This window comes from Xenopus laevis, chromosome 4S (genome assembly GCF_017654675.1).
Source record: "Xenopus laevis strain J_2021 chromosome 4S, Xenopus_laevis_v10.1, whole genome shotgun sequence".
NCBI classification, from domain to species: Eukaryota; Metazoa; Chordata; class Amphibia; order Anura; family Pipidae; genus Xenopus; species Xenopus laevis.
In genome coordinates this window covers 43,082,514-43,146,911 of record NC_054378.1, presented here as the reverse complement: position 1 = coordinate 43,146,911, position 64,398 = coordinate 43,082,514, and the positions used below count along the sequence as shown (strand labels likewise).

The 64,398-nt window shown below is 39.9% G+C and overlaps 3 protein-coding genes across 4 annotated transcripts; 2 read left to right on the top strand and 1 right to left on the bottom strand.

The window, feature by feature from the left end:
• The first annotated feature begins 9,592 nt into the window (after window positions 1-9,592).
• LOC108715428 (beta-2-syntrophin) lies at window positions 9,593-21,959 on the top strand. Of its 2 annotated transcripts, XR_001935515.2 has the most exons (8): window positions 9,593-10,218; window positions 15,844-16,045; window positions 16,148-16,343; window positions 17,294-17,436; window positions 17,813-18,009; window positions 19,363-19,544; window positions 20,510-20,595; window positions 21,398-21,959. XR_001935515.2 is itself a non-coding variant. In XM_018260565.2 (7 exons), the coding sequence occupies exons 1-7, from the start codon at window positions 9,684-9,686 to the stop codon at window positions 21,488-21,490; spliced, it is 1,548 nt and encodes a 515-aa protein (XP_018116054.1). In that variant the 5' UTR covers window positions 9,594-9,683; the 3' UTR covers window positions 21,491-21,959. The 2 variants fall into 2 exon arrangements, 1 of the variants encoding a protein (XP_018116054.1); XM_018260565.2 differs by lacking the exon at window positions 20,510-20,595 and having other exon boundaries at window positions 9,594-10,218.
• Window positions 21,960-30,054: 8,095 nt separating this feature from the next.
• Window positions 30,055-48,370, bottom strand: LOC121403682. The gene is made up of 3 exons (XM_041591492.1): window positions 48,320-48,370; window positions 35,855-36,594; window positions 30,055-30,104 (listed from the first exon to the last, which is right to left on the bottom strand). Exons 2-3 carry the CDS (start codon window positions 36,585-36,587, stop codon window positions 30,055-30,057), a joined length of 783 nt encoding a protein of 260 aa, XP_041447426.1. The 5' UTR covers window positions 36,588-36,594; window positions 48,320-48,370.
• sntb2.S (syntrophin, beta 2 (dystrophin-associated protein A1, 59kDa, basic component 2) S homeolog) lies at window positions 42,598-63,394 on the top strand. Its single transcript, XM_018260566.2, has 11 exons — window positions 42,598-42,863; window positions 45,473-45,584; window positions 46,192-46,336; window positions 55,495-55,556; window positions 55,736-55,855; window positions 57,258-57,414; window positions 57,520-57,668; window positions 60,261-60,342; window positions 61,582-61,801; window positions 61,888-62,028; window positions 62,557-63,394. The coding sequence occupies exons 1-11, from the start codon at window positions 42,843-42,845 to the stop codon at window positions 62,656-62,658; spliced, it is 1,311 nt and encodes a 436-aa protein (XP_018116055.1). The 5' UTR covers window positions 42,598-42,842; the 3' UTR covers window positions 62,659-63,394.
• Window positions 63,395-64,398: the final 1,004 nt, after the last annotated feature.

The following is a 64,398-nucleotide window of genomic DNA, read 5'->3' as shown; positions in this document are numbered from 1 at the left end:
GGTTTTTTGTTGTTATTAATTCTGAGTGTGACATTCCAGTTTTAGGACTAATGGAAAACATCAGGGGAAAAGGACAGACAGTGCTGTTGGAAGAGATACAGCTGGGAGAAGACAATGCAGATGGGAGAGGTTTCCCTTGTGGTGCAGTCCTGTCCAACAGCTGCACAGTTCTGCTATCTCTGAGCTAGTAAACAGGATGGGATTCTCTGCGTAATCATCCTCAGGCAGGAAGGTTCCGTATCCTTGTATATTTTTTCTAGAGCAGAAGAGATTTGGAAAACATCTATAACATTATAAAGTTGGTTATAGAAGATTTCATTTTTGTATTAGGGTTTTTTAACCAGTCACTCAGAATTGATTTAAACAGTTACAATGTTGCTCAAGTGCAATAGCCAAAAACAACCAACAGGTAAAAATCAGCAGGTAGTTTTTATTATTCTGGCTCAAGTTAAAAATAACAATAAGTTGATTAGTTGCTGTGGGCAACTGTGCTGTATGGCATGTGAGCTTACATACAGTATAAGTGTAGTACTACTAACATTTTTTTTGTAATTCTTTTTAAAGGGAAACTGTAAGCTGGCAATCTTCTTTCTATGTACAAATAATAGCATTTTATGGTTACTAGCAGCTGATCAACTCTAGAGTGTACATTAGACTAAGTGCTAGCACAAAGATGCTTCTAGCAACTGGTCAACGACACGGCATATGTTAGACAAGGCGATTTCTTTTGTGATTCATATACAAATAGTAGCCAAATTATAGCTTCTAGCTGACTTCCAACCTTTAGAATGAGGAACTTCTTACAGGTGTAGGTTAATTAGATGGGGCTTAAGGGGTCTTACACATGGGCGTTTGTTTCTGCGTTTTTCAAACACACGCTGAGCACAAAAAAACACATATATTGCTTTTTACCGTAGCTAAATGCATTTTTTCAGCTCCAAATTTTATTTGCACTGGCATAAAAATGCAAATGGAATAAAACGCAACTCGGAACACTCATGAGTACAGCCAGGCAGTATATAATGGAATCAAAAAGCGCATGCGTTTATGAAAGCATTTTAAGCTCAAAAAAGAGCCCTAAGGGTATAACTACATGAAAAAATTTTGATCAGATTTTTTGGGGCAGATTTATCTGCAACACCACACAACAGCACAAGATTTTGTAGGATGCTACAAAATCTGATCCCCCACAGATGTAATAAAATCAGATGGAGTCTTTTGTTCCTTCGTTTACATTAGATGGTCAATGTTTTTCAATGAGATAAAAAAGTCTTTCTGGCACCATCCGTTTTTATCTTGTCAGATGAATATGCTACGTTCCTATCTGTCAGGCATGTGTCAGATGGCAAATGTTTCATGTAGTTCACACATCTGATTTTCCATTTCAGTTCCATTATATTTTGACCCACGTGACAACATCCGACTTATAGGATGCGTTCTGTCGATCCAACGCCATCTGACGAATGTGCTTGGGGAGTTTAGCCCTAAAAGCTACCCGCTATCTCACTAGAGCTCCTGCGTTAAGGTTAAGTGCAACATGGTCTTACTACCGAGTGAAACCGTTTGCTGGGAAATCTGATATTAAATGCACTTAAAGGCAAACTGCAATGCCAATCATTCTCCTTTTTGTGCACTGGTAAGATTGCAAGGCCATCAAACGAGTCAGGAAGTTGCATTGGTGGAAACGGTAATCACCTATAGCTGTCTACTTTATTACTGTTTCCCTGTAAGTTGAGGTTAATTTTGAGAGTAATTTTGTTTGCAATTTAATATGCCGTACAAAGTGAAGGTTGTGCAAAGACGTTCATATTGAGCTCAGCTGTTTAGATAGCATGGGTATTTCAAAACAATGCAAGAAACAGTTATACAGCAGTATTGTTGGTGGGGGGCGGCACATTTCAAAAACATTTTATTTACACCAAAGTTTTGGGGGCCTTACATGATTTTGCTCTGGATCTCTTTAACTTCTAGTAGAAAGAGTTATTTATAAATCACCAACCAAGTTAAGGAATCAATGAGGGCACTAAAGAATAATAAAATAAAGCCTACTGGCCAGGTGTGCTCCCCCAAGACATTCTTTGGCTCACAGCCTGTATAACATCACCATCATTTCTATTACAATCTAGCCACATATGATAGTGGAGAACTAGCAACTGGACATCACTGATCAAAAGCAGAATATTAGTACAGTGTTTAGTAGTGCTGATGTCCTGTGTTTGATTCCAACCAGGACACTATCTGTTGTCTGTGGGTCTGTGTGGGGGTTTCCTGCATCTGTAGGTGAACAACCCCTTTAATTGGCTACTGACAATATTGACTGTAATGTCTATGAATGACTTAGATTGTAAGCTCTTGTTTACAACATACACGCATATGTTGCTATATAGAGTAATAATAGTAGTAAAGCTTAGCCCTGAAGGTAGTACTTTCAGAAACACTTAATTGGAATAATGCAAGCTATATTTGGATTTTGTGCTGCAAATCATCGTTTTACGTGGAAACAAATATCTACATTGCTCATAACCCCACTAATGGAACAAACTGCAGTTAGCCAAGCTGTGCTCTTACTGAACTGTGAGGCTATAATTATTTCCTGCTGCTCAGTCTTTCTGCTTCATGTTTCACCCTTCCCTCCTTCTCCCTGTACTATTCCAGTTTTCTGTCTGTGGTACCTCCCCCACCACTTAATGCTGTTAATATAAATTCCAAGTTGTGACATATATTGATCCTTTATAAATGATCCGTATTGTTTGCACTGAGCTTCTTCTTGTGCCAGGCTACTTGGTAATTTTCTGCTGTGTTTCAATAAGTAATGTGGACTTTCCAGTAATAAAATCTCAGCTTGCCAGGAGCTGCTAGCTGGGAAGTGGTTCAGGGAAAAAAAATCACATTATAGGCTCCTCTCTGTTATGTGATGATGACCCCACGGTCTTTGGAAGAATCAAGTCTGTTTGTGCACATTTTATTCTTGTGTTAATGTATGTTTGTTCTAAATGCATTTTTTCTGCCAGTATTAGCAACACTAATAGGATTTATTCATTCATAATGTGATTAGTTTAGTGAAAAGATATCTGATATGGATGCTGTGCACAGGGCAAATCTCCAGCAAATTCAGTAGTCACTGCCCCCAGACTCCAGCGTTTACATCTGACACCATCCGTTTTTATCTTGATGAAGACACAGCATGCAGCATTCACATCCAACAGTTGTGTCTTGTCGGATGGAACATTTTACATGTAGTTTATGCATCAGAATTTTCTATCAGTCCCATTATATTTTGACCCATGCAACACCATCCGACTTGTCGGATGCGTTTTGTCGATCCGACACCATCGTACAAAAGTGTCAGATGTAAACGCTGGGGGCAGTGACTACTGAATTTGCTGGAGATTTGCCCTGTGCACAACATCTATATCAGAAGACAAAGGTATACGAGAATGGTGAGCCAATGCCAAGTGATACAAATTCTATATAGCGCTAGGACTGACAGCAAATAGAGGTTACAGCAGATACCCGAGCAAGTGCTGAGGACGGTAACATTTTTCTGACTGCTTTAGTTTTAGCAGCCCAATAGCACAAATACAGTACATGCAACAGACACTGCATGACATAAACCATGCAGTCAGCATTTATGTTCAGAGCAGTGGCATATCTTCACTTTCCAGGGCCCCTTGCAATTATATGAATGGATCTGACAGCATGGTTGCAGGCAGAATATATGATGCTGGGGAGTTATGGGTCCTTTCTGGGGACCCTAGGCTCCCAGCCGTAGTTTGGTTTTGCTGATACATGGTGGGCACAGCTAAAGAGTCAGCAAATATTTTAAGTCAGAGTGTCTATGCAATATACCATGTCAGGGGTATACAGTATACTGCATAATTCCTTCATCAGGCTGCACCTCCTGAAACAATGAACTGTGCTGAGGTCTTGTCCTAATAAATAGTTACCCTTAACTAATGTGTGTTTCTTGTTGTTTTGTTAAAGCTTGGAATTGTGACATATGTGGACTTCTAAGAACTCAGCACTAATAATTCAAATTATATAAAAAAATTATAGTAATCATACAAATAAGAATGAGAAATGCCACCAGCCTTGTTTATTCAGTCTCTGTTGCACTAATCACATGCTTACTGTATTTCACACTCTGCCTCTGGCCGGATGTTTTTTTGTTGTCACGTCAAGCATGCATTCTTTTTTCACAGCAGCCTCAGCTTTCGTCAGCTGTGACTGTGCTAAATTGAAAGCAAATAAAATAAGCATTAAAAAGGAACAGTAACATCTAAAAATGAAAGTGTTTTAAAGTAATTAAAATATAATGCAGTGATGCCCTGCACTGGTAAAACTAGTGTGTTTGCTTCAGAAACACTACTATAGTTTATATTAATAAGCTGCTTTGTAGCAATGGGGGCAGCTATTCAAAGGAAAAAAGGCTCAGGTTACACAGCAGATTGCAGATAAACTCTGTAGAACATAATGGTTATCTGATATCCACTATTTAACCTGTGCCATATAGCCTTTTTTCAAATTCTTTTATTGCTACACAGTAGATTACTTAAATTAACTATAGTAGAGTTTCTGAAGCAAACAGATCAGTTTTACCAGTGCAGGACAACACTACTAGCGGCACATTTACTAAGCTCGAGTGAAGGATTCGAAGTAAAAAAACCTTCGAATTTCAAAGTTTTTTTGGGGTACTTCGACCATCGAATAGGCTACTTCGACCTTCGACTACGACTTCGAACGGTTCGGACTAAAAAACGTTAGACTATTCGACCATTTGATAGTCGAAGTACTGTCTCTTTAAAAAAAAACTTCAACTACATACTTTGGCACTTTAAACTTACCGAGCATCAATGTTAGCCTATGGGGACCTTCCCCATAAGCTTTCTATGCTTTTTTTGATCAAAGGAAAATCCTTCGATCGATGGATTAAAATCCTTTGAATCGTTCGATTTTTCCTTCGATCATTCGATCGAAGTATTTGCGGTAAATCCTTCTACTTCGATATTTGAAGTCGAAGGATTTTACTTTGATGGTCGAATATCGAGGGTTAATTAACCCTCGATATTCGACCCTTAGTAAATGTGCCCCTACATGATATTTTCATTACTTTAAAACTCTTTCATTTTTTGGTGTTACTGTTCCTTTAAGACACATTCAGCTTCTCGGTCTGAGGTGGACATTTAAAAATTATGAGTGTACAAATCAGGCACCGGAGACAGGATATCTCAATTATCATGATTACTATATTCAGAATTAAGGGAGCTTTTCAGTGTAAACTAATTCTAAAAATGATTGTTTTAAAGGTATTTGTAAACATAATTATAGTCAAAAAGCAGAAATAAGATCTCTAGAAAGAGACAGCCAGATTACATCTAGGGCTGCCGCCTGGCTGGTATCTTACCGGCCTAGCCTGTAAAATTGATGGTTGATCCCAATGCTATAAATATATAGGAAGGCCGGTATTTTTTCCCAGAAAAGGTGGCAACCCTAATAACATCATATTACAGGATTGAAGCATAAAAAAGCTTTCAAACTGCATTGAAACAGAATCTTAAATAGCTGACATTCTAATGGCAATTCTCTGTCTCTGTTGATGTGTTGTCTGACCTTAGGAACAATGCCCAAAGGCCAGGTGGATCTGAGGAGTAAATATCTTGTCTATATCCCTTGAAGGCAAAGCAGTGAAGGAATTGTTTATATTGTAACAGACATGCATTAGATAAGGCTTATTCAAGTTGCCTGAAGGTAGAAAATAGGACACTCCCCTTTTAAAAATTCTAGGTGGAATTTAATAAATGGAGATAAGGGGAGATTAATTGCCGCAAGAAGTGAGTTTTTTTTTATTTTAAATTGGAGCTCTTATTTCTGAAAGGAGCGGATGAAAGCTCTTTGGAGCAGTGTCCTCTAGCTTATGGCATGCTAGAAGATTAGTAGCCCGTGATAAATCTGCGCTTCCACGTGCAGCTACTCGTGCAAATGCTTTGCCATCGGCAATAATGTAAATCACTGGTGGGAAATCCAACAGAAGGACTTCAATATATTTTCTAAAATTGTTTTAAACCCCATTGTCAGCTAAGTCACCTCCTAAATACAAACTGTTTTCTTCCTTAAAAAAAAAAAAAGCCATTGCTGTTTTGGAATATATTAGCCCCAAGGGAATCTTGGAGAAAGAATGTTCTTTTCATTACCATTTGCAGTGGGAGGAGACCCTACCATCGGCTTTGGAGATTTGAGGGGTGGGACAACCACATGCTTAATAGCAAAACATTCTGGCATCAACAAATACACAGCATAAAAAATAGATGTTTTCATTTCATCTTTATCCTACATTACGGTCATCAAAAAATGACCAATTATAAAAATGAACATGGTAATTTGGGGGGTGTAGCCACAAAATGGGTGTGGTCCAAAAAATGTTGTCGCTCTGTCTGCTGCAAAACGTTTTTTTTTTTTCCTATATTATCTTTATTTAAGTTTTTCAATACAAAAGTATTCAAGGGGGGGAGGGAGGGGGTACAGAAGGAAAAAAAGGGAAGGGAAAGGGGAGGGGTGGGGATAGGTGCCACGTTAATTATCATTTCAGTTATACAAAAAGTAATAATCAGATAATCAAAGGGTCTGTCATATTAATTCTTAATGGCCTTGTGGGTTTAACGATCCTCCAAATAATCTATCCAAGGGTGCCAGATATTCCAATAAGTACTACTACTATTCTGTATAATATGGGATAATTCTTCCAACCTCCTGATTTCTTCTACTTTTATTAACCATTCAGAGAACGTTGGGGGGCTGGTAGATTTCCATTTTAAGGGTATCAATGCCTTAGCTGAGTAAAGTAAGTGAGTGGTAAGAGGATCGGTTACTACCTTTTCCGAATCAGGCAAGATGTTCAGCAGGATTAGTGTATGATTGTTAGATCTAAAATCACTTTTAGTAACCACATTTATTGCATTGATAATATCTTCCCAGTATGTGCTTAAAATTGGGCAAGTCAGCCAAATGTGGTCATGTGTTCCCTTATATTCCTTACAGCGCCAACAATTATTAGTAAATTTCGTTGATATTTAATTTAGTTTGGCTGGAGTAAGGTGCCATCTGGTAACCAGTTTGTATGAAGCCTCCCTAGTCCTCGAAACGTTTTTGGCATAACACAGACCCTATTGCAGGCAGTGGACACTAGTTTACTCCCTGGTAAACACCTAAACACAAGTGTATTTGTTTCAGGCCCTTGGTTGCCTATATATAAATACTGGGCTGGATATATGGGGCCAGGGCCACCATCAGGGGGGACAAGTGTCCCGGGCACGAAGGGGGAAAAGAGCCGGGCCCCCCCGAAGCCGTGCGTGCGAAGGACCAGAAGCCACGAAAACAGCTGAAGCCGAAGTCCCGAAGTGGCGAAAAGACCCAAAGTCACGAAAGGCGGCGGAGTTGAAGTGCTGAAGCCATGACTTCAATTCTACTGAACACCAATGTGGGTTTTTTGTTTTTTATAATCCCATGGACACCAATTTATTATTTTAATATTCTATAGGCACCTGCCAACAATTTTTAAAAAAAAAAAAACATTTTGGGGCCGCAATTTTTTTTAACTTGTTAGGGGGGCCCTGGTGCCAATGTTTTTTTTAATAAAAAATATTTATATTTATTTCTAATAGCGGCCCTGTATGGGGAAGCCCCAGGTAATAAGTAGTATGTGACTATTTGTGATCTCAGACGGTGGCCCTGGTTTCAAGTGCTTTAAAGGACCAGTAACATCAAAAAATTTTTTAAAAGAATTCGTTAGAATACAACGAAAAAAAACACCAAGAGAAATAAAATCTTAAAATAGCAAAGCTTTTATTATGAAATAACTTACAGAAATTCTGCTTCCGCTCCTCTACAAAAAAGGCGACACGGCGACCATCTATACTGCGGCGCTTGATTTCTCCTCCCTGGCTATTATAGTGACAGTGTTTCCTCTGCCCCCATCTCCTTTTGCAGCTCTCGGTGCCGATACCCCTTCCTGCGCTGCGATATCAGTCAGCAGTTGTGAGTGTTGCAAAGAAACAGGACTTCTTCGCCAGCCTGGATGAGACCCTATTGCCCCGAACACCACCGTGCCACTCGGACATCACCAGCACCATCAGGTGCTAGAGCCCGGGGACCTCCTGGAACACGTCACCTCCCCGTCCCTAGCATTGATGGCCAGTACCGGACATGAAGGAGTCAGCGGCGGCGAAGGAGGTGGAGGGGCAGGAGTTGGTGGCGGAGGCTTGATCTCTACCTCGGCAGATCCGCACAGCCACATGCACGGACTGAGCCACCTGTCCCACCAGGCAGCCATGAACATGACCTTTGCCCTTCAGCACCCTGGACTGTCACCCCTAGTTTGCTCCTCCGCTGCTTGAATCGCTCAGCGAAGGCTTCCAACTCGCGCGGGTCAGTCTCTGAGTCGCCTGCCGAAGCCACCTGCCCCCCATTGCAGTGATGAGTGGCGACCATGCTAGGGACAGGGAGGTGACATGTTCCAGGAGGTCCCCGGGCTAAAGCACATGATGTTGGTGATGGTGAGGGCCGAGTGGCACGGTGGTGCTATTCTACTTCAGTTTTCTCCGCAAGATCCGTTCCAGGACTGTACGTAAAGAGAGTCTTGTGTGTCTGTGACTCAGAGACTGACCTGCGCGAGTTGGAAGCCTTCGCTGAGCGATTCAAGCAGCGGAGGAGCAAACTAGGGGTGACAGTCCAGGGTGCTGAAGGGCAAAGGTCATGTTCATGGCTGCCTGGTGGGACAGGTGGCTCAGTCCGTGCATGTGGCTGTGCGGATCTGCCGAGGTAGAGATCAAGCCTCCGCCACCAACTCCTGCCCCTCCACCTCCTTCGCCGCCGCTGACTCCTTCATGTCCGGTACTGGCCATCAATGCTAGGGACGGGGAGGTGACGTGTTCCAGGAGGTCCCCGGGCTCTAGCACCTGATGGTGCTGGTGATGTCCGAGTGGCACGGTGGTGTTGGAGGAGCACGGCACGCTGTTCATAGTATGGTACGTGGCATCTGGCTTGAAATAATGGCTCTTGCCTTGGGACACGGCGATGTCAACTGCAGCGAATGCTTCTGCTCGGGGCAATAGGGTCTCATCCAGGCTGGCGAAGAAGTCCTGTTTCTTTGCAACACTCACAGCTGCCGACTGATATCGCAGCGCAGGAAGGGGTATCGGCACCGAGAGCTGCAAAAGGAGATGGGGGCAGAGGAAACACTGTCACTAGAATAGCCAGGGAGGAGAAATCAAGCGCCGAAGTATAGATGGTCGCCGTGTCGCCTTTTTTGTAGAGGAGCGGAAGCAGAATTTCTGTAAGTTATTTCATAATAAAAGCTTTGCTATTTTAAGATTTTATTTCTCTTGGTGTTTTTTTTCGTTGTATTCTAACGAATTCTTTTAAAAATTTTTTTGATGTTACTGGTCCTTTAATGAAGCTGAAAGTAGAAGCCAACCTGCCCCTCATACCGTCGTCCAACTTGCCTTCACCTGTGTTTCCCAAATCCGCCTCTAGATGGCGCTGCCGGTGTTGGTCCATAGCGAATTGGGGCAGTGACAGTGGCGGGGGAGGGGTGACAGTGGCGGGGGAGGGGTGCGGGTTGGGAGCTGGTGCCGCTGGCAGGAAGTGCATGTGTTTCCCCGTGCGAGTATCTGCTCTCCCCATGCATCATGGCTGTGTGGACTCGAGCCTCCAAGTCTGGGCTCCTGGACCTCCTCTTACAGGATCACTGGGTCCGTGTCCAGGCTGAACTCACGGGAGACAGTCTTACTTTGACTTCAGACCCGGAGCCGTGCGGAGCTTTCAATGGTCTCAGCAATGGCACTGAACTGGCCCCAGGCAGTCCCCGGAGGGGCCCCACTAGTCACAACTCTCCCCGGGCAGACTCCGAATCCGCCTTGAGCAGCCCCGGAAGTCGCTACCACCTGGACGTCCCCGCCATGGACTTGGGCTGCGAACCTGCGCGGAAGGTGCGAGTAGTAAAGCAGGAATCGGGCGGCCTGGGAATCAGCATCAAGGGAGGCCAGGAGAACCGCATGCCCATCCTCATCTCCAAGATCTTCCCCGGGCTGGCAGCGGATCAGAGCCGGGCACTGAGGGTCGGAGATGCCATCTTGTCGGTGAATGGCGCTGACCTACGCGGTGCGACTCATGACCAGGCTGTGCAAGTGCTGAAGAAGGCGGGCAAGGAGGTGACCCTGGAGGGTAAGAGCTTTTGTCTGTCACTAACAGGAGGGCTGACAACTTTGTAACGTTCTCTGTACATGGGGAGGCAGCAAGTTGGCCACTGAATGAAAACTGCCCAATGCCACTCGAGTTTGGCCATGGGACTTTCTCAGGGTTCTGCAACTTTTCCTAGAGTGTAAATATCACAATGAAATGATTATTGTGGGCTTGTGCCTCCTTGTCAATAGTTTTTCTGTGCATGAAATGTTCTTATGTGCCAATCCCTGCCCATACATCAGTCCTTGTGGCTGCGCACTCCGGTGCCCTTTCGGAAGAATCGCTCATTTTCAGATTATAGTTAAAACGTTTCTTTTATTCACACATCTTGATACACTGAAGACTGCCTAAGGTCTGACGCGTTTCGTGTCACTGCAGGTCTCTGAGGAAGTGCAGTGACACGAAACGCGTCAGACCTTAGGCGCTGTTTCTTTAGTGTATCAAGATGTGTAAATAAAAGAAACGTTTTAACTATAATCTGAAAAACGGAGTGCGCCGGCACAACGACTGATGCATGTGGTGAATACGTTTCCTCTTAGTGACGGACTCGGGGCAGCAGCACCTGGGTCACAACATGGGCCGGGTAAGATTTGTAAGACATATACTCTACAAGTGTGGGGAGTTTGAACCGCTCCAGATTGGAAGCCTTAGGTCCGGGGCGGGATGCACCAGGGCCACTAAGTATAAATGGTGAGCGGGTTTATAGAGGCATTAACAAAATACCGGGAGCCACTGTTACGGATTAGAGATTAACAAAGGGAACCCTCAGTTAAGCACTGGATACATGTGTATATTTGTCTAATCCCTGCCCATGTTTTACATAGGGATTCCCAAAACCAATGCAAATAAAATGCTTTATTTGTCTCCTCTAATGGGTAAACCTGATGCAACAGCTGCATTTAAAGAGGGTCTCATGGAACTGGGCAGTGGGACATTTGTGAGGATCCCAAGAGATGGTTGTCATAAAGGAGATTACACTCTGGCCCACCACACATTGTCCAGGGTGAGAAACACTTAACTGATATATGTGTCCCCTCCTTGTTATCTCTGCCCTACTGTCTAACAGCTCCCACTGCCCCAAGGGATTTGCTGAGTCTGCCAGTGTTACTAATCGGTTTTCCTTCAGTGTTAATATTCTATAGCAGCCGGCGGAGATATAGGCACAGCAAGGGCACGGTGTCCGTAACTGACAGCTGAGACACCAGAAATAAAATGGAGCTTATCTCTGTCATTATAGCTGGGACACACCTTGTAATATCAGAGGGTTATATGGAGTTCTAGAGACACCTTTTACTACATAGTAACATAGTAAGTTAGGTTGAAAAAAGACACACGTCCATCAAGTTCAACCTTTTAACTCTATTTCAACCTGATAAACAAATTGTTCTTTACTGCGTCTGAGAACGTCTATATGAGCTTACCGATGTAACCGTTGCACATGCCCCAGACCTTCAGCAAGGGGAGTCAAACACCAGAGAGACTTCAAAAGAGGCTGGCACAAGCCTGGACCCACAAAGTAGTAAAGGCAGAATCAAGTTGTAAAAAAGTTTAAAAAGCTTCCGTTTTATTTTCCATAATTAAGAAAACAGGCCTGAAGTGTTTCGTGTCTACCAGGGACACTTACTCATAGGCCTGTTTTCTTAATTATGGAAAATAAAATGTAAGTTTTTTTAACTTTTTTACAACTTCGGCTTTACTAATTCGTGGGTCCAGGCTTGTGTCTCTCTATTTAACTTGCCTAACTGCTAGTTACTAGACCTACGATAATATTCTCTACTCTCTTTGGGTGTAGGATTTACCCAGCTTAACTCTGCCCTTCACTTATGGGAAAGTGAGCAGCACAGCATAAATAGCAAAGTAAACACAGTGCTTATAGGTTGATCCAGACTCTATGAAACTAGGTGTCAGGGACCCATCCCTAGTCCATAACAGTGGGATTATATTTATACAGTGTCGAACTGGCCCGGCGGGATACCGGGAAAAAACCCGGTGGGCCCCCCGCCAGGCCAGACCCCTCTCCCCATCAGCTTGTACAAAAAGAAAGTTTTCCTTAGGTGCAGCGCCATGTGTGCATACGCGCAGGGCCATTCATGCAGGCGCACCGAGCAGCACCTTTCAAGCAGGAGCTTGAATCACAATGGGGGGGGGGTCAGAGGGAATCTGAGTTATTTAATCCAAACGTGATTTGGTCACGTGGAAGCTAAAAAGTTCCTCTCAGAAGGGGTTAAAGCAGAGTGTTCATCCCAGCTGGAAGCATTTGGCCAGTCAGCATCTATAGGGGAGGGAGGAGTGGGGTCCCCAGGCACTGGGTGTGTGTTTTTGTACAGTGTTTGCTCCTAGCCAGTGTGTATAGAGTTGTGTGTGTATATACAGGCTGTGAGTATGTATTTGGGAATGTATCCTCCTTCAAACTAACATGTAATTAATTCTTATTGGAAGCAACACCAGCCTATTGGGGTTGTTTACATGATTTTCTAGTAGAAGTAAGGTGTGAAGATCCAAATTACGGAAAGATCCCTTATGCGGAAAATCTCAGACTTTTTTTTAGACATTCTTGCTATGTTTAAAGCCTCTAATCCAGTGTTTTCCAATTAGTGGCTAGTGAGCAACATGTTGCTCATCAGCCCCTTTGATGTTGCCCTTGGTGCTTATTTAGAAAATTCCTGGTTTGGAGGCAAGTTTTGGTTGCAAAAAAACAGGTGTAGTACCAAATAGAGCCTCCTGTAGGCTGCCAGTCCACACAGAGACAACCAAATAGCCAATCACAGCACCTATTTTGCTGCACCCAGGAAATTTGTTATGCTTGTGTTGCTCCCCTACCCTTTTTACATCTAAATGTGGCTCACTCGCAAAAAAGTTTTTTTTTAATATGCTCTAATCTGTTTATTCTGATAGCAAGTTTGCAGTGCTTACATCATGAGCATTGAAAATCATGAACAGTACTTATGCCAATGAAATGCAAATGAATTGGTTATTACAAATCCACGGTTAGATGGTAGATTATTTTAAATTCCACCCCCAAAGATCCACTTATGGCTACAGCTAGACCATCAAGTGCCAGCAGAGAGACTGGTGAGAACACTGCAGACTTCACTGGAGTAGTATATTGGCCTGACTGAAACAGTAGTGCTTACAAGCTTATCTTGAGGCTAACCAGGATTTCAGATTTGCGATTAAAATCCTAGGGGCTCCTAGACCAATACACCCAGAGTCAAATTTAAAAAAGACCAAGCACACAGTTCAGATATGGGACCTGTTATCCAGAATGCGCAGGACCTGGGGTTTTCCAGATAACAGATCTTTCCATACTTTGGATCTTCATACCTTAAGTCTACTAGAAACTAATGTAAACATTAAATAAACCCAATAGGCTGGTTTTGCTTTCAGTAAGGATTAATTATATCTTAATTTGGATCAAGTGCAAGGTACTGTTATATTATAACAGAGAAAAGGGGAAATATGGGTTATTTATATAGAATGGAGTAACATTTCCATAATTTGGAGCTTTCTGAGGGTTTACAGATAACTGATCCCATACCTGTAATGCAATTAAAATATATTGTAGAAAAATTCGCTCAGGTCCAAACAAATCGCAAGCTTTCAGGCATTTTTATTAAGCCCATGTGCTGTACCACATGGGCATGAGCATTTTTTTTACAATATATTTTAATTGCATTACTTCACGTGTGCTTTTTAAATTCCTATATATCTCTTGTAGTTCCTGGACACTGATTTGCTTGAACACTGTGGTGTTGTAGACACTGATTTGTGCAGCACGGTGCGAGTGATAATTACTCCCACGTGGTGCTCTATCCGTAAGGGGCAAATCTACCCTCTTTTGCGTTTTTTAGACTAAAGTTGACAGGTTTGATGACTTACTAATGTAATATTTTTTCTGCTAATCCTATTTTGTTAGACTGAGTTGTGGCTGTTCATAGTAGAAATGTGGCGATTGTGTTAATAGGTATTTAAACGTATTAAATTTGTAAAGGCAGCTTAGAACACCATGCTTTCTCAGCAAATCCTAGATACCTCTGTTTGTTGCCTCTGACATTTCTGTGGACTGTATTTAGTACAGATAGTCAACACAGCCATCTGTACTTATTGCTCCCATTCTGCTGCCAGTCCTTGCAGATGTGACACATTCAGGTTTTGTTTCCTTTACAGTAAAAGCTTATTTATGTTTGTCCCGTTTAGTGATACATGAGATGTAATTACGTAATCCAAAGACCTCATTCCGTTGCTCAGTGTCAATAGAAAGAAGAGGGTTATATGTGTCAGTATGACATTTTATATCTTTTCTTGCATTTGCCCTCACAAGGTTACACCCAAAGGTGCCCTCTCACTGGGTGTCCCTGATCCCTCTCTAAACCTCTCTGCTCACTCAGCACAGTCTCCTCAAGCTGTGCCTGGCAAATCTGTAATGAAGGAGAATTTGCAGGAGACCCCTAAGTGCCCCTTTCCCTGCACACTCCACCCCCTCTCCTCCCAAACACTTTATCTCTCTCTCCCCATATATGGGTCCCTCCGTAATCCTCCCTTTTTTAGTTGCAGTGAAAATAATCTGCAGATAAATAGCAATTTTAGCTGGATTTAAAGGCACACAGCTTTACATGTTTTCTGGTATACATACACATATTTATAATCATTTATGTAATCGTCACTTGCTAGAAACTATGATTATGCATGTGTTGCATTCTGATGCAAGAAGGGAAAAGGTAAATTGCAGTGGATAATACAAATGTATTTATATAAATATATATACTTTGGGTTCTGCATACTTAAGAGCATAAATAATTTCATATAATTAGCATTTTGTTAGTATTGTTATACTGTTTCCATTCCAGTGGTACGGATTTGCATATTTATCTCTTGTTATGTCAGTGGCCTTATCTTTTCTGTTCTCATAGCCAAATCAGAAGTTTTCATGCAATGGTGTAGTCAATGTAAATAGTAATATATTTTAATCTGCTTTGTGATTTGTAGAACAAGTTTTCTGATGTTGTTTGTGTATGTATATACAGGTATAAGAACTGTTATCCACAATGCTTGGGACCTGGGGTTTTCCAGATAACAGATCTTTCCGTAATTTGAATCTTCATACCTTAAGCTGGCCATAGATCCGATCGTATGAATCAAGGATTCGGGGCAGAACATCGGCTGATCTGTTCTTTTACTACTTTATTTGATCTGAATGGTTAGTGGCAGGTCTGGAGATGGGGAAGTCCGATCGGATCTTTGCATCTATGGCCAGCTTAACTTTTATTTGCAGATAAGCCACAGCGGACACAAGATGTGTGTTATTGCTCTAAATTGCTAGTTAATCAGGCACACAAATCAGACTGCATTTACATAGCTTAAAATTTAAAGGAAAGTAAAATTATAGGATAGCAGTTATATAGTCTGAGAAAAGGTTTTCATTTGCTGGCTTCATTGAAGAAGGCTGTACATCTTGCATGCCTCTATATAAAGCAACTGCTTTGTCCTGTAGGTATTTCTACTCAGTTCTACATATTGCTAACAGATGGTGGCAAGCCAAAGTGGTGTAAATTTTTTGTCAGGTTCTACTACATTTTTTTTGACACGTTCGCCCATTGAAACCCACAGTGCGCTTCCTGCAAGATGTGTCTCCCTACATCCGAAAGGCTTCGCTTGTGGGAGATCTGCTATGGGACAGCTGTGACGTCCGCTCACCTGTCCACAGTGATATCTCTGGGTCTCCCAACCACCATTCCAATGATTGCAAGGTCATCCCTCTTAAAATGTGTTACTCAGCCAGGAACCTAAGCGTGTCAGATCCTGAAGGAAGGTCAGTGAAAATATCTTTGTTGACTGATTTCGTATATGCCTTTGTTGTACGTGTGTGTGTGTGTATAAATCTGTGTTTTACTGTTCCCTTTGTATCACACAGGCTGGTGGAGCTGCTCTCTCCTGATGGTTGTCACTCCATTGTGCTCCGATGCAGAGATTCAGCATCTGCACTTTCTTGGTCACTAGCTTTACACAATAACATCACTGCTCTCCTGCCTCAAGTTCTCGCTGAGACACACACCATGTTGGGTCCCACAGGTGAAGACATTAGACATTTGGGATGGGTGGCAGAACAGGTGAGCGCTCAGCCATTATTTTTTTCTATTTCAGATATAATACCCATTTTCTTGTTCTAATTTATTAAAAGCACAGTATGATAAAAAAAAACCAGGCTGAATATTTTTTGTGTTAACACAATGTATATTATTCCTTTTTTTTTTTTCAAGATTTTATTTTTATTTTTCTCATATTATTAGAACATAAATTAAATTAGCAACAGATACATAAAAGATGAAGAACAGTAGGTAAGATGAAGGAAGAGAGATGTTTATTATTACTTAATAGTGAAGATACATTTGGGGGGGGAAAACTACTTCAGTTTGAAAAATAGATCTCTCACAAGGCTGTTGTTTTTTTTACCATCCTTTAATAAAAACTGTTTTGTCCTGTAGCATATGTAACCTGTTCAACTGCCACCTAAAAAATGCAGGCAGCCATGTTTTTCTGGTAGCAATCATGCAAGTACACCATAATTACTGTGGTTTTCTGACAAGTTTTCCGGTGTGCTGCATAAATTTTCATAAGCTAAATAAAGGGACATCCAATTTAGTTTAAGCCCAGTGCTAGTTTATTATTCACATGGTGTTTATCAAGTTGTAAGTGCAGATGAATACATCTTGGACACTGACCCTCTGTCAATGTTGACCAAACAGCATGTAGTAGCTTAGTGTCACTCTGTATTTATATAATGGATGAATACTTCTTTAAATAAGTACACCAATTGGAGTTGGGGAGGGTTGTTTGTCTGGTAGTTCTGGGAGAGAACACAGTGGTACACAGACACATCATATTGTACAATGCATTAAAGCTACGCAATATGTTGGCGCTATATAAATACATGTTAATAATAATAATAATAATAATAATAAAGCTCCCTCCTGGCTATTGGATGAAGGCAGCTGCTGTGGTACAGTGATTCGAAACCTTGCTGATCCATGCACATTCTCAATATATTGTTCTTCCCTAGGTGTCTCAGGATGATGGGCGCCCACTCTGGCAGCCAGTACTCGCTGCGGTTTCACAGAAGGATTTTCTTCTCTTTGACGCAATGCCGAGAACACGAGAGGAGTGGACAAAACCAAAACACAGACTGCCGCTGATATCTACCAGGTGATTTTCTATCACAGTTTGCGTTCACATAAAATACATTGGTTCTGATTTACAATTGTAAATTGCACCAGTGCACCATAGAAACCACCTGTATCAGACTATGTGGCTTAAGCTGTCACTGTAAAAGACTGCAAGATCCTGTGCAAAGGAAACTTATATTGCAGCATAATGATAGAGGGCTGTTGTTTTATTTGGTGGCTGTGCCTATTTGTGTCTCTTAAAGGTTAAACAAATGGCATGGAAGCAGAAAAGTTAGCAATTGCTGCAAATGAAGTATTGTGTTTACAGTCTGTGCTGTGTTACTGCTTTCTTCTGGCGGGTACAACCAGATGTGCATACATCTTTGATTGTTAAGCAATTGTCTGTCTCCCATGAGGTTGGTTCACTCTGGTCCTGGACAAAGTTCTCCCTCCCTGGGGTCACATCTCACATTTGGTAGTCGCACAGGTTGCCCCCAAGGCATTGATAGGAGAGTCTTTCGTGTGGAGTCTCAGCTAGAGCTTTCTACATGGACACGAGCACTTGTGCAAGGATGTCATGCTTCTGCAGAACTCACGCGTGAAGTCACAGTCAGTAAGTCATTATCACAGGGCAACCAGAAGTATACAGATTGTATAACTTCAAATTTGAATTTTGAAAGTCTGATCATTAACACAGTATATGAACAGACAAAGTGGCCAGTGAATAAGGTGTAATATAGAAAAACATGTATACTAAACCTAGTATAAATATAGCAAAACCATATTTAGCAAAACCATCCCCATGATCATTATGTCTGCTTTACTATTTGAAAACTACATGAAAATAGTTTAAGTAGAGCAACCACTTTAGGGTGAAGACTTAGAGACCTACTGGTAGCAGGTCTAGAGATCATTGGCTTTGCTAAGACACTACGAGGCAAATTTACTTATGGTCGAATATCGAGGGTTAATTAACCCTCGATATTCGACTGGCGAATTGAAATCCTTCGAATGTCGAAGGATTTAGCGCAATTTGTTCGATCGAACGATTAAATCCTTCGAATCGTTCGATTCGAAGGATTTTATTCCATCGATCGAACGGATTTTCTTTGACCAAAAAATACTTAAAAAGCCTATGGGGACCTTCCTAATAACATTGACTTCGGTAGGTTTTAGGTGGCGAACTAGGGGGTCGAAGTTTTTTTTTAAAGAGACAGTACTTCGACTATTGAATGGTCGAATAGTCGAACGATTTTTAGTTTGAATCGTTCGATTCGTAGTCGAAGGTCGAAGTAGCCAATTCGATGGTCGAAGTAGCCAAAAAAAACATTCGAAATTCGAAGTTTTTTTTCTTCTATTCCTTCACTCGAACTAAGTAAATGGGCCCCCTACATGTTTTTAAGCAGAAGCAATTCTCAGTATGGTGTATGGCAGGGTATTTTGTAGCTCTGCAGCTACTAGTAGAAGCTACTTTATGTAGCTAATAAATGCCAAAATACCCTGATAATTGGCTCTGCTTAAACACACAAAGGGGCATATTTATAAAAAAGTGAAGCTAGAGATCGCCACAGTCTGCCACTGTGTATTTATCAATGGGTGAAAGTGAACGTCACCTTTTGATAAATACGCCTTTCAAAATGCCATAGAAATGAATGGAAAGTGGCAGATTTTCACTATAGCAGACTGTGGCCATCTCTAAGTTCACTTTTTCATAAATATGCCCCATAGTGTGTTAGAAAAGCCAATTATAACTATTGTCTATAGTAGCAGTGACAAGTAGCTACTAGTAGCTCTGTGTCTTCAACCTTAATGGATGCAATATCAGAGTGCTATTGTACAGCTACCATAAAGAAAAGCAGTTAGGTATCTCTGATAGAAGATTTGTTTTCTTCAGATGTTTCCCTGCTTTGCTAGTGTTCAGTGCAGTGAATAGCTTATTTTTTGTGTAACATATATCTTTTTGCAGGTTGTGCCCTACGTGAGCAAGAGGTCTCAGTCATTCTACACTACGATACTGGCTTCACTGTTTGCCAAGGTGGGCCTTCAGGCCCAGTGTTGCACAGATATCCTTATGAGAAACTCCGAATGTCTGCTGATGATGGAATCAGACACCTGTATCTGGACTTTGGGGGACCAGAGGGAGAAATGGTGAGTCTCCTTCGTGCAGTAAGTGGATGCCTTGTGTTATGTAATCCAACAGCATGCTTCTTTGTGTCAGACTCAGCATGTTCATTGAGTGGCTGAAAAACATCTGTACATCACTTACTTTCCCCTCACTGATACTCGAGAACACTTGGGTGTCCTATGATAACTAATATGCTTTTTCATTAGAAAGTCTCATTTTTTAACTTTGTTTCCCAGCATATGGCTCAACAGGAAAAGCGTAAAATTAAGATTACAAAGCACCATGTTAAAAAAAAGAAACTGTAAAAGAAACTTATCTTCAATATGCTTAAATTTAAAAAATCTGTTCTGTTCTTATAAGAAACAAATCCTTAGATGGCCGGTGGCTGCAGTTCTTCAGATTAATCAGTGAGAATCCTAGAAGGGCAGAAAGGCAGCGTGCCAGTTAATTTAAATCCACACACAGCGTTCTTTCCCTTCAAAGCTCAGAGGAGGAGTGATCATTTTGCTATTCTGCTATTTGCAGCAAGTTACATATATGGAAACAAGTAATTGTTCGTAAAGTCTCCATTTTGCAAGAGTATAGCATATATTGTGTTCCTAAGAGCAGTGCAACCTGTTTTGTTGCCCGTGGTAAATCATTGCTACAGCGGGGCAAGAAAACAGCCCTTGTTTCCTTCCTTCCAGCCAGCTAAATGCAAATCATTAGTGGGGAAACATATGCAGCATGGTTACCTTCCGAAGTGGCCATAAGTTTCCTGGCCTTGAAACTTGGTCTATTTTCATGTCGTGTATGTTTTCCCACCAGCAATTTGGATTTTAGCCGATAGAAAGGAGACATTTTGGCACATGCAGTAGCGAATATTTTTACCTTAATCATCTGCATCCATGAAAGTATTACCATAAGAATACCCTGTAAGCTCCTATATAAAATATAATTTGCCTGCATTAACAATCATTAAGAATAAGTTGTTGTTTTTTTAATATAGATAACGTTGTGAGTCGTAGAATAATGCTATGCTCTCTGACCAGACCCTTTCCCCAGATGATAGATGTCATGGCATGTGAGGAATGGGTAGGGTCCACAACTTTTCTTAATTATTTATCTGTTGTTATTCCACTTCTTTGTATTCAGCTCATTTTACTCCAAAATACTAAGGTGTACTTAAAAAGATCAAATGCGCAACAATTTTATTTTCATTGATTAAAAAAAAAAAATCTGTGGGGCACATTTACTTAGGGTCGAATATCGAGGGTTAATTAACCGTCGATATTCGACCGTCGAAGTTAAATCCTTCGACTTTGAATATCGAAGTCGAAGGATTTAGTGCTATTCGAACGATCGAAGGAATAATCGATTAAAACCTTTGAATCAAACGATTCGAAGGATTTTAATCCATCGATTGAACGATTTCCCTTCGATCAGAAATTGGCTAGAAAGCCTATGGGGACCTTCCCCATAGGCTAACATTGATGCTCAGTTGGTTTTAGGTGGCGAAGTAGGTGGTCGAAGTTTTTTTTAAAAGAGACGGTACTTAGTTCGATTCTTAGTCGAAGGTCGAAGTAGCCAAAAAAATACTTTGAAATTCAAAGTATATATTATTCTATTCCTTCACTCGAGCTAAGTAAATGTGCCCCTTTGTGTTTTGTAATGCTAGTGACTTCAACCAATCTCCAACTAGGGAAGAGTACTGTGACCATATCACCCTGCCTTTATTTCTTTTCCTGTTTTCAGCATATCTGCAGACAGACAAATGCACTATTGTTACTTCAACAGTCAGCAGTATTTGAGGAACAACTGTGCTCATCGGAATGTGCTAGTAGATATTCCTGGCATTTACAATATTTGTAATTTCTGATTTTCCCTTTGTTTGCAGACTCTGGATTTGCACACTTGCCCAAAGCCTGTAGTATTCCTGTTACACACATTCCTTTCTGCTAAAGTCTCCCGCATGGGTCTGCTGGCCTGACCCTGGATTGCCATTGACTGTACAGGCAGACTATATATGCAAAGGGATATTGCTCTTCCCAGTGCCTTTCAATGACAATCAGAATTAGTTACCAAAGGACAAAGCACAGAAAACCTTTTAAATGAGTTGAGGATCTGGTCCCTAGGAAGACCGTGACACAGAACTCCACATGTGTTTTTCCCAACAGAGGACTTAGGGAGAGGAGAACTGCTGTCTGTTTATTACAAGGACGCAAAGAAACAAGTTGAAATTTAAAACCCAAGCGTGCCCTCCAGTATCAAACCTCAAGTTTCTAGGTTTTGGACCAAAAAGATGCATATAATAGGAAATGGATGTTTTTATCACTATGATCACATGAGCAGAAAAAAATGTTCGATAGATGATCATGTGATCCACAGATTTGTTCCATTCTGTTACAAGAGGAGAGTGACAGCTTTAAGTATTTTATAATTGCAGTGACAATCTTTGTCTCCATTTTTCCAGCCTTTGTGGGAATATTAAGCCATATTATAAGACCAGAGTGCCTTCCTGTTTTTGCTGCCTTTACAAATGTTTAATGTTCACAACCTACATTTAGTGTGTATGTATATGTTTGTATGTGTTATATATATATATATATATATATATATATATATATATATATATATATATATATATATATATATTATATATATATATATATATTTATATATATATATATATATATATATATATATATTTTTATATATATATATATATATATATTTTTATATATATATATATATATATATATATATATATATATATATATTTATATATATATATATATATATAAAAATATATATATATATATATATATATATATTTTATATATATTTTATATATATATATATATATATATATATATATATATATATATATAACAAACAAGGGAAAGTTGTGCTCACCACTATTTTTTAAAACCATTAGGCGGGGGTGCAATGAGGCTGTGACCACAAAATACATATAGACAAATACAAGAGTCCTCTGCACTCAACCCATTATCAATATATTTAAGACATATATATATATATATATATATATATATATATATATATATATATATATATATATATATATATATATATATATATATATATATATAAATATACACACACACATATACATACAGGTATGGGACCTGTTATCCCAAATGCTCGGGTCCTTGTGTTTTCCCGTATAACAGATCTTTCCGTAATTTGGATCGTCATACTTTAGGTCAACTAGAAAATAATGTAAACATTAAATAAACCCAATAGGCTGGTTTTGCTTCAAATAAGGATTAGTTATATCTTAGTTTGGATCAAGTACAATGTACTGTTTTATTATTACAGAGAAAAAGGAAATCATTTTTTAACATTTGGAGTATTTGGATAAGATGGAGTCTATGGGAGACGGGCATTCTATAATTCGTAGCTTTCTGGATAACGGGTTTCCGGATAACATATCCTATACCAGTATATAAATTTATATATATGAGATCTCTATAGTCATTGTATGCAAAGTCTCAAGGGAGAAAAGCTCCTGTACGAGCATTTGTGATGGACTGTAAAAAGCCATTTACTGCTGTTTTAAGTAGTAGTTGACAGTTGCAGTCCAGCTCATACCTACTCAGTGTAAACAAATTTGCCTCATAACCAAAGATTTTCTGGGTAAGTGCTTGAGAGATTATACCACAGATGGTCCAGCCAACATGTCCCTCACAGCTATTGTTTGATTGCATTTCTCTCCATCCAACTGTTTAGGAGGTGCTGAGATTTGTAGTTTATCAAGAGCTAGAAGGCTGCCGGTTAGACACCCATAGGTCATACTAATAAAGACTGTACTAAGTTTTATCTTGACACAATGTTTTATTTACTCAGCACATGTTACCAAGATTAATAATGAATGTGATGCAAATGATTACTGGAAAACTATTACATATGTTTATCAAAGATTACAAATGTGTGAAGGACAAAGTAGGAGACATTTGTTATTCAAAAGAAGAACATTTAGAATGGTTGTGTTTGGTGATCCTATTTTAATATAGTAGTAAAGGTACAAGAATTTATAGATGAAATTCTTTATAAAATGCAAGCTATGTTTAAATATACCTTTCTATACTATTCTGTGCATTAATTTTCTTGAACAATCTCTTTGCTATGAAACATGTTAATACTGAAAGCTTGTGACATTCCACCCCAACTCATGAACCACATTTTTATATTCTCCCCATCCCCACCGTTTTTAGTATTTCATGAATACTTTTGGCACACTTTTTCCTCTCTGGTATGATATGTATTTTCTCTCTTTGGAGGTTAATTCACAAAACCTTTGCAGAAGTCAAAGCTGAAAGGCAAATGCAAGGTTATTATTAAACCAAGTCTCTACTCGATATGACCAACTGGGAGCTACCATACTATTGCAGGGAGGCAATACACTCCAGTACTACCAAAAGTATTTACTTAAAGGGGAAAAAGATTTAAATTAGACTTATTGAGAATGGCCCTCTGAGTTTTAGGGCTCTTACTGATAAGCATTTTTACCTGCGCTCCCCTGCGTTCCGTTTTTCTGCGTTCAGCCGCAGGGGAGCGCAGGAATAGACGCATTACATTTTTTCCAATGGGGCTGTACTCACACAGGCGCGTGTAGGCGCCGAATGCAGGAAAAATGCAGCATGTTGCGTCTTCACCTGCGTCCGGCGCCTACACGCGCCTGTGTGAGTACAGCCCCATTGGAAAAAATGTAATGCGTCTATTCCCGCGGCTGAACGCAGAAAAACGGAACGCAGGGGAGCGCAGGTAAAAACGTTCGTCAGTAAGAGCCCTTAGACTACTTACTACAAGGCTTATAATTCAACAGCTCAGTTTAAAGGAAAACTTTACCCCCAAAATGAATACTTAAGCAACAGTTTACATCATATTAAGCGGCATATTAAAGAATATTACTAAACTGGAATATATATTTAATTCATTATTTCCATTTTACATCTTTTCCCTTGGGCCCCCATTTTATAATATTCTCTGTGCAGCAAAAGACAGAAAAGATGTTAATTGGCTCATGGAACCTAACATGTATGGTTTGTTTGTGTGCAACGTGAATCTTAGGATCCCAGCGGACAGCCCTTACTTCTTAAAATGGCAATTTTCTATTTAGGATTACCCAATGACACAGACTACTAAAATGATATATTATTACCAAAATAGTTTATTTACTTGAAGCAGGGTTTTATATTTTTATAGAGACTTACATAGTTCGGGGGTATAGTTTTCCTTTAAGTTCAAATTGTAATCAACCCTAAGTGGCAATGCACTTCTGTGTTCAAGAGTTGCTGACTCTCAGTTGACCCAAAATCCTGATATTAGCAGTCAACAAATACGATAGAAAATTGAAAAAGCCCTCAGAGAATCCACCGGGAGTACGTTTACACCAATTCATTTTTTGAGTTTAGATCCCCTTTTAACAGGCTACAGAACTTTCTGTAATAGGAGATATGATATAAAAACAGAACACGTACTGGCATGTATTGACGCGCCGCTATCGCATACTTCTTTAGGGCTGCAGGTGTCAATAGACGTACTGACGTGCCAGTACAGTAAACTAAAGAAGTATGGCGTCACTATGTGCCAGTACGTGTCTATTGCTAACACCTTCAGCACACAGGCAGCAGTATAGACCAAGTGGCAGATCATTTCACTAATGTGTCCAAATATTACTGCTACGATTACTCCATTCCTGTAATTTAATGTTAATGCTTCAAAGAATGTCGGCCCCCCACAAATTTTCAACTCACCGAATCTGGCCCTCGTTGCAAAAAGTTTGGGCACCCCTGACCTATGCCTAGTAAGGAATTTGGGATCTTGCCTTTAAAACATTAACAAACTGTGAATGAATAACCCTATAACTATACCATGTTTCTTCTTAGTCAGAAACCAGATAGTATGCAATCTTTTTTTAAAGTTATAGTATTATGATGCCAGAATAAACCCCTCTGGCACAATCTACATATCAAGAGTCCGATTACAGTGCCCCACACAGTGTGCAAAATAAGCTCCAATCAGCCATTTTTGTTGCACTTTGCCCACTGCGCAGGAAATGTCTTAATATCCACAGACCTCTGCATTTTCTTTTGGAGCACAGGTTCTGACAGAATGCACCTAAAAATTAGTGCTGCCTACGGGAGGGTGATGTTAGGAATTTGAATGCCCCCCCTGCCCAGTAACTTGTATGTCTGTGACACAAGCAGCAGCTTCCGGGAGTAAAGGACACAAGGTCTTGACAGCCCTTCCAGGGGGGTGGCCCAACCACCCCTCGCAGGCCAAACCCCCTCTGGAAGGCTGGCACAAACCAGTTCTTTTAGTCTCTTAAGGGTAAGTCCACAGTAGGCGTTTTGGGGAGATTTGGTCGCCTGACAACCAATTGCCTCGTTTTTGCGGCGACCAATCTCCCCAAACGCCTTCCCTGACTCTGCGCCGGCTAAAATGAAAAACCGCCGGTGATAATCACATGTGACGGTTTGTTTTCCGAAGTTGCCTCACGAGGAAAGTTCGGGCGACTTCGGAAAACTAATTGCCGCGTGTGATTAGCGTCGGCGGTTTTTAATTTTAGCCGCGTAGTGTCAGGGAAGGTGTTTGGGGAGATTGGTCGCCGCAAAAACAAGGCGATTTTTTCTCCAGGCGACCAAACCTCCCCCTCCAAATGTGGAGCACTAGTGAGGGTCTGAAGCTCCAGCTAAGTCCTCTAACAGTGGTGCGTGAACGTTTATGAACCCTTTAAAATTTTCTATATTTTTATATGAATATGACTTAAAACATCATCTGATTTTCAAACAAGTCATAAAAGTAGATGACCAAAACCTTGTTAAACAAATGAAACAAAAAATATTATATTTAGTCATGTATTTATTGAAAAAAAATGATCCAATAACATATCTGTGTGTAGCAAAAGTAAGTGAATCCTGCTCTGTGTGACCCCCTTGTGGAGCAATAACTGCAACTAAATGTTTGTGATAACTGTTTATCATAAACCACTAGCTTTTGGTCTTTTCACAACGCTTCAATGGATTAAGATCAGGACTTTGACTTGGCCATTCCAGCACATTCACTTTATTCTTCTTTAAAGGAGAAGGAAAGGCTCTCTTTACTTGGGGGTGCCAAAAGTATTGCAGTAAATCCTAAGGGGCAAATTCACTAAATCGTGAAGCGCCTAGCACTAGCGCATGACATTTTGTTACTTCGCCGATTTACTAACGCCGCTGGCGTAAATTCGCACTCTAGTGCTACTTCGCACCCTTACACCAGACGAAGTTGCGTTATGTCGAAGGGACGTAACTACGCTAATTCATGCTAATTGCGCATTTTACTGAACATTACCTCTTGCCCCAGACTTGCCTTCGCCACCTCAGACCAGGCGAAGTGCAATAGAGTAGATAGGGATTGCTTCAAAAAAAGTTAAAAAAATTTTTAAGTCACAAAAAACGCTGGCATCTTTTCCTTTTTTAGGGGTGATAGGCTGAAAAAGAACTTACATTTTTTTTGGGGTACCCTCCTTCCCCCCTACATTTCCTAATATATGGCACCTAAACTATACAGTGGCCACATGTATAGGGCAAAATAACAACTTTATTTTATGAAGGTTTCCCAGGCTTGTGTAGCGTAATGTTGCTGCTACATATATATGGGGTGCCGTTTGTCTCAAATACATTCTGTATACAAAACTATCCCTAATACACAGAATGAATGTCTCTCATGTTATATAAGTATTTGTGACCATACAAAGAGAAAACAAACATACAAAAGACTTATTTCTATTAAAGAATGGAAACAAAATCTGGTTAGTGCACAAAAGGATGTCATTATATCACAAACTCCATTCTGTACAGTTTAACAAGCAATCTGTCTCACAAATGTATAACCTCCATGTAACGGACGCACTTATGTGCAAAGTTACTTACAGAATGAATTATGTAAAAACAAAGTTGGACATAATATATAATAGTGTAACTAACTAGTGCTTGTCAAGCTAGATTTGACTGACAAAATAGATATCTGTGACAGAAAGCAAGATTTTATAGTACAGGATTCATTCTTTCCACAAAATGACAGTTTTGTTTCACAAAACAGATAAAATAACCATTCTGTGAAGCAACACTGTCAGTCACATTCATGAACCAATAAGAACAAAGCTTATTGGCATATACAAACAAGATGAGAAGTGGCCAGCTCTGCTCCACATGGCTAAGGCAAAGTATCTGACCTGCTATAGAGGGCGCCCTCTAATGTCCCCTGTGCTGCATAGTAATAAACATGAACAAACCTTTCCTAAAAGAGCTGCTGTTAAACACTACAGGTTCATAAATGGAAGTTTTTACAAATGGCTGATAAATATAATGCTGCACTTATAATGATTGTAGAGAAAGAAAAGTATTCAAAACTTATATAAATATGATTATTTTAGGTGATATGGCTATTCTTATTGTAGTAACCTGCTTGTGTGGCCATTTTGGTTAAGGGCATTCCTGCTGTTTTGCCATTATCTTATGACTCACTCCTGTTGCTCTTCCTGTCTAAGCTGAGAGTAATAATGGGACAGGCCACACCCACCTGCCATCTTCTATTAAATGTACCAGAAGTTACTGTGCTTGTCTGGCTACTTTGCCTGACTCTAAGAGACAGTTATAAGTTTTGTATATGATAGTTAGACTCCAATGTCTCCTTCTAGCTGTAATCTTGCACCAATTAGCTTATAGTAGTCTCTTAATAATGTGCTTACCTATAGTTCAACTACTACATAATAGCTTTAGCTAGAGACTTGGGACTGATCATGTGCACACACATTGTGTTTAGTATGATGTGTAGGTTATATGAGCAGCCACTCCTGAGTACTGTGTGTAAACAAAAGGCTTCAGGACTTCAACTTCACCTCCTTTCGTGAATTCGGGTCTTTTCGCCGCTTCGGGACTTCAGCTTCGTCTTTTCAGCACTTCCGCATTCTGTAATATGCGAAATGGCCGCATGGCTTGGGCGCTGAAAAATGCAGCACTTCTGGGCCCCCCTTCAGGCCCGGAACACTTGTCCCCCCTGCTGGCGGCCCTGGACATGCATGTGACATGGGCACAGTTGTGCTCTCTGCTCTAGTGTTGTGCCCCCCTCGACCCACTCTGATGTGAAAGGGTTAAGCACTGGGCAGGTAAGGGGACGGCATCATTAGAGTCTTTTGTTACAATTAAATATAAAGCATTGTGTAGCTTGTTGCTTCTCTATAAATAGATTATGATCCCCTAAAATTGCCCCTGCCTAAATGACCCCCTTTTGTTTACGCACAGTACTCAGGAGTGGCTGCTCATATAACCTACACATCATACTATAGAGAATGCATGGATGCATATGATCAGTCCCAAGTCTCTGGCTAAAGCTATTATGTAGTAGTTGAACTATAGCTAAGCACATGATTATTAAGAGACTACTATAAGCTGATTGGTGCAAGATTACAGCTAATACAATACAATATTGCAGGTGGGTGTGGCCTGTCCCATTATTGCTCTCAGCTTAGACAGGAAGAGCAACAGGAGTGAGTCATAAGATAATGGCAAAACAGCAGGAATGCCCTTAACCAAAATGGCCACATAAGCAGGTTACTACAATAAGAATAGCCATATCACCTAAAATGATCATATTTATATAAGTTTTGCATACTTTTCTTTCTCTACAATCATTATAAGTGCAGCATTATATTTCTCAGCCATTTGTAAAAACTTCCATTTATGAACTTGTAGTGTTTAACAGCAGCTCTTTTAGGAAAGGTTTGTTCATGTTTATTACTATGCAGCACAGGGGACATTAGAGGGCACCCTCTATAGCAGGCCAGATACTTTGCCTTACCCATGTGGAGCAGAGCTGGCCACTTCTCATCTTGTTTGTATATGGCAATAAGCTTTGTTCTTATTGGTTCAGGAATGTGACTGACTTCACAAAATCTGTTTTGTGAAACAAAACTGTCATTTTGTGGAAAGAATGAATCCTGTACTATAAAATCTTGCTTTCTGTCACAGATATCTATTTTGTCAATCAAATCTAGCTTGACAAGCACTAGTTAGTTACACTATTATATATTATGTCCAACTTTGTTTTTACATAATTCATTCTGTAAGTAACTTTGCACATAAGTGCGTCCGTTACATGGAGGTTATACATTTGTGAGACAGATTGCTTGTTAAACTGTACAGAATGGAGTTTGTGATATAATGACATCCTTTTGTGCACTAACCAGATTTTGTTTCCATTCTTTAATAGAAATAAGTCTTTTGTATATTTGTTTTCTCTGTGTATGGTCACAAATACTTATATAACATAAGAGACATTCATTCTGTGTATTAGGGATAGTTTTGTATACAGAATGTATTTGAGACAAACGGCACCCCATACATATATGTCCATTTAAGTTGGCGCTGTAAGCAAATTAGGCATCGCTAGCGTAACCTTGCTTTGCTTGACGAATTAACGCTAGCGTAACTGTAGCAAGATGAATGCGGTGCCCATGCAATGCCACTGACATAAGCACGGTGGTTGTTAAGTCTGGCTACTGGGGTACAGGGCACCCATACCTCCAAGATTACCACCTGAAAAAGAACAAAAATATATGTGTTATATAGTTGTGTTCAGAATAATAGCAGTTCAACATCACTAATCTTATCAACCAATGTTTATGGTAGAAATTATATTTCTACATGGCAAATAACTTACTAGTAGGTGTATTAGAGTAATAGAAAACCAAAAGTCATGCCATGCATGCTGCTGATTCTGTGTAATTGAATCATTAATTGAGGCTTGTTCCAAATAATTACAGTGTGGGGTTCAATTAGGTCATTCATTCTGTGAATACACAGGTGACAATTATGGCCCTTATTTAAGGAAGGAAGGCAGCAAATGTTGTACATGCTGGTTATAGTGCATTTCTCTGAAAATCTGAGTAAAATGGGTCATACCAGACATTGTTCAGAAGAACAGTGTACTTTGATTAAAAAGTGGATAGGGGATGAGATCAAACAATATTATTCAGTACCAGAAAATGCATTAGTAAACTAACATTGCTTAGAGGAAATCCAAATGCCTTGTATGATTAAGTTTCCCAAGGTTTCCCTTTATGCCTATGATACAATTATCCTTCCCCTCCTCTGTGTGTGACAGGTCTATGACATTGCATTCAGCCATTCAGGAGGGGCAGATGGTTCTGTGCAAATATTTAACTTGCGCCAGCTGCAGCATAGTACAATAATCTATGAAGAGCCCAGCATCATCTGTTAATTCAACTGTGTTGGCTCAAGCAGGAACCTAACTATATAGTAACCATGGCCATGAATGGAATAGAGGTGAAGAGGGGACACTTTTATATGCTGCAGGATGTGCATGATGATTCTACATAAATTACATTCTCACAACATTACCAATGCATATTATCTCTTTCACTTTCTTACCCACCTTACATATTGTACATACCAAAGCAGTTTGCATCTAACCTGCCTAAGAGATATCTGGATTTTCTATTTCAAACAATATTCACTGGGTTGAGGGCGGAGTTATAGCGTTATGGTGGGGCGAAACTGGGTGGATCAGAGAATTGTGTGTGACTCCAGGGACCTGTTACTCCCTACCTGGGTTGTAGGTGATTAGTGGGTAAATAATTTGGCCCTGCTAAAAATCAGGGGTGTGTTCATGCATCCAGGAGCTTTTGTTTTTTTTTTCATTGGGGCCCCATTCTTCTTGTTGTCAGGACCCTCTGCCAGATGGCCTATGGTTTAGTAATTGGGGCCCTGCTCATTACAAGGAGCGCCCTTATTCCTGATGGAAGTCTTGCATAGAGCAAATGTAGTTTATACAAGAGGAGGGTAAAGCAGGCCTTACATTAGCTGATAAAATCTGCTGACAGCCTCTCCAGACAAGTTTACATCTAATAAAAGGGGGGTGCACCTGACGGCCAGCCCCACTGGTATTTGGCAAAATAATCAGAGATCTATTGGGAATATTAGTTACAGGGCAACCCTTTAGAAATAAAAAATAACAAAAGTGTTATAAAGAGGATACCTTTATTGGTTAACTAACAGCAATAATAATAATAGCAAGCTTTCAGATCATTTTAGTTCCTTTTTCAAGCTGATTACAATGAAGCTGTGGTGTTCTCTGGTATATATACAACATTCAGCTCATAGGTCAAATGACCAACAAAAAGGAATATCAATCTATGCGGGAATATTAGAAAACACCATCAGGAGAGATAAGCACTTGTGCCAAGATAGATGCACAGGCTATAGCCTAGGGACCCAGTATGATCAGGGGCCCATCTAGCTCGTTTTCAATTATTTCTATTTTAGTATATTTATTTGTACTGCTGGTTGAGGTTGAGAGCACCTGCAGGGAGAAGTAGACAGGCAAGGCACGTGCGTTCAAATTCAGTGTCGTCACTGGCATGCACTGAACCCGACCTGGCATAGAGTGAGCTCTGGTGCACATGTGCCTGGATCTGCATGCATCCGAATCTAGCAGTAGTCTAGAAGAGGAGCCTGTGTGGAAGCCTAGGAGCCCCACATGTCATTAATCTGCCACTGACCACCATGGCAGAGGTTTAAGACTCCTGCCCCCCCCTTCTTCAACATTCATCTCTAAATCCTGCTGCCATTGGTCTTTACAACTTCCTCCCCCCACCAAGAGGATTTGGGGCCCCTGCTTGGGAGGGCAGCAGTCTGAGACAACCTGTTCTAAAGCAAACACAGTCTGTACGAGGGTCAAATCACTGCCTATATAAATGTATAAAAAATTATATGTGTAAGTATTTTACTTCCCCTTTAACAAATCAAAAAGACTACTGCAATCTTTTCCAACACAGACACACCACACATGTTCAATTCAGGTTCCATCTGACAAGGGCGGTGGAATTGTATTGATGAATTATGTTGATTATCAGCAGGAAATACAGAGACAGTTGGGGGATACAAATGTTTATAAACATCTGAGAGGAGACCCCATAGTGTCGTTTAAATCTAAAGTGGACGCTCTGATTAAATCAGCAAGAGATGGCATGATGATTAACGATACACTGTGTGACTTTTTGACTAATGAGTTTCCGATATGTCCTATACTGTATACGCTACCTAAGATTCACAAGAATTTATTACAACCCCCAGGTAGACCTATAGTGTCGAGCCGGGATTCTTTATTGCATCCAATAGGCCTTTATTTAGATACTCTTCTTCAGCCAGTGGTACGGGAGACCCCAACATACTTACGTGATACACCTCATCTGCTAGATAACCTTAAACAAGTGTGCCTACCAAGCGATGTACCATGTTTTTTAGTTACCATGGACATGGTGAGCTTGTACACGATAATTCCTCACGAGGCAGGCATTGCAGCAGTTAGACGCTCATTACTAGATTCAAAAGTATATGCTGGCCCACCGATACAGCTAGTGTTGGAGCTGTTGAATCTGGCTTTAACATTAAATTATTTTCGTTTTGAGAATGATTTTTACCTGCAGGTGGCGGGGACTGCCATGGGGCAGCCATGGCGCCCGCCTATGCAAATCTATATATGCATCAATATGAGCAACATAACATATTACCACGGTGTAGGGGCAAATTGTTGTTCTTACGTAGGTTTATCGATGACATGTTTTTAATTTGGCAGGGTACTGTAGAGGAGTTCACCACAATGGTGGAGGAGCTTAATAACATGGATAGCCCAGTTCGCTTTACTTTTGAAATACAGTCTTCAGCGATTCATTTTTTGGATATTGAGATCTTTTTGAAATCTAACCATGTGGAGTATACATTGTTTAGGAAGCCTACGGACAAGAACGTCCTGCTGCACTATAAAAGTTGCCATCCATGTCACATGAAGAAGTCTATCCCTACATCTCAATTTTGTAGGGTATTACGTAACAATTCGGTCCAGCAGCTGGCTAACCAACAGCTAGATGAGATGTGGGCCCGGTTTAAGGAGAGGGGATACCCTGAGGTTGTTCTTCAGGGTGCTCTTGATGCAGCCATGTCCCGTTGTATAGGGGGTGAGAGTAGAGGTGACAAAAAACTACTAAGATGTCCTTTACTACAACTTACAATGGACACACAAGTCAGGTCAGCAAAGAAATTATGGATCAGTGGAAGATTATTGAAGCTGACACTGAATTGAGACGATTAATACCTGATTCCCCTAGAATGTGTTTTAAAAGAGGTGTAAACCTGAGGGACTTATTAGTAAAAAATGACCCAATCCACTGTTACCAGAAGAAGTCAACTAGTTGGCTGAGTGGACTTAAACCAGGGTCATTTCGTTGTCCAAGCTGCACATCCTGCAGGTATATGAACCCGGGCACCTCATTTAATCACCCCCAGACAGGGAAGCGTTTTCTAATCCGTCATCACATAACCTGTACTACTACTCATGTTGTATATTTGATTACGTGCCCATGTGGCCTCTCATATGTTGGCAAAACTGAACAGATGTTACGCCTTAGAATGGATGGCCATCGTTCAGCCATCAGTACTGCATTTAGAGATGGCAAAACTAATAAGCCAGTGGCCAAACACTTCCTAGAAAAGGGACATAGACTGCCTACATTTAAGTATACAGCTATAGACCATATACCACCACTTAGGAGAGGGGGAGATAGAGCTAGATTACTCCTCCAGAGGGAATCTTTTTGGATAGATAAATTAAACACTGTAACACCTTTGGGCTTAAATGAATTTTGCCCATTCAACTGTTTCTTAAACCAGAGATAATTATCTGCATAAAGGTTATATGTGAGTTACAATGTTGCAATTCCTACAACTATGTTTCTGCATTGGATGATTTGGTTACATTGTTTGATACGGTCCAATCTTTTTATTTATTATTGTTTTTAACATATGTCACTTTTTGGTGATAATTAACTATTTATGTTATATGACAATCATTTTTTATCTTCGGTGCAGGTGTCTTCTAGTCACATGATTCGGTGGGAGTGGTTTGAGGGGTGAGTGTCATATCTTTTATCTATTTAACTATGTACCTATGGTATGGTGAACAGGGTCTTGAAAAAGGTCTTAGATAGAGACCGAAACGTCGACCAGTTCTGTTTTTAAATTATTTAAATAAATATGATGTTTTAACCATTCAAATCCCGGTGTGCACCTGAATCTTCTATTGAATGGATACAACAGCCTGAACAGGTAGCACTCGGGTCTATTAATTTGTCGACGGTGTGCGTTGGAACCATGGAATCTATATATATATATATATATATATATATATATATATATATATATATATATATATATATATATATATATATATATATATATATATATATATATATAGATTCCATGGTTCCAACGCACACCGTCGACAAATTAATAGACCCGAGTGCTACCTGTTCAGGCTGTTGTATCCATTCAATAGAAGATTCAGGTGCACACCGGGATTTGAATATATATATATATATATATATATATATATATATATATATATATATATATATATACACACACCGGTATATGTAATTCCAAATGGGCAGCACCCCGCCTTTGCAGTTTACCTCAGGTGCAAGGTAAATTAAATAGATAATACAGCAGAAATGACCAGCAACACCGAGTTCTTTGGTGAAAAAATGAAAGTGTATTAAAAATACATGTAAAGCCAGCTTGAGAAAGGTCCCTGAGTGGACTGAAACGTCACGTCGGCTTTACATGTATTTTTAATACACTTTGATTTTTTCACCAAAGAACTCGGTGTTGCTGGTCATTTCTTTATTGTTATATATATATATATATATATATATATATATATATATATATATATATATATATATATATATATCAAAAAAGTCCAGACAACTTGCTTGTGCATCAAGAAAAGACTTTTATCAAGCAAGTAATAAGTACAACGTTTCGAAGCTCCCGCTTCTTTATCAAGCAATAAAGATTTAAATGACATCACATCCTTTTAAAGCCATAAGTTCAAGCCACTCCCATAGGTGGGATGTGGTTAACCATGTAATACACATAGACCAATGACAATATAATGAAACAATGTAGTATAACAGTGTCAATTAGACCATAATAATAGGAACATCCAACAAAAAGAAACATATTGGTCAAAGATAACAATGTGTAAAATGTAACAAGAAGTTTTAAAGGTTATAAGGACTACACGTGATGACATATTCAATTCGCCCCAACCTCCCAAAGTAAATATATTACAGAGGTTAATAGCAATCACATGAAAGCATATAGATCATACTCTCTGTTAAGCCCCTTTGGGGACAATGTTTGCAGTGTATGTATCCAAAATTTTTCTCTTTTTTGGAGTTGTAGGAGTCTATTGCCCCCCCGGCGAGGGGGGGCAATAGACTCCAAAACAAGAAATCTGAGGGTAGCCATGGAATGTCGTGCTGAGTGAAAATGGGCTGGTACTGGTAGTTTTAGTACCTCCTTTCTGATCGTGGATTTATGTTGACTGATACGGTCTCGTATGGGTTGAACAGTCTCCCCAACATATGCAAGCCCGCAGGGGCACTTAAGCATATAGACCACATATTCGGTATCACATGTAAAATGACCTCGCAATTCGAACTTCTTTCCTGTATGTGGGTGGGTAAATACATTAGTGCGTATGACACTTGAACATTGATTACACCTGCCACATGGAAACATACCATTTGTCAGTGGTGCTAAGACCCTTTGTGTATTAACCCGTTGGGTGCCCAGATCGGCTTGCACTAGCCTATCCCTGAGGTTTCGTGGCCGTTTATAGGACAACAGTGGAGGTTCCTGGAATTCTGGGATATCCGGGTATGCTGTACGTAGTAAGGGCCAATGTTTGTAAATTACATGGTGAATTTTTCTAGTACAGGGATGATAAGCATGTACAAATGGTATACGGGAACTTTTTGTCCTATCTGGTGATTTGTCCTGTATGGTGGACTCACGATCAAGTCCTTGCACACGCATCGCCTCCTGTGCAAGCATCTGCCGTGGATACCCTCTTTGTTTGAATTTTGTGGACATCTCTGTCAAGCGTGAAGAGAGCCGTTCCTCCTCCATAACTATGCGTCTAACGCGTAGCATCTGCGATCTAGGGAGAGAGGAAATATTAGCCCTTGGATGTGCGCTATCAAACCTCAGTAGATTATTGCGGTCGGTGGGTTTAACAAACAAATCGGTGTACAGGGATCTGTCTCTCCGATATACAGTAGTGTCTAGAAACGTGACTGATTCTTCACTATGTGTGAGAGTAAACCCAATAGTAGGAATGCAAGAGTCTAGATAGGTTTTAAACTCCAATAGGGATCCAACGTCACCCCTCCAAACGACCAACAGATCATCGATGTACCGCCACCATTTTAGGCAATTTTGTTTGTACAGTGTGTGGCCGTATACATACATGTTTTCAAAGAAATTCATGAAGATGTTGGCATAGGTGGGGGCGACGTTGGATCCCATGGCAGTCCCCTGTATCTGGAGGAAGAATTTGTCCTGAAACAGGAAGTAATTCTTATGTAAGATTAGGTACAACAATTCCATAAAGAAATCAATCTGTGTCAATTCATAACTTGATTCCTCCAGGGTTTGTCTTACTGCTGCCATTCCCAACTCGTGGGGTATAGAGGTATATAAGCTGTTGACATCAAATGCCGCTAATAATACCCTGTCATCGGCCAGGTCCAGACCCTGAATACACCGTAGGAAGTGAGAAGTATCCTTAATATATGAGGTTCCTGATGTAACAAAGGGGGCTAAGACTTTATCAAGAAAAATTGACTTATTCCTGGAAGCATGAGTGCACACTGGGATTTTAATTAAAAATCAAAAATTTATTAAATTACATTAAAACTGGTCAACGTTTCGGTCCACCTCTGGGACCATTATCAAGACATATATATATGAGACGGGGCACATCAGCTTATGCATACTTATTAACCAAAAGTGTCTTTTTTTATTTGAGTTACAGTTCTGTTGTGCAAAACAGGTTTTCCCAGAAGGGTGCTGATCCAAACAGCGGTGAGTAATTCCGCTCTCGTTCAATACTGTATCTATCCAACCAGATCGAACTCCGTAGTTAAAACATAGCATTTATTAGCTTGTTTAAAATGTAACAAAGTTTAGTGCCATTTGCAACATTAGGGGGCCCATTTACTTAGCTCGAGTGAAGGAATAGAGGAAAAAAAACTTCGAATTTCGAATGGTTTTTTTTGGCTACTTCGGCCATCGAATGGGCTACTTCGACCTTCAACTTCGAATCGAACGTTTCGAACTAAAAATCGTTCGACTATTCGACCATTCGATAGTCGAAGTACTGTCTCTTTAAAAAAAACTTCGACCCCCTAGTTCGCCACCTAAAAGCTACCGAAGTCAATGTTAGCCTATGGGGAAGGTCCCCATAGGCTTAGCAATCTTTTTTAGGTCGAAGAAAAATCGTTTGATCGATGGATTACAATCCTTCGAAACGAGCGATTCGAAGGATTTAATCGTTCGATTGAACGATTTAATCGTTCGATTGAACGATTTAATCGTTCGATCGAATGAATAGCGCTAAATCCTTCGACTTTGACGGATTTAACTTCGACAGTCGAATATCGAGGGTTAATTAACGCTCGATATTCGACCTTAAGTAAAATTGCCCAAAGTGTCACTTATCTGTTTGAAATCCAGCAATGACGCTATAATAGAATGTTTCGGGAAACATCCCTTCCCTTTCTCAAGCGTTTGTATCGTGCAGTAGCGTGTAGGACTCCATTGTGCATACAGATCGCCTCCATGTCGGGCTGAACAAACGTGGCTGATCACTGTGATGACGCGTCCTCATAATAGGGGCGGATCTGCACGTATACTATAGATAAATGCTATGTTTTAACTACGGAGTGCGATCTGGTTGGATATATATATATATTTATATATTGTTATACAAACAAAGCTCCCCAATACCAAGCGGAACCTCTTGTCTGGCCTCACAATCCTGTTCATCGCGTAGATGTCCATGGCACCTCGTACTTATAAATCTCCTTCTGTTTCCCGTGCAACACATAGCTGGAGCTGCTTTGCACATACCGTTACCGGTATACATAAGGCCTGACCCAAGATAGCATCCATCTATATACCGGCATGGGACCTGTTATCCGGAATGCTTTGGACCTGAGGTTTTATGGATAATGGATCTTTTTTAATTTAGATCTCAATACCTTAAGTCTACTAAAAAATCATGTTAACATTAAACCCAATAGACTGGTTTTGTTTCCAGTAAGGATTAATTAAATCTTAGATCTTAAATCTTGGGATCAAGTATAAGGAACTGTTTTATTATTACAGAAAAAAATGAAAATTATTTTTAAATATTTTAATAATTTCTTTAAAATCTAGTCTACAGAAGATGGCCTTTCTGTAATTCGGAGCATCTGGATAAGAGGCCCCTACCTGTACAGGTCATTTTGCAGCTCCTCCCTAGTTATTCTAGGGTGCCAATAGAATGCTTTTATAGCATTCCATAGAATGCCAGATAATAAAGTGCCACTCTCAGAGCCATTTCTCCCTTAGCTGTGTCTCCCAGACACTATTTACAGCACACAATGAATATTTTCGTTCCAGTCCTGTTGGTTTGCATCAGCTCTGCTGTCACTGTGTCTCCTACTGAACCTTATCTGGCTGGAGGTATCACACTGTGATAGAGCATGGTATAATGCTGGAGCAAAGCTTTGTCAAAAGAATATGCATCACACAGACAAGTAGTTATTGCACAGCCTATGGCCTTCTTCTACCCTATCAATCTTTTTAATGGGGAAAGAACAGAAAATGCCCCCGTATATCTACATAATACACTTCTTTTCTAAACTATCAAGCCTCCAGGAGCCAAAGGCAATCACTCCCAACAAACTGACTGGAAAGGAAAGAAGAGCAAATAACAATGGGCCCAAGAGTAAGAGGAGAGAGTAAGTGGAGATATTGGCATCTCCAATAGTGCAGAACACTAAGGGTTGCAACGGGAACAGGGTAGTTACTCCCTTTGTCACTTCAGTGTATACCTGGTCTGGCATGAAGCAGCAATACTGCCCTGCTTTATGGCTTAAATTCTAGCTATCTGTATCTCTGTCCTAGTGGCTGCAGTGATCCTATATGATCCCCATTGCCATCAGAAGGCCTGCCCTGCTTTATGGTTGAGATTCTAGCTATCTTTAAAAGACATCATTTGTACCAAATCATCTAGCCTAATAATATCTTTCCTTTTAAGTAGTATTGTATACAAATTAACTATACTGCATCTGTACTACATACTGTAGTATTTATTCAGGTGGACATAGTAAGTAAGGTTGAAAAAAGATACACATCCATCAAACTCAACCTTTTTTTTTATATCTGCCTAACTGCCAGTTGATCCAGAGGAAGTAAAAAAAAACCATCTGAAGCCTCTCCAATTCCTTCCTGACTCCAAAATCTCAATCGGACTAGTCCCTGGATCAACTTGTACTATGAGCTATCTTCCATAACCCTGTATAAAGACTTTTATGTCCTGACACAAAGGTTCATTGCTCCTGGGCTTACACACCATTAATGTTAGTTCTGTGGTTTAGCACAATGGCAATGCAGGATTCTGTAGCTTTTATGCATTTCCAGAGAGAAGAGAACAATCAAGATACACATCTCATTATTCACACACTCAGACTTGCCATTGGAACAATTACATTGTCGCTGCCAAAGCTCTAGCAGGTGAAAGAGGGAATAATTCTCAAGATGAAGATGCATATGAAACTAAGAAGAAATGTAGAACTTTGTATTGTGATGGAGGTAAAAGCTGAATGAGTCATCCAATAGGCACACATGATTGTAAGCTCTTGTGAGCAGGGACTTGTGATATTATTTTTATTGTAACGCTATAAAAATAAATGATGAAGATTATTGTTTGGGGCATCTCTGTGTAAGGGCGCCCTCTAGTGGTTTTATATTTAAATGCTAGTTCCATTTGAGAAAAAATGTAGAGAGCTGGCCAAAGATGTAGAGATTTTTAAAAGATCTGATCATCACCGTGAGACCACGATTATCTCGAAACGATCGTACGAATTGTCCATCAACTAAAAAGACAATTTCAGGCATTATTTACCAGGAAAACAAAGGGTAGCTGCCTGCTTGTCCCTGCAGACATAGATTGCACTGGGAACGATAAAGATTTTTTAACCTGGCCTATCAATTTTCTGACAGATGTCGGCCGAAAAATCATAAGATGTACGATCGATCGATTCCCACTAACCGCACGATAATTTCGAAGGATTGGTCGGACTTCGCTAAAATTGGTCGTTCGGCTAGAGAAATCTTTGCGTCTATGGGGACCATAAGTGAAGTTTATCAGTAGCCTGTGTAGATTGCCAGTTGCATCTATAGTCAGATCTGTCCTTACATTTGCTATATATCCTTCACTTGGTTCCTTCCCTTACTTACTGGGTCCTAGTCCACCCCATGCTTCTCACTTTGGGGTGAGGGGGAGAGTTGTTTAATTTTGCACCTCTTGTTGGGTAATTGTCAGGGTCGGACTGGGGGGACCGGGGCCCACCGGGACTGCTGGTCCAGGGCCCCCGCCCCCCTACTGCGCGCATGCGCGAGCGCACTTCTCGGCGCGCAAGCGCCGATACGCATGCGCAAGCGCCGATGCGCATGCGCAAGCGGTGATGCGATGCGCATCGCCGAAAACTTTTTAAAAATTTTTTATACTATTAGAGGGGGTCTGGCCCGGCGGGGGCCCACGAGGGTCGGGGCCCACCGGGTTTTTTCCCGGTGTCCCGCCGGGCCAGTCCGACACTGGTAATTGTTAACTGTAAGCTTGCTATAAGCAAAAAAAAAACATTGGCGCCAGGCCCCCCTTACAAGTTAAAAAAAATTAGGGCCCCAAAAAATATTACAAAAAAATACATTGGTGGCAGGGGCCTATAGAATATTAAAATAATAAATTGGTGTCCAGGGGATTAAAAAAAAAAACCCACAAATTGGTGATCAGTAGAATTGAACTCATGGCTTCAACTTCGCCACCTTTTGTGACTTTGGGTATTTTTGTGGCTTTGGGTCTTTTCGCCACTTCGGGAGTTCGGCGGTTTTGGTGGCTTCGGGTCTTTTCGCCGTTTTTTTCGGGTTTGGGTTTAACAAATTGGTTCTGCGCAGGACTCTACAATATGGCACAACTTGGATCCAGTCAGGTGTATCTTGATTTATCTGAGTAAATCTAGACTGGAGAAAATCAGATAGACTATTTGTAATACCAGAGGTTCTAGAAAATAACAAGCGCCTTCTGTGTTTGCACCGCGTTTTTTTTAAAAAGGCGACCGCCATGTAAATAAGCTAAGCGGTTACAAGCTAAGGCAATGGCACACTAGGCTAGCGTATTTATGCGGTGGTCAGTTTTTTTTTTTTTTTTTTAAAAAACCGTGCCATTACCATGGTGTAAAAACGCATATGTGTCCATTCTATAAGCAGATGGATTGTCAGATATATTGAGCTGGCTTATCAAGCAAAAGGATTACAGTCTCCTAAAGGGGCTAAGGCCAGAGGGGCCGCTGTAAGGTCACAATTTAGCGAGCTGTGGGGGCTGTTTGGGCTACTGTGTAATTGCAATGCCATGTCCAGTTCTGGATCTAAATCAAGGCCTGCCTTAGGCTCACAGTGTCATGCAACATTCCACCTTGCTTCAATATAAAGTGACTGACTGTAGGACTCTAAATCCCTCTGCTTTCCATAGGGTGGTGCACAGATTCTCTGGAAATGAGAGGGAATTGAAGCCCTAAAATGTATCACTTCACAACGCAACATAGTGAAGGAAAGTGGAGACACTGTGAGACAAAGTGGTGGGGGGGTTTGAGAAACTGGTCCCACTACCAACTAGTACTGATAAACTAGCACGGTTCCTAGAAACAGATATGACTGTGTTAAAATGTATAATTAGGGTTAGGGTTAACGCTAAAATGGTGTAGCTTTTGCTTTTACTACTATCATGTATCCATCCCGCTATTTCCCTTCTTTGCTCACTACAGAAATGAGGAGTGGCTACAATATAAGGACACTAAGCCAATTGGTGTGAGAGAAGTTGCAGCTGATACCCAGGGACGTTACTGTTAACTTCAGCGCTCCATTCAGACATACATCCGAGGCTGCCGTGTGCTACAGCGAAATTGTTAATAGCACCTTGCCTCTGAGATATACGGTCCTCAGATCATAACTAGTATCTCGTCTCTTCCTGGGCACGTGATACAGTTGCTTCCCGGTTTCGCGTATACCGTCAGATCCGGTTCCGGTGCGGTGACGGGCTCGGAATCCAAAGGAACACCCGAAGCACCGGGACCGGGAGATGAGATGACAACGTCAACCCTGCAGGTAGTACGGCAGTTTGGTACTTGAGAAAGTAGAGGGGATGGTAGAAATATGAGTAGGCAGCGATATTGGAGTGAAGAGATTTGCGTGAGACTGGAGCTGAGATGCTCTCTCCCTCAGATTCTGTGTTTTCGTGTCAGGGTGTTCGGCTGAAGTTGCCCGGCATCAACTGTAGTAGCAGCGAGGACTTGTTTTGGTGTACTAGCAAGTGGGTGTTATAGCCCTTCTATCTGTGTTCATTAAACCTTTGGTTATTCTACACAAGTTCTACTCCCACGACATGAAAATCGCATCCCCTTGTCATTTAGGGTAGAGACACACACTGCTATTTCCGGAGATTAGTCGCCCAGCGACAAGTCGATTCTTCTTCGGGCGAAGAAGCGATTTGTCGCTGGGTGACTAATCTCCCGAAATAGTGTCTCTGCCCTTAGGGTAATGAGATTCTGGGAGATTTAGTAGCCCGGCAACTAATCGCCTCTTCTTTGGGGCGACTAATCTCCCTGAACTGCTTCCTCCTGTCTTCTGCCTGCTACAATGAAAAAACACCTGCGGCATGGCGTCATTTTCCGAAGTTTCCTCATGACGCATCTTCAGGCGACTTTGGAAAAAGAAGCAACGCGAGTGCCATGCCACAGGCATTTTTTCATTGTAGCAGGCGGAAGACAGGGGGAAGCAATTCGGGGGGAGATTAGTCGCGCCAAAAAAGAGGCGATTAGTCGGCGGGCAACTAAATCTCCCCGAATCTCCAGGTGTGACCTTACCTTTAGCGGTACAACATGTGAGTTCATATTTTAATAAATAAAAGCTCACCCACGTTCTATTCATTCCTATGGGATTTTTGGAAGTGTATTAATCAAATGGTGACTTCTAATTATCACCCATTGATAAATATCTTTCTATTTATTCCATAGGAATGAATAGAATGTTGGTCAGTTTTTATTTATTAAAATCCGAACTCACATTTTGCCCCTTAACATGATTACGTGCAGAGTATTTGTCTTGGATACTAACAGCTGTATTGGGGCACAGCAAGCCAGTGGTTATTATAGCTCAGAATTTCAGAAGCGTGTAGCTCTTGTACTGCACCCCTGAGGAAACACTGGGTTTCTGATTTCTTGCCTATTTATTTGATTGTTGAGATTCCCTCATTAGATTTGATTTTTTTTTAATTTATTCTTCCAGATGTCTTCATAGGGATACATTTGGTCCATTTGCAGTTTCAATCTCTCGCTTCTGTCCAAAGATGTACCATGCTTCAATTGTTATAGCAATACTAACACTGGACTTTTTGGATTTTTAACTAATGACTAAAGTGACATTCCCAGGAGCTAATATTCTGTTGATGGCACTTTGTGTGTATGGCTAGTGCTAGAACTGACCCAACTCCTCGGAGCTCTGGAATTGCTCCTATTGGTCTGTATTGTTGGGCTGCTATATCTCTGAAAATACAGCAATTCTTAGTGCCATTCGATAAATCTTAGATCCTTGCTGTGGTACTTCTGTATTATTTGTCAGCTTGATATTGTGATATCGGTATCACTTTAAACGAGAAAGCAACCACATTATTTAGTAATTTAGTCAGAACAAGTATTTGAATACACACTCCTTTCCTGGGCATCTGTACATTGTGCTATGCTAAATGGTGGTAAAATGCAGGTGCACTGTGTCATACTTATCTCAGATTTTTGAATGGAATGCTATTCACTTTTTTCCTTGTCCTTAAAGTAATTGAGAATACTAGGGATGCACAAATCCAGGATTCGGTTCGGGATTCGGGCAGGATTCAGCCTTTTTCAGCATGGTTCAGCCGAATCCTTCTGCCTGGCCGAACCGAATCCTAATTAGCATATGCAAATTAGGGGCGGTGAGGGAAATCTCATGACTTTTTGTCACAAAAGAAGGAAGTAAAAAATGTTTTCCCATTCCCATCCCTAATTTGCATATGCAAATTAGGATTTGGTTCGGTATTCGGCCAAATCTTTTGCAAAGGATTCGGGGGTTCGGCCGAATCCAAAATAGTGGATTCGGTGCATCCCTAGAGAATACCTTTCAACTTTTTCACATTTTAACTTCGGTTTTCATCAGACAGAATTTCTCAGTATTATTGAGGCCTAAATGGGCTATCCTAGTATGTTGTGTAGGAATATGTGGAGTTTTAACAACGGGTTTTAAGAGAATGTGAAAGTTAATAAGAGAATCTTAAGAAAAATGTTTATGGAGACTAAGGCCTAAATGACTAAACACAGTCAAATTCTGACATTTCCTACCAAGAGATGCAGTAGTGATTAATTCATTTGGGCATGGATTGGATCCCGTTTGGATTATGCCATAGTATTATTAGTGACTCTGCAAGTATTCCGGTTGGCATTTGGACACAAAGACCATGAGGGATATTTGTAATTTAAAATTATATTAAGCCAATTTTAGATAAAGTTCTCTTTTACCTATTCATATAGGTAAGCACAAGTGTTTTTTTTATTTTATTTGAGAATATATCTTTTAAATTGTTTTGCAGGACATATAGTATTTGCCATGCCATTTACTTTCACTCATTGCTAAATATGCTGTTATTAACATACTTCATGTGACATTGGTGCCCTTTTTTATTATAGAAAGCCATTGATTTGGTGACTAAAGCCACAGAGGAGGACAAGAATAAGAATTACGAGGAGGCCCTGAGGCTATATCAGCATGCAGTGGAGTACTTTTTGCATGCCATCAAATGTGAGTGCAAGTGGAGGAGAGATGGTGCATTACAATTAAATGAATTGTTCAGTGTAAAAATAAAAACTGGGTAAATAAATAGGCTGTGCAAAATAAAAAATGTTTCTAATATAGTTAGTTAGGCAAAAATGTAATGTATAAAGGCTGGAGTGATTTGATGTATAACATGTCAGTCAGAACTCTACTTCCTGCTTTTCAGCTCTCTTGGTTTACACTGACTGGTTACCCTGGTTACCTGGCAGTAACCAATCAGAGACTTGAGGGGGGGGCACATGGGTCATATCTGTTGCTTTTGAATCTGAGCTGAATGCTGAGGATCAATTACAAACTCACTGACCAGAAATGTACCATGTGGCCCCCCTTCAAGTCACTGACTAACTCAGAGTTATAGAGCTGAAAAGCAGGAAGTTGGATTCTGGCTGTTTTATTAGACATCTGTTCACTCCAGTCTTTATATATTACAGTTTTGGCTAACTATATAAGAAACATTTTTTATTTTGCACAGCCCATCTATTTACACAGTTTTTATTTTCACACTGAACTGTTCCTTTAAGGGTTTGACATTTACACACAATTGTGTAACCATATTTCTTGTTTATATTATCAGATGAAGCTCACAGTGACAAAGCCAAGGAGAGTATCCGAGCCAAATGCATGCAGTATCTTGATCGTGCAGAAAAACTAAAAGATTACCTTAAAACCAAGGACAAACAAAATAAGAAACCAGTGAAGGAGTCTCAAAATGAAAAGGGGTAAGTGGTTTTAGTATTTATTCAGTAATCCAAGGTTTTATGGACCGTTTATATGTATTTCTGCATAAGGAACAAAACCAAATAACCAACAAATTCTGTAAATGATGTGTCTCAGCGGTAGGGCTCTTGCACATGTCAGGATATACAGTAATCTTATAACAGCCAGGATATGCTGTTCTAATCTTTTCTCCTACAGCCTATACTTACTCATATTTCTGTTGATAAATTCTTTAGGCACTACTCTATATTAGTTTGTCTTTCATGATTGCCCTGTTTATACAGGACATCTGACAGATACCATAGGGGTGTCAAGAATAGAAAATTAGCAAGATGCAGTTATCAGGGGGCTTTCAAGTGATCCTCATGATGGTGATACATCATGATTTGCAAATTTAAATTGGCCCTATATGGAAAGGTCATTTTTTGGTGAGTTTTACAGAGTAATATCTTTTTCTGATTTGATCACCCTCACCATCATTTTGGTCAATGCATAATCCGATGTGCAAACAGTTAATTGTGGCAGTTAGCACCTAATATCTACCAGGTTATGGTCCCCTTTAAACTCAATTTGGCTTTGGTTGATATTTATTGTGTTAAGTTTATCAGGTATTGAACAATTGATAAAGAGCTAACATGTGATGTGCATTGCTGATTCTGCATTTGGTGTAAAAAATGTGTTGAACATGGAAACGTTTTTCTCTATATATTTCTAATGGGGCTATTGACATGAAATTTATACCAGATGTTGGTAACAACCCAAGTAATCCACACATAAAAAGAACTCTAAACAAATAAGTCCATACATTAAGTTATGTGTAATAAAATGGAATGACATGGGGAATATGAATTGAACAAATAAAGAAAAGGAGGTGCAAAAAGCCAAGAAACCAGCTGAAATCTTTCAGTATTTAGAAAGCAACCCTGCCCCCTATCAGTGCACATTAAAGGGGTTGTTCACTTCCAAACACTTTTTCCAATTCAGTTGTTTTTAGATTGTTCCACTGTTCCTTAAAGGAGAAGGAAAGCTACTGAGGCATTTTATTGCCAATAGATTAGCTGCAATAGTGCAAGCTAGAATGCTATATTTATTCTGTAGAATGTTTTACCATACCTGAGTAAAAAGCTCTAGAAACTCTCTGTTTGTTTAGGATAGGAGCTGCAGTATTAACATGGTGTGACATCACTTCCTGCCTGAGTCTCTCCTTGCTCTGGGCTCAGATTACAGTAGAAAAGGGAGGGGGTGTGGAAGAGGAGCAAACTGAGCATGCTCTTGCCCAGGGCAATGAGGTTTAAGCTGAAGGCAGGAAGTCAGATACAGAAGCCCATGTGTACACAATAGAAGGAAAGAAATGCAGTGTTTCTTTTGACAGGGGACTCAGAGCAGCATTACTTTGGGGGTTTACTGGTATATTTAGATGGACCTTTCTGATATGGCTTACTTAGTTTTAACCTTTCCTTCTCCTTTAAGGTAGCCATAGACATAAAGATCCGCTCGTTTGGCAAAATGTCGCCAGATCACTCCCCAATATGCCCACATTGAAGTGGGCGATATTGGGCTAAACGGATCAAGGGCCCAACGATTGTATCATAATGCATCCGATACGGATGGTTGGATCACGGGACTGCATACACGCACAGATGCGGCCGCAATCCGATTGGATTATTTCACCTGCACGATTGAGATGGCCAGATATCGATTGGGAAAGCCCCGCAGCTTTTATCATCCCGTGTATGGGGGCCTTTAGAAATAAAGACTTTTTTGATTTACTTTCCATTATTTATTTTTTACTGTTTTTCCAAAATCTAAGTTTAACCCTTTAACTGCCAAGAACGTAGCTCCTACGTTCTTTGAAAAAAGGCTTTAAGTGCCAAGAACGTAGGAGCTACGTTCTTTACTAAAACAGCTCTCTCTCTGCACACACTGCAAAATCAGCGTGCAGAGAGGAGCAGCTAGCAGCAGAACCCCCTAGGCAACGAGCTTACCTGAAAAAGATCGGCGATCCTCCACTCCAGAGTCGCAGAGAGACGCAGCAACAGCAGCAACCGATTCAGCAGCTTCCATGTCCCAAGCATCAGCACAGCACATGTTCCTGCTCCGCCCACGCACTTCCTGGTGCTGTGACTCAGCGTGTTTCAACTGAAAAGCACTGAAAAGGACTCCTCTTCATCTAGATTTGGTAAGTGCCCCTTATTTTACTTATTTACAGGTATTTACAGGTATTTACAGACATTTACAGGCATTTACATATACACAGTACACATACTAGTAAAAGTAGTTTTTTTTTTTTTTTTGATTTTCTGATTTTTTTGATTTTTCAAACTTTTGCACATATATTACATACTCAAATACATATATGCAAATATTTATACACTTTTTAGAGCTGTACATCCATGCATACACAAACACACACTTATAGGGGTTTTTTTTTTGTTTTTTTAGTTCATTTTCTAAGTTTCCCTTATGTTATTTCCCTAAAAACTTTAGATTTCACAGCATGACTACTGGATCAAGCATTCTGACCTCTAACCACGCTGTCGGATCAGTTATTTTGTTATTTCGTTGATTTTCCTAATTGTATTTGCTTTTTTGTGATTTTTATTGCAGTTTTATGCTTGCATTGTTTTTCCTTATGTAATGTTTTAGCCTCATTTACACTTTGATAATTTGGGATAGAAACATATTTTTAGCAACTCTGTGTTCGTCAGAATGTGTACTTTCCAAAAATATATGGTTTTGGGGGGTCTTTGTACTGTTAGGGGGTCTTACGGCACATTATATTCAGTCAGAGTGCTATGTTCACAGGAGGCGAATTGACGGCTGAGAAAATTCTTATGCACTGTTTTTATTTGGGGTCCGCACGTGCCCACCTGCTTTGGTTTATCTATGCATATTGGGCATCAAACTGTTCAGTAGACCCTTAGTGTCAATATTTATGGTGTTTTCTAATTGTATGTAAGAAATTGGGTGAGATAAATGCGACCAACTGCAATATTTTTAGGCGATTTTCAGAAATGTCATAAAAACCGCTGCCTTTAGCATAGTATTGCAGTATGTAAGTTTGGAGTAGAAAGACAATTATAGCAAATTTTTATTTAGCAGAATGTGTACTTTCCAAAAATATATGGTTTTGGGGGGTCTTCGTACTGTTAGGGGGTCTTACGGCACATTACATGGAGTCAGAGTGCTATCTTCACAGAAGGCGAATTGACAGCCGAGAAAATTCTTAAGCACTATTTTCATTTGGGGTCCGCACGTGCCCACCTGCTTTGGTATATCTATGCATATTGGGCATCAAACTGTTCAGTAGACCCTTGGTGTCAATATTTATGGTGTTTTCTAATTGTATGTAAGAAATTGGGTGAGATAAATGCGACCAACTGCAATATTTTTAGGCGATTTTCAGAAATGTCATAAAAACCGCTGCCTTTAGCATAGTATTGCAGTATGTAAGTTTGGAGTAGAAAGACAATTATAGCAAATTTTTATTTAGCAGAATGTGTACTTTCCAAAAATATATGGTTTTGGGGGGTCTTCGTACTGTTAGGGGGTCTTACGGCACATTACATGGAGTCAGAGTGCTATCTTCACAGAAGGCGAATTGACAGCCGAGAAAATTCTTAAGCACTATTTTCATTTGGGGTCCGCACGTGCCCACCTGCTTTGGTATATCTATGCATATTGGGCATCAAACTGTTCAGTAGACCCTTGGTGTCAATATTTAGGGTGTTTTCTAATTGTATCTAAGAAATTGGGTGAGGTAAATGCGACCAACTGCAATATTTTTTGGTGATTTTCAGAAATATCATATAAACCACTGCCTTTAGCGTTGCTTTGCAGTATGTACATTTGGAGCAGAAAGATAGTTTTAGCAAATTTTTATTCGGCACAAGGTGTACTTTCCAAAAATATATGGTTTTGGGGGGTCTTTGTACTGTTAGGGGGTCTTACGGCACATTATATGGAGTCAGAGTGCTATCTTCACAGAAGGCGAATTGACAGCGAGGAAATTCTTAAGCACGATTTTCATTTGGGGTCCGCACGTGCCCACCTGCTTTGGTATATTTATGCATATTGGCCATCAAACTGTTCAGTAGACCCTTAGCGTCAATATTTATGGTGTTTTCTAATTGTATATAAGAAATTGGGTGAGATAAATGCGACCAACTGCAATATTTCTAGGAGATTTTCAGAAATATCATAAAAACCACTGCCTTTAGCATTGCTTTGCAGTATGTACGTTTGGAGTAGAAAGACAGTTTTAGCAAATTTTTATTCGGCAGAAGGTGTACTTTCCAAAAATATATGGTTTTCTGGGGTGAACCTAGTTTTTTGTACCTTTGCCTGTTGCAAAATGCTGTATATGTGCTGGTTATGCAGTATCTGGAATTACAGAACTCGTATGGGGTGTCTTCTTTCTGGGGCCCCTATACGCCACATACTTAGGGGTACCTATGCATATTGGGTATCAAACTGTTCAGCGTACCCCAGACTTTCATGTTTAGGGAGTTTTATATTGCTATATATTGATATGTAGGAGATACAATGCTTTAGAGTTGGAGTATTGAGGAGATTTTTGTATATGTCATAAAAATTGCGAAAATGTAGGAAAGCTTTGCGGCTTGGTACTTTGGAGTAGAAAATCGTGCCTACCCATTTTAGATTTGTCAGAATGTGTACTTTCCAAAAACATATGGTTTTCTGGGGTGAACATAAATTTTTGTACTTTTGCCCCTTGAAAAATGCTGTAAATGTGCTGATTTTGCAGTATTTGGAATTACAGAACTGTCTTCGTTCTATGGCCCCTATATGCCATATACTTATGTGTACCTATGCATATTGGGCATCAAATTGTTCAGCAGACCCTTGGCTTTCATATTTAGGGTGCTTTTTCTTGGTATATAATGATATGTGGGAGATACGATGCTTCAGGGTTGCAATATTGAGGTGATTTTCTGTAATGTCATAAAAATTGCCAAATGTAGGAAAGCTTTACGGCTTGGTACTTTGGAGTAGAAAGATGTGCATACCCATATTAGATTCGTCGGAATGTGTACTTTCCAAAAACATATGGTTTTCTGGGGTGAACATACATTTTTGTACTTTTGCCCCTTGAAAAAATGCTGTAAATGTGCTCATTTTGCAGTATCTGGAATTCCAGAACTGATAACTCGTATGGGGTGTCTTCGTTCTGGGGCCCCTATACTCCACATACTTAGGTGCACCTATGCATATTGGGCATCAAACTGTTCAGCGGACCCTGGGCTTTCATGTTTAGGGAGTTTTATCTTGGTATATAATGATATGTGGGAGATACGATGCTTCAGAGTTGCAATATTGATGTGATTTTCGGCAATGTCATAAAAATTTCGAAATGTAGGAAAGCTTTGTGGATTGGTACTTTGGAGTAGAAAGACGTGCATACCCATATTAGATTCGTCAGAATGTGTACTTTCCAAAAACATATGGTTTTCTGGGGTGAACATACATTTTTGTACTTTTGCCCCTTGAAAAATGCTGTAAATGTGGTGATTTTGCAGTATTTGGAATTCCAGAACTGATAACTCGTATGGGGTGTCTTCGTTCTGGGGCCCCTATACGCCACATTCTTAGGTGCACCTATGCATATTGGGCATCAAACTGTTCAGCGGACCCTGGGCTTTCATATTTAGGGTGTTTTATCTTGGTATGTAATGATATGTGGGAGATACGATGCTTCAGAGTTGCAATATTGAGGTGATTTTCTGTAATGTCGTAAAAATTGCCAAATGTAGGAAAGCTTTGCGGCTTGGTACTTTGGAGTAGAAAGACGTGCATACCCATATTAGATTCGTCAGAATGTGTACTTTCCAAAAACATATGGTTTTCTGGGGTGAACATACATTTTTGTACTTTTGCCCCTTGAAAAATGCTGTAAATGTGCTTATTTTGCAGTATCTGGAATTCCAGAACTGATAACTCGTATGGGGTGTCTTCGTTCTGGGGCCCCTATACTCCACATACTTAGGTGCACCTATGCATATTGGGCATCAAACTGTTCAGCGGACCCTGGGCTTTCATGTTTAGGGAGTTTTATCTTGGTATGTAATGATATGTGGGAGATACGATGCTTCAGAGTTGCAATATTGAGGTGATTTTCGGTAATGTCATAAAAATTGCCAAATGTAGGAAAGCTTTGCGGCTTGGTACTTTGGAGTAGAAAGACGTGCATACCCATATTAGATTCGTCAGAATGTGTACTTTCCAAAAACATATGGTTTTCTGGGGTGAACATACATTTTTGTACTTTTGCCCCTTGAAAAATGCTGTAAATGTGCTTATTTTGCAGTATCTGGAATTCCAGAACTGATAACTCGTATGGGGTGTCTTCGTTCTGGGGCCCTTATACTCCACATACTTAGGTGCACCTATGCATATTGGGCATCAAACTGTTCAGCGGACCCTGGGCTTTCATGTTTAGGGAGTTTTATCTTGGTATGTAATGATATGTGGGAGATACGATGCTTCAGAGTTGCAATATTGAGGTGATTTCTGTAATGTCATAAAAATTGCCAAATGTAGGAAAGCTTTGCGGCTTGGTACTTTGGAGTAGAAAGACGTGCATACCCATATTAGATTCGTCAGAATGTGTACTTTCCAAAAACATATGGTTTTCTGGGGTGAACATACATTTTTGTACTTTTGCCCCTTGAAAAATGATGTAAATGTGCGGATTTTGCAGTATCTGGAATTCCAGAACTGATAACTCATATGGGGTGTCTTCGTTCTGGGGCCCCTATACTCCACATATTTAGGTGCACCTATGCATATTGGGCATCAAACTGTTCAGCGGACCCTGGGCTTTCATATTTGGGGTGTTGTATCTTGGTATATAATGATATGTGGGAGATACAATGCTGTAGACTGGACACTTTGAGGTAATTTTTCAAAAATGTAACACATTTTTATAAAAACTGCTAACTTTAGGAAAGAATTGCAACTTGGTAGTTTGGAGTACAAATATATATTTACCCATTTTGAACTCGTTGGAATCTGTTCTTTCCAATGAGGGGTAGTTTTTTAGGGTAAACCTACTGTAAGTGGAATGTTTGGCCTTGAAATCAGATGTATGCTGTTTTGTGGAGCGGTGCTTTGGAAATTTGGTAGTTTACTGCTTCAGAGTTTTCAACTATCGAAGTGAGAAATCTCCATAAAATTATATATATTTGGTATTGGTTTGTTCGGGAGACACAGAACTTTCCAAATCTGCCATGTTCTCATGCATAAAATAAATTATGCTTCTGATATATGCGTTTGTATCATGTGAAACTGTTTTTTTTTGGTTTTTTTATACACTTAGAAGCCCATATCTTTTTACAGGACTGGAATGACAACTAAATTCTAGCATATTTTGAAAGCTTAGGTTGTCCTGAAAAAAACAATATCTTGTTTTCATGGGTAAACTAAAAGACCCCCCCAGGAAAGTCCCCTAAAGTGAAAGAGCAAAAAATGTTCAAAAACGGTCTGGCAATAGAAGTTCCAACTTGGCCAAATTGGCTGGCAGCGAAAGGGTTAAAGTTGAATGTTTCGTGTCTCTGGTGTTTGAGTCTGGCAGCTCAGTAATTCAGGTGCAGACTCTGAACTGTTACAATTTTGCAACATTTAGTTGATACATTTCTCAGCAGCATCTCTGGAGTATTTGCAACTATTGTGTCAATTCTAACAGCTGCCTGTAATGAAACCCAGAGATTCTGCTCAGCAGGGACAAAGATAAGAAATGTATCAACTAAATATATCAATTTAGAACAGTTTACAGGGTCGGCGACCCCCCTCCCAGGGCTGCTTCAGAAGGTGAAAAATGTCACTTCAATGTTAGAAAAACGGTCACACATAGAAAATAGAAAGTCATTGGAAAAAGTAATTATTTCTGGTGATCTATCTGAAAACAACTAGTTGTTTGAAGGTGAACCACCCCTTTAATATCAATCTGCATTTTTGCATGTTCTGGCCAAAGATGGGAGACTCTTATCTGCTGAATTCATCTCAGAGGCCAATGTAGAGTTGCTAATGCTGGTGAAAGCATCGTGATCTTGTTTCTTTTTTTTTTTTATTAAACTACAAGGTCTACCAGTTATCCTTAAAGAAGTGCCTCCTCATTAACTTATTTCAGTGCCTGCTTCCCAGTTTGTTATAATTTGCCTTTTGAAGGATCATATCGTCATCTGCTGCTATTGTGAAACTTGGCAATGGGGTCCTGGGCCTAGGGTCACTGTTGTGCCATCGTCTCTGTGTTGTCACTGTTGCAGAGGCAATGGCGTCATTACACCCCATGCCAGGAGGTTACTACGGGTAACTGCATTTTAGTGAACTCGCTGGCCTCGATACTGCCACAGTACAGATGTCCCTGTCCTGCTAATAGCGGGAAAAAGCATATTTTAAAGACCTACTAATGCCATAATCATTACTGTAGGTGTTGCTAGCCTGTCCTTGTGTGTTCACAGTGCTATTCTACTTATGTGTTTATATTTGGCCTATTTTTCTAAATACATTTGAACCCTGATGGACTTTGTCAATTTAAATAGATAGATAAACACATACATACATGAATGTTGTATTAACCAACGTGCCTCACAATTGGACTTTACCAGCCTAGACCTATAGTATCTTTTTAGGCAAGCCTATCAACTCATTGAGATCCTCAGACACCAATAGGTTGGCACCCATATAATCACAGTTGCAAAAACCCTACAAGCAGCCAACTGGAATATGACCTCTACCCCATCTGAACGAATGCTTGTCATAAAGGTGAAGTGGATTATATTGATAGGGGCCATTTGGGCACAATTACAGGTCAAAGGCTATGACCAGTATGGCACCAAGAGTCCCTACTCTGCCGACCCCTCCCCCCTTGTTCATCCAGCTCCCTTTCCCACCCTTTTCCTAACTACCCTAGTCCAAGGCTTCCTGTAGTTAGGATATTGCAACGGGCATAATTCTGATTGCAATGTGGGAAAACAAGTCGGATGCTAATTTCAACTGGCTGGACTCATTTGCTATATAAGCATTAGATAGAACATGTTATTTAAACATTAAGATCATATATGTGTGTGGAAGACATTGCTCACTTTTGAATAGCATTTTAAATGATCTTTTAAATAGCATTTACTTTCTGATTCTACAGAAGCGACAGTGACAGTGAGGGGGAAAATCCAGAAAAGAAGAAACTGCAAGAGCAGCTTATGGGTAAGTGTTAAGAAAAGAGACCTCAAAACAAAACATTTCTTCTATTTTTCAAGACAAAGTATGTCTTAAAGGCACAGATCCTCTTTCACATTTTTTAGATTTGTTATAGTGCTGAAAGGACTAAGTTTTGACAATGGCAATGTACTATATGCTTCTTTTGTATCTTTCTTTCCATACAGGTGCCATTGTCATGGAGAAGCCAAATGTTCGATGGAATGATGTAGCTGGTCTTGAAGGAGCAAAAGAAGCATTGAAAGAGGCTGTGATCTTGCCTATCAAGTTCCCCCATTTATTCACAGGTCAAGATTATATATTAGTCCAAAAAACACTTTGTTGTTTTCAGATATGGAAACTTGAAGATGCACAATAGTGTTACATTCCTTTCTGCACTGACTTTTTGCTTTCCTAAAATAAATGAAAAGTACAGTATATAGTATGTTTGTGTGCTCTGCTAGGGTGCAAACATGCTTAACATATTGACTCGGTGTGTGCAATACTGTTTGTTTGAACTGTATATACACAAACTGTATATTATGCCATTTGAAAGGTGGCAGGAGGTCCAGTTGGTTCATAATTATTCATATATCTCACAGTACTAGAGGGTGTTTGCCTTCTGCAAAGTCCCAACAAAGTGGTAGGACTTGGCAAAATAAACACTTCTTCTAAGTACAGTCATTTAGCAAAAAAAAACAAAACAAAAAAAAAATTGTTTACTTTTAGTATTTACTGTTTTTTACTTACGGGCGACTTCGGAATACGAAGCACCGTGTTTGCCTTGCCGCAGTCATTTTTTCGTTATAGCTGGCGGAGGACAGGGGGAAGCCGTTCAGGGAGATTGTGCCCAAAAAAGAGGTGATTAGTCGCCAGGCGAATAAATCTCCCCAAATCGCTTATTTTTCCCCTATGGTAAAAGGGTCACCATATTGTGAAGGAGCACAGTCACACTATTTTCACTGAAGCATTTGTTCCGCTGTCAATCTCTGCATCTGCGTGTATCACCCTTTGAGGGTAAACACTAAATGTAAATATTCGTATCAATGGATTTTCAAGTAACAATTGTATTAGGAAACATTTTTGTTTTGCTGATTCCTACTACTTTGACAAAAACAAAATAGTAAAAACAAATGGAATGATGTTAACATAGCTTTTTTTTATACCGATAGGGTTATAGAATGCATTAGTGAAGGATTTGTGGCCAAACTCATCATTTATCAGAAACATGCGTGGCAGTAAACACAATTCTAAAAATCTTTCTTCTATGTGAAATATATGTTTCAAGAAATATGTGTTAGTATGTGTGCACACACACACAATCACAATTACAATCACAATCCACTCTCTCTGTTTGTAGTTATATGTATGTGTTCTTTTATTTCTAGGGACCTTTCTCAAGGATACTTTATAGTGCTGATCCATCATATTCTTATATTACACTTGATTACACCATGAATATCCTGTAATTTATATGCAAATATAACGGCTCTTAGTGATGTCATCAGTTATAAACGGAGCTTAGTAAGGCCATTTTTGTTACATGACTTACTAAAACTGAGTCATAATTTATTATAATAAATAAAGTACCCATTTTTGGAAAATATGAGAACTTGGAATTCCTCAGTGACTTATAATAGCCTTATATTTTACAATAGTGGGGTACTTTATTCACTATATATATTTAATATTCTGTATTTTCCTTTTCAGGTAAGCGTACACCATGGCGTGGCATACTGCTGTTCGGACCTCCTGGAACTGGGAAGTCATATCTGGCAAAAGCTGTAGCAACAGAAGCTAATAACTCTACATTTTTCTCTGTTTCTTCCTCTGACCTCATGTCCAAGTGGCTGGGGGAGAGTGAAAAGTGAGTTTGAAGGAAATGTAATGATGGGTTTCCTGGGCTTGAAGCTGTTTAGCTTTAGATGGATGGGTTGTTTGGAATGGTTCACTTTTTTCCTTTATATTTCAGGCTGGTGAAGAACCTTTTTGAGTTGGCACGGCAACACAAACCATCCATTATCTTTATTGATGAAGTGGATTCTCTTTGCGGTTCTAGAAATGAGAATGAGAGTGAAGCTGCACGTAGAATCAAGACAGAGTTTCTGGTGCAGATGCAAGGTAATACTGGTTTATGTGTATGAAAGTGGCAGGTGTAAAACATTGACTGCGCAAAACCAATGTATAGTAACTGTACAAACACCATCCCTAGTGCTGTCACCTTTTTTTATTGTTGGCTGCTTTAGAATTAAAAGGTTAAAGGGATACTGTCATGGGAAAACATGTTTTTTTCAAAACGCATCAGTTAATAGTGCTGCTCCAGCAGAATTCTGCACTGAAATCCGTTTCTCAAAAGAGCAAACAGATTTGTATATATATTTAATTTTGAAATCTGACATGGGGCTAGACATATTGTCAGTTTCCCTGCTGCCCCAGTCATGTGACTTGTGCTCTGATAAATTCCAGTCACTCTTCCCCCCCCAGCAGCCTAACAACAGAACAACGGGAAGGTAACCAGATAACAGCTCCCTGGTAGATATAAGAACAGCACTCAATAGTAAAAATCCAGGTCCCACTGTAACACATTCAGTTACATTGAGTAGGAGAAACAACAGCCTGCCAGAAAGCAGTTCCATCCTAAAGTGCTGGCTCTTTCTGAAAGCACATGACCAGGCAAATATTGGTGACTACACACCAATATTATAAATAATATATTTATTGTATATAATAAAATACACTTGCTGGTAGAGTGAATTATTTGCCGTGTAAGCAGTGTAATTTGAAAATAAAAACTACACTATAAAAATCCCTTTAAAAAGGGGTGCAGTATAAATTTGACCTGCTCAAATTTCAAGGTTCCAGACATTTTATTTTGTAAACATGGGAGAAGAATACACATGGAACTGATTTAGATAGCAACAAAGTTGCAGACAAAATATAGTGTGTCTTATACTCTTCCTTGAAATGTTCCCATAGCAGCATTACTTTCATTATAGCATCCTTGCTCACAAAAGCCTTCTTTCTCCATTGTCAGCTTGGGGGACACAGGAACAGTGGGTATAGCTGGCACCACTAGTAACAGTAACACCAAAAAATGAAAGTCTTTGAAAGTAATGACAATATAATGTACTATTTCCATGCACTGGTAAATTTGGTGTGTTTGCTTTAAAAACTACTATATTAAAAAAAAAAAAAAAAAAAAGCTGCTGTGTAGTCATGGTGGCAGCCATTCAAGCATAGGATACACAGTCATTAGCAAATAAATTCTGAAGAATCCCATTGTATCCTACAGATCATATCTTCTATCACCTGTGTATCTTGTGCCTTTTCTTCTTTTCCAGCTTGAATGGCTGCCCCCATGGCCACAAAGCAGTTTGCTTCAGAAATTCTACAATAGTTTATATAAACAAACACAGCTGTTGTATCAGTGCAGGGCAACAGAGCATTATATTTTCATTACGTTAAAACACTAATATTTTTTGGTTTTACTGTTCCTTTAAGGTGGTGGTCTCTGCAGTTCTATATACTGTATACATTTTGGTCATCAGAACAATGAGGCTCCAACAGAAAATCTAGCCGTAGCTGTCCTGAAAGGAATATAAAGAAAGACTTCTAAACTTTGGGGTTTCACGTCTATCACATGTGTTGCCCTGTTGCGATAAATGCTTTTTCTGGCTTTTGTTGCAGCTACATGCAACATTGCACCATGCTACCATTTACAATATAATGTTTGTATCATATCATGAAAATGAGTGTAGCTGTATATAAAAATAAGGGTTTTAAAGTGGCTCTGATTTTTACACCACTTTTTACTCTCTAGCTGAACTTGTCTCTGACTTTAATTTAAAGTGAAAAACCTTTTACACAATATATTGTAGATAGCTAGATAGCAGAGACAGGTACTGAGAGAGGCTCCAGGAAGGGAGTTATTAAACAGAGAATCAGCGCTCTGTTTTATTACTTTAGTAGCCAGGGACTCCATTCCGCATATCCAGTCCAGAGATTGGAGTTCACCTTCCATAGGAAAACTGTCCTGTGGAAAGGCTATTTAAAGTTAATTAGAATGGGAGAGTGGGTCTCTCAGCAGGACACAGCAGGTAGGAGACCTGGATGTGTTAGGAACTCCCAGAGGAGCTGGGAGTGCTGCCTGATACTGCATGAAGCAGAGGGAGCCTGTGACCATGACAAAGTTGTGCCAGGAGGCTGAACACTACCAGGAAGGAGTCCTGTGAGTACAGGGGTGAGCCACAACATTGTTTTGTTTGCTGGTAGTCCACAAGGGGCCCAGTCTAGTCAGGGACTGCTCCAGAGTTGGAAGGTAGTGCCCAGTGGGCTAGGTTTTATTTTATGATTTGTTTGTATGATACAATGGTCACCCCTGTGTCTGTGGATAATTCACTGTGTTTGTTTAAAGTGGGAAAATAAACTGCTGTTTTCCTGGAAGAAGCTGTGTGTGTCCCTGTCTTTATGCTCCTTTGTCCTATGCTGCCTGCCCACCATTGACTAATCCCCCCAAAAGTTACGTGTTCAAGCCGCCAGCTTGCCACAATATATACAAATTTTTTGAACCTGAGGAAGATCACTATTATGTGTTCAAAAATTGAAATTTCTTTTGCTTGTCTATTAAAATCGGTTACTCTAACCGAGCTTGTTTTAGCCAGTACCATTGATTCTACAGGTATGCAGGTAATGTGATTACTTCTGGTTTTGCAGGTGTTGGTAATAACAATGATGGTATACTTGTTCTCGGTGCTACAAACATACCATGGGTACTAGATTCTGCCATCCGAAGAAGGTAAGGAAGAACTAATTGAAAATCATAAAAATTCCACAATACACAGAAGTTACCTTACACCCGCATGACTGCATTCCATGAGCCTCAAGTCATACAATCTAGGTTTTAAATGTGGGGCTAGCCCGGGTACATTTATACATGCCTTCTGGACCTGCCCGCTGATGGATATGTTTTGGGGAAAAGTGAAAACTTTTTTAGTACAGATACTTTAGGTGCCAAATGTACGGTTCCTATCCTACAAATTGCTTACTGCACCCATCTTGAAACGTTAGAAATCTCTAATAAATTGAGCCCTTCGGCTCTACAAGCTGATTTATATGGGTAGAGGCTACCTGGACAAATTTAGAAAAAGTCTGGGGCCAATGATCAGGTAAGCTTGACATCCATACCCCAGGAAAATACCTAAAGAATATTAAATGCCTGTATTCCAATATCTATTAATGTACACCCCACAGCCTCCCCCCCTTTCTTCCTACCTATATTTATATTATTCTATATCATTTTTGGGGCAGATTTATCAAAGTGTGAATTTAGAACTCACTTTCTATTAATTTCTATGGGATTTCTAAAAGCATATTTATCAAATACTAAACTCCATTGATAAATATGATTCTAAAAATCCCGTAGGAATGAATAAAAAGTGAGTGAGTTTTTCTGTGGGGAGTTCTAAATTCACACTTTGATAAATCTTCCCCCTTTTGCTGGTAGCATTGGTTGTTCCCGGCAACCATGCACATAGCTGAGAGCTTGTCCATGTATGAACAACCATGCATCTCTGATCTGATGAAATTAAATTTGCATTCATCATACATTTGGGCACTAATATGCACAAGTATGTCTGGATCAGTGATCCCCAATCAGTATCTCCTGAACAACATGTTGCCCTCCATCCCCTTGAATTTTGCTCACAGTGGCCTCAGAGGTGCTTATTTTTGAATTCCCGCCTTGGAGGCAACTTTTGGCTGCATAAAAACTAGGCTTACTGCTAAACAGAATCTCCTGTAGGCTGTCAGTCCATATAGGGACTGCCAACAGCCAATCACAGACTTTTTTTGCAGCCTCAGGAACTTTTTTCATGCTCATGTTGCTCCCCAACTCTTTTTACAACACGGGTAAAAAAGGTTGGGGACCCCAGGTCTAGATAATGGTACAATGTAAGAGGAAGCGGAATGTATAAAAAGCCGTTTATTTGCTTATTCTGTATTACCATAAACTGAGTTGATCTCTGCTTGGGTATAGATTTGAGAAGAGAATATACATCCCCCTACCAGAGGAGGCAGCACGTGCCCAAATGTTCCAGCTGCACTTGGGAAATACTCCGCACAGTTTGAGTGAAGAGAATGTACGTGAGCTTGCCAAGAAAACTAACGGTTACTCTGGTGCCGACATCAGTATTATTGTGCGTGATGCTCTAATGCAGCCTGTGCGCAAGGTGCAGTCTGCCACACACTTCAAGAAGGTAAGTGTGGAGAAATTTATTAGGATTAGTATTTTTTATTTTTTTTTATAGGGAAAATAATCATTCTGCTTCTTTGCTGTGTAAAGGTCCGTGGTCCCTCGCGTACCAATCCAGGGATCATTGTTGATGATTTCTTAACACCTTGCTCTCCTGGAGACACAGGGGCAGTAGAAATGACTTGGATGGAGGTGCCCAGTGATAAATTACAAGAGCCTGTTGTCTGTATGGTAAGTATTAACTGAATATTTAAAGGACAAAGAAAGTGAAAAAATAAATCACTCAGTAATAAAACTTATTGTTTAAACACTCACTGCACAGAGTAAATCTGTTGTCCCTGGTCTCTTGTAGTAGGTAATGAGGCAGCCTTGAATCACATTACACTCAATTTGTTTCCAATGCGCATGTTTGCAATGCACTTCGTTCCTCCTTCTAAATTGAGCTGCAATGACAACAATGATGCGGGTATTTTGCACATGTGCATTAGCGATCGAGGGTAGAAGGGAGCAATTATACCTTAAGCAATATGGCGGCGGCGTTCTGATGAAGCAGCTGCGATTATGAGAAATGAAACACTCCTTGATGTTAGCCCTGGGTGAACTGTAATCTTAGCCATCTAACACTACTTTGAGACCTATTCAGGGAAGATGATTCAATTTGGCTTTCCTTCTCCTTTAATTAACAAATTAAAGGATAGTTTTATTAATTATTCAATTAATTTTCCCTTTGTGAAATCTAATTCTTACTTTCTTTCATAGTCTGATATGCTAAGATCTTTGGCCACCACTCGACCAACAGTAAATGTAGATGATCTTCTAAAAGTAAAGAAATTTACAGAGGACTTTGGTCAAGAGGGATGAGGTGCAGTACACAGTGTGAGGTGGCATGCCTTTCGGACACTTTATCCGCTTGCTTATCTCAAAGTGCCCCCACAACACAAGAATTTGCTGACTCTGGAGATGCCCACCTGTATTTACAGGACTCTTGAATTCCCCCCAGGGTCTTCAATACCTGGACACATCCATTTACCTTCAATAGCTTATGTTTCTGAGGTCTACATTTATTTGCCATCAGTCACCTGTCTTATGTGACAGCCTTTTTTCCCCCCTTTTCCCACCCCTACTCCCTATGAAACAGAATAGATTTCTGCCTGCCTGTTGAATGACACGGACTTTTATTATAATTGATAATCTGACATATTGCCACTCCTTATCCTGCAATCTCCTTGGGATTATACAGTGGAGGTGGTTTCCTACTGCCTCTTTGCATCCATCATCTATTCTGCTGTGTGCATTACTGGGTATATATGTTGAGCTGTGTAAATATATTCTCTCTCTTTGAGTGGATGACCTGCCTGGTGCTCATTTGTAAATATAAAATATATATTTGGAAGAGATGTCACTGACCCATGTCAATTAAGCATTCTCTCCCTGTCCTTTGTGTAGGACACAATTCAAGCACCATGTATGAGTAGGATGTGATGAGTTCTTTCATCTCTATTATTTTATCTTTGTTATTTATTGTTCTGCTGTGGTGATGCTAAATTACCAATACACACCAGCTGAGCTGACTAATAAAAATACTTTCAGTTGCTCACATTGTGCATATTCAACTTGTGCTCCCAAATAAGAAATGTATCACTTATATAAATAGCAGTTTGTCTTCCATATAATTCTGCTTACACAGAAGGTAAGTTATAAGAGTATTGTTAAACTGGCACAAAAATATTCTTATTCTGTCTGATATATTACAGGAGGCTGCTATATTGCTTGTATATCAGAGATATTCTCATCAGAATAGAACTGTAGCTTATCTAATGTTCATAAACAATGCATTTTTGCTGTCACCAGCTAGAATTTACAAAGTGCCAATGTAATATTCTGGATAATAAACTGGAGAGGACACAACCCCAACTTGCTTGTTATGAGAGTGTAGAGGAACTCAGAATGCAGCCAGCAATAGGAACATTTCTGCTTTTAATAAAAGCACTACTCTTCATACTCTGCTCTCACGTAAATGTAGTCATACAGGGGTGTAACTATAGAGGAAGCAGACCCTGCGGCTGCAGTGGGGCCCAGGAGGTATAGGGGACCCATGAGGTCCTAATTCATATACAATTTCAATAAATACTGGTAAAACAGGGCAACCTCTAGACATTTTGGGGACCTGAAAAATAATTTGCCGTGGGGGCCAGTAATATCTAGTTACATCACTGAAGTTCATACATAATTTTCAGCAAATTACTTTAAGAATGCCTCAACTAATAAGTGACAGTTTTAGACACTAAGGAATAGGATTTATTTTTACAAATTAATAATTAGAACATTGCTTCAAGTGTCCACTGTTATGATCTTAATTACGCCACCTACATAACAATTTAAAAAGTTACACGATCATAACAAAAGAAAGGTATTCTCTGGGCCTGAAAATTCTATGTAATTTTATATAAATTAGAGCAGTATTAAATTAAAAACAAGTTACTGTTTCTGCTTAAGGAAAGCCTATTTCTCATCATGGGCAGAAAAAGGTATTGTTGCAAATAACAGGCCCCACCTATCATTGATATCTTTCTGCCCCCAGTTTTATGATTCTATTAGAAG

Coding starts and splice junctions, on each gene's coding strand:
- sntb2.S (XM_018260566.2), top strand. CDS start 42,843: ATGACAACGTCAACCCTGCAG. Junction 42,864..45,472: donor TGACAACGTCAACCCTGCAG/GTAGTACGGCAG, acceptor TTTTTATTATAG/AAAGCCATTGATTTGGTGAC. Junction 46,337..55,494: donor GAGTCTCAAAATGAAAAGGG/GTAAGTGGTTTT, acceptor CTGATTCTACAG/AAGCGACAGTGACAGTGAGG.
- LOC108715428 (XM_018260565.2), top strand. CDS start 9,684: ATGGCTGTGTGGACTCGAGCCTCCAAGTCTGGGCTCCTGGACCTCCTC. Junction 10,219..15,843: donor CAAGGAGGTGACCCTGGAGG/GTAAGAGCTTTT, acceptor TGAAACCCACAG/TGCGCTTCCTGCAAGATGTG. Junction 16,046..16,147: donor GTGTCAGATCCTGAAGGAAG/GTCAGTGAAAAT, acceptor TGTATCACACAG/GCTGGTGGAGCTGCTCTCTC.
- LOC121403682 (XM_041591492.1), bottom strand. CDS start 36,587: ATGCTACGCGTTAGACGCATAGTTATGGAGGAGGAACGGCTCTCTTCA. Junction 30,105..35,854: donor GGAGTCTATTGCCCCCCCTC/GCCGGGGGGGCA, acceptor GTTCTTTTTCAG/GTGGTAATCTTGGAGGTATG.